The 72,089-nt window shown below is 43.3% G+C and overlaps 1 protein-coding gene across 1 annotated transcript; it reads left to right on the top strand.

Annotated features, from left to right (window-relative positions):
* The first annotated feature begins 21,563 nt into the window (after window positions 1–21,563).
* Window positions 21,564–52,173, top strand: FEM1C (fem-1 homolog C). The gene is made up of 3 exons (XM_088477697.1): window positions 21,564–21,763; window positions 23,033–23,731; window positions 48,781–52,173. The coding sequence occupies exons 2-3, from the start codon at window positions 23,059–23,061 to the stop codon at window positions 50,088–50,090; spliced, it is 1,983 nt and encodes a 660-aa protein (XP_088333823.1). The 5' UTR covers window positions 21,564–21,763; window positions 23,033–23,058; the 3' UTR covers window positions 50,091–52,173.
* The last annotated feature ends 19,916 nt before the right edge of the window (window positions 52,174–72,089 follow it).

Here is a 72,089-nt window from a genome sequence, read left to right as displayed (position 1 = left end):
TTAACTGTTTGGAACATTCTTAAAAAAAAAGAATGCACTGGAGAGCTCAGCAACACCAAAAGACCTTGAAGACCACGGAAAACAACTGTGGTGGATGACAGAAGAATTATTTCCCTGGTGAAGAAAAACCCCTTCACAACAGTTGGCCAAATCAAGAACACTCTCCAGGAGGTAGGTGTATATGTGTTAAAGTCAACAATCAAGAGAAGACTTCACAAGAGTGAATATAGACGGTTCACCACAATATGTAAACCATTGGTGAGCCTCAAAAACAGGAAGACCAGATTAGAGTTAGCCAAACAACATCTAAAAAAGCCATTACAGTTCTGGAACAACATCCTATGGACAGATGAGACAAAGATCAACTTGTACTAGAGTGATGTGAAGAGAAGAGTATGGAGAAGGAAAGGAACTGCTCATGATCCAAAACATACCACCTCATCAGTGAAGCATGGTGGTGGTAGTGTCATGGCGTGGGCATGTATGACTGCCAATGGAACTGGTTCCCTTGTATTTATTGATGATGTGACTGCTGACAAAAGCAGCAGAATGAATTCTGAAGTGTTTCGGGCAATATTACATGCTCATATTCAGTCAAATGCTTCAGAACTCATTGGACGGCGCTTCACAGTGCAGATGGACAATGACCCAAAGCATACTGCAAAAGCAACCAAAGAGTTTTTTAAGGCTAAAAAGTGGAATGTTATGCAATGGCCAAGTCAATCCCCTGGCCTGAATCCGATTGAGCATGCATTTCACTTGATGAAGACAAAACTGAAGGGAAAATGCCCCAAGAACAAGCAGGAACTGAAGACATTTGCAGTAGAGGCCTGGCAGAGCATCACCAGGGATGAAACCCAGCGTCTGGTGATGTCTATGCGTTCCAGACTTCAGGCTGTAATTGCCTGCAAAGGATTTGCAACAAAGTATTAAAAAGTGAAAGTTAGATTTAGGATTGTTTAGTTTGTCCCATTACTTTTGGCCCCTTAAAAAGTGGGAGGCACATATAGAAACCGTTGTAATTCCTACACCGTTCACCTGATTTGGATGTAATTACCCTCAAATTAAGTCTGAAAGTTTGCAGTTAAAGCACATCTTGTTTGTTTCATTTCAAAGCCATTGTGGTGGTGAATAGAGACCAAAATATGAAAATTCTGTCATTGTCCCAATATTTATGCACCTGACTGTATATGCTGTACTCTAGTCATTTCTGTACTGTTCTATAGGCATGCATGTACTGTTATAGTCATATCCTCAGTCATGTATGTAGTGTTCTATAGTCATGAATGTACTCTCCTATACTCATGCATGTACTGTCCTGTAGTCATGTTAGTACTTTTCTATAGTCATGTATATGCTGTCCTAGAGTCATATGTGCTGTTTCATAGTCATGTCCTATATAGTCATGTATATGCTGTCCTATAGTCATATGTGCTGTTTCATAGTCATGTCCTATATAGTCATGTATGTGCTGTCCTATAGTCATATATGTGTTGTCTCATACTCAAGTCCTATAGTCATTATTTTTTTATTACCAGTTATATAGCGCACACATATTCTGCAGCGCTTTACAGAGAATATTTGGCCATTCACATCAGTCCCTGCCCCAGTGGAGCTTACAATCTATATTCCCTACCACATGCTCACACACATAAGCACTAAGGTTAATTTTGTAGGGAGCCAATTAACCTACCAGTATTCAGAAATGTACGCAATGCCTATATTTTTGCAGTTGAGCGATTATTTGTAAACTGGGCATGCATCAAGTTACATTATGTCGTCACTTGCAGCAACTTTGTACTCAAAGTGTTATTGACAGTCAGGGAACATTTGTGTGAGGTAACGGAAGTGGCAGTAGAGAACACAGACGTGACGTGACCATTTTTGGAGAGTGTCACAGCTTGTGTCTGCGATCCTGTACACAGTGAAAATGTCTCCGACGTCTCAGTTCCCGCGGCCATTCTGAGTACCTATATGGTTATTCAAAACTGCAATGATGGAATGATCTGCGACCAATGCTGCGTCTTTGTACGCAGATGCTTGGATTTGCAAAGCCGCATATGGGTGTCGCTATAATAATCCCAGCGGCTGAGACATTTGCATATTTTCGCACAGCAGCTGTGTACACAGACGCAGCGGCTTTAATGTACATCTCTAAATCAGGCCCTACATTCACAGTTGCAGGGCCATCTCTTCCATTGGGTCCGAAGCTTGTAGAGGCCTGCCAACCCGCCCCCCTACAGCTGCGGCCAGTTGTTAAATTTGTGATATTTTTATAAGCCAGCTGCCGGTGCACTGTATTCCGATCTACCCTGGCGCCACCCCCCCGGGGACGAGTACTCATCTGAGTCCCAGTTTCACTTCATCCGCTAGCTTCAGACCAGTCAGACAGAGTCTCTCATTTTTTTCCCGAATGGGTGGGTAGGGGCCCCAGTGCATTGGTTTGCCTGGGGCCCACACTGCTCTTAAGACAACCCTGTACACTTGTTTGACTTACAATCTGTATTACCCAGTCCCTTCATTGTCTTTCACCATTGTTAATATATGTGAATTAGCAAAGATTAAAAAATATATGTGTTACACCAGAATTAGTCACAACTGGAGTAGTTGTTGGAGATCCCTGCCTCTCTGTGGTGGTGAGAAGCTGTTGACACAAAGCAGAAGAGGACAACATTAAGAGAAAAAAATATGGTATTATGGTGCTAATGCCTTCAGATTCACGTCACCCGAGTCTATTCCACCACACCAGGGTTGTTACATTTGTATTATGAAAAGTAATTGGACTAAAATCCATAAATTTAAATAAAGCAAAGGGGAACTACCTGCAGATTACTTAAAATCAGACATATGAATAGCAGTCAAGTATCCAGTTTGCTGATGTCATGGTTCTCTAAGGATAGTTGGATTCTGTTTTATTAACTAGGATTGCCTCTGCCAGGAACAGAGGACCAGAGTGTAACGCACCCATGGTTTTTACCAGAACACTTGCAAGGAGGTTTGGATTTTCATGTGATCAGAATGCAGATCACAGCCTCTGCTAAGGCTCCTAGTGTAATAGACTGTAGTAACACAAAGAATAGTCATGCTAGTCGGAAGTGGTGCAAGGTACTGTAGCAGGAGGGACGTTCAGGAGAATAGTCAAGGGAAGCCATTGGTTAAAACAGGAGCAGGGAAAATAAAGGAATGCTGGAGCTCAGGTTGATCTGGCAGAGTGAGGTTTATAAAGGCTGGGCCATTTGAATTTGGCACCAGATATGATGTGTGCAGTCACATGATCACATGGCTGAAGAGTGCTATATGCTTGCCCCTATACTATGGAGTGGTCACCCACAGCTATGCGAGCGGCCAGGAGGCCGCACCAAAAAGGAGGAGGGACGGTCCTGATTCAGAGCGAGCACTCTGTCAGAGCATCCGGCTCTGAATCAGGGCCTAGATCTGCTACCTGGCAAAATGCCTCCTCGTGGAAGTCTTCCCTCTCTCACTTTCAGATCCCCAGGCTGTCGCAGATTACATCAAAGAGAATTTGAAACACGGGTTTATAGAAGAATCCAAATCACCCACAGGAGTTGGCCTTTTCTTTGTGAAAAAGAAGGATGGAGATCCAAGACCGTGTATTGATTATCAGGGCCTGAATGCCATCACCATCAAGGACTGGTACTCACTACCCCTGATCTCTTTGACCGCATAAAAGGGGCAAAAAGTTTTTTAAAGTTGGATCTTCACGGATCTTACAATCTAATCAGGATCCGGGCAAAGGATTAGTGGAAGACTGCCTTCAATACCCATGATGGGCATTATGAATATTTGGTCATGCCTTTTGGATTATGTAACGCTCCAGCTGGTTATCCAAACGTACTGTATATGAATAACATCTTCAGAGACCAGTTATACAAGTACGTGTTGGTATATCTAGATGATATTCTGATATTTTCTGAAGATATAGTAAGCCATCGCCAGCATGTAATTGAAGTAGTATCTCAACTCCGGCTAACCAGCTTTTTTGCAAATTAGAGAAATGTTCCTTCAAGCAAAAGGAACTGGCATTCCTGGGATACATCATTTTGGGTTCTAGCATCAAGATCGACCTGAAGAAGCTTTCTGCTATTGTCAATTCCTCGTCTAGTGGGGTTGAAGGCGATACGTTTTCTGGGCTTTTGTAACTTTTACCAGCAGTTCATCAGGAACTATTCGTCTGTTGCAGCTCCCATCACCGCTCTCACGAAAAAGGGTCAGAATACCAGGGTATGGCCTTCAGAGGCAGAAGCATTCACTCGCTTAAAGCAGTGTTTTATCTCAGCACCCATTCTAGGCCAGCCTAATTGTGACCAGCCTTTCTTTTTGGAAGTAGATGCCTCTACAGTTGGGGTGTTTGCGTTGCTCTTGCAAAAAGACAAAGACGGAAAGTGGTTGTGGCATCTTATCTCGAAAATTTTCAGGACCAGAGAAGAACTATGCCATCGGATATAAGGAACAGTTGGCCATCAAACTGGCTCTGCAAGAATGGCGTTACCTGCTTTAAGGGGCAAAATTCTCTGTGACGGTTTATACTGAACACAAAAATCTAATGTATCTCAAGACAGCTCATTGCTTGAATTACCGTCAATCCAGGTGATAACTATTTTTTGATTACTCAACTTGGTGATCACCTACCGTCTGGGTAGTAAAAACACCAAAGCTGAAGCCGTGTCCCAGGCATTCTGTTCCACCAAGTATGAAGTTCGGAAAGATTGACCTATTCTGAATCCTAACTGTTTTATACCGGTGACCAACAAAGTCAAAATTCCTCCAGGGAAGACACTTGTAGCACCTGAACTCCGTGCAAAGTTACTTCAATGGACACCTGGTTCACGCTTCACTGATCATGCGGGAGTGGAGGAAACCCTGGAGTTAATCATTGGTGGTCTACTGTCCATCAAGATTCAAGGATTTCGTGGCAGCCTGTACCATTTGTGCTCAACACAAAGTCCCATCCCACCCACCCTCAGGATGTCTATATCCATCATCAGTGCCTGATCATCCTTGGTCCCATATCTTTATGCACTTTGTCATGGATTTACCATTCTGCCAAAGCTTCAATACCATCTGGGTCGTGGTGGACACATTTTCCATTTAGTCCTGTTAAAAAGTCTACCCTCCACCATGAAATTGGCTGAAGTATTCATAAGGGAAATCTTCAGGCTGCATGGGTTCCCCAAGGATATCGTCTCGGACCACAGGGTACAGTTTACATCTAAATTCTGGAAGTCATTATGTAAATGCTTTGAAGTTAACCTGAGTTTCTCATCAGCCTATCACCCCAAAGCAATGGTCAGATGGAGCCAGTAAACCAGGATTTGGAGAAGTTTATCCGGTTATATGTTTCAGATAATCAGGATGATTGGGTATCCTTGTTGCCAGGGGCAGAATTTTCCCATCAATAATCTGTTTCATCAGGTCAGTCTCCTTTCTTCTTCCAGTACGGTCTGTGGGCCTGATTCAGAGCCGGACGCTATTTGCGCTCGCTCGTTCAGAAAAAGGGGCCGGATATTTAAATAGAGCGCTCGCTCTTTGCGGTCTGTTGACGCCTATATGTCTGAGCGAGCGACTGAAATATGCGCTCGCTATTTTGTAAAGACGCCCCCTGGCCGTTCGCATCATACGTCATCTCCGCTATTTATTAGATTAATCGAGTACATTGAAAAGCGTCTGAACTGCTTGCAGTGCTTGTGGTTGGATTTTCCTACCGCAATTATGCGAACAGTTCAGGCTAAGAGACAACCAAGTGACGTGGCCGATGACGCTGCTTTGTTAAATATACACACCCTTAAAACGCCCGTTTTGACCGTTTGGCACGCCTGCGTTCGGATCTCCACTCCCAGTTTTCAAGCACCTTCCCCTGTTACCACCCACAAACGCCTCATCCTGTCACTCAAATTAGCAGGCACTCGCTATTTTGCGAACACACGATTTCCGCACTGACTGGTTGGCGCATGCGCATTACGACCCATACGCATGCGCAGATGTGTGAACATCGCTCGGAGCGAATGAGCGGCTGCTTACGAGCGGCTCTGAATCAGGCCCTGTATCCTGTATTGCTAAAGTTACCAGCTATTCGGTCGGTTTCACTTCCAGATGTCCGGGGTACAATTAATCGTTTCCTCGTTGTCAACTAAACATCTGCGATTAAAGGTGCCCACAATGAAAATTGCTCCAAGGTTCATTGGACTTTTTCAGATTCTCCAAGTGATCAACCCGGTGGTATACCATTTGAGACTGCCTGGCATGCTTAAAATACCATATGTTTTCATAGCTCTCTCCTGAAATTGCTGGTTCTTAATCGGTTTTCGACACCTTGCGAACCTCCTTTGGCTATTCTGGTGGACCATCAGGAGGAGTATGAGGTGAAACACATTCTGGACTCCAGAATCTCTCGAGGTATAGTCCAATTTTTGGTGGACTGGAAAGGATATGGTCCTGAAGAACGCTGTTGGGTCAAGGGTTCGGATATTCACGCACCTCAACTACTTTGGAAATTTCACCAGAAGTTCCCTGGCAAGCCATTTGTGGGGTGTTCGGTTCCCACCCCTAAAGGAGGGGGTAATGTCACAGCATGCCAGACACCAGCACACACTTACCGGGTCCAGCAGCGCTGGCTGGTCAGCAGCAGGGCAGTGGGCGGTTCCCAGCGCTCACCGCGCTGTCATCCAGCTTCCGCCCCCGGCATCCAGCACCAGAGTACAGGCGGCCAAACACACCATCAGGTGACGTCACAGAAGGCACCAAATTCAAGCCATGTCTATTTAAGGAAGTCCCTGGGAGCACTCCTGTGCCAGAGTATAGGCTTCCAAATCTTACTCCAGCGTTCCTGTTCGAGATTCTACTGCTTGTTCCTGACCTTCAGTTTTTTGGTTACCTGTCTGCTCCCTGGTACTGCGCTTGATATTCTGGTTTGATCCGTGACCTGCATACGTCTGCTCCGTGGAACTATCTTTTCTATTTGGTTTTGACCCGTCTTGTCTACTACGCTGTACATCTTCATTGTACTCTACTCCTGTTCCGTGACCGCCAGCACCTGTATCAGGGAACCTAGGACCTCATTCAGAGTCGGTCGTTGCGGCCAACGACCACAAATTCCGATCATACGGCAGGTCGATCGTAAACAAAGTGACGCCCATTCGTTAGCACTGCACCTCCTCTAGCTACCGACTGATCTGATCGAACAAAACAATCGTAGTCAGGCGCTGTCAGTCGTTATATGCTAATTATGTTCTGATGTTTGCGGCCGTATGTGTTGTTTTGATGGTCACATGTCATGTTTTCATGGACTATCGATCAGCTTGTTATGAGCTTGTTGTCAATTATGTAATTAAGAGTGTTTAACTCTTGCTGTTCTTGAAAACGAGTTTTTTATCATGTGTCAATAAACTTTATTGTTAATTTCGTGGGTGTTTTCTCCGTTCTCTTTTTTTTAACACAATTTAAAAAACAAAGTAAGACTTATTATCTGTGAATGTACTGTTGATAAGTGTGTTATCTTTAAAAATACATGTGCATTTTGCGTTAGGATCATTTGCACTCTTATGTTTGCAATTGCACACTGCGTGTTGTAGCCAATCAAATGTGACCTTATTTTTTGGTCTACATGATTAAAGGATTGGCCAATAGTGGGTTTTTTTGGAAACTGTGTAAATATTTTAGCCAATCATCTTTTTTTTACCCCATGTATATTTCATGTTTTCTGAAAAATCGGCCATTGCCATCATGAGAGCCGCGGCCTTTACCAGAAGAGAACTGCTGGTCCTGGTAAATATCCTGGACAGGTGGATTACGTCCGCAGAGCCGCCCATTTCAAACCGCATCAAGCGGGCGGCCTATACGGAGGTGAGGCGAATGCTGCGAACATTGGGATACAAGCGCAATATTGCACAGTTAGAGAGGCGCTGGTACAATCTGCGCCGCCGGTCGCCTGCACTTCTGATGAATTTGCGGGCGCAAATACGCAGACGTAAGTATGCGTTTGTTTAAAAGTAATAATTAGTGGACTGTTAAAAATGTATGTTCCTTTGCCAATTATTTTAGTCAATGTTATAAAACCCTCCTGTATGTTGTCCCTATTGTCCTGAATGTGTAAAGTGTACTTGTATTGTGTAGCCGAAATTCAAAACTAATCCTTTTTTTTTTTTTTATGTTTACATTTTAGAAGCACAGCGGAGACAGAGAAGGGCACGCAGAATGCGAAGAAATGCACGTGCCAACCTGCAGCCCTCACCTTCACCATCTCCTCAACCCAGCCATACCTCCCCACCACCATACTCCCCCAGTAACCCTCCCTCCCTCTTCCAATCCTCCCCGAGTATTCCTCCCTCCCCTGCCCACTCATCCCAAATATCCCCTTCCTTGGATCTTTCCTGCTCCATTTCCCCTTCCACCATTCCCCCAACTCCTGAGTATTCCCCTTCTCCGGAAGCATCTCCGGCGACATCTGTGGTTGTGCAGTAATGCTGTTTTTCACAATTGCGACCTTAGGTTTTGTGCCTGGGCCTTTTTTTTATTGTGGGCAACACAAATATAGGTTTTTTGGCCTTTAAAAAATGTTTTGTATGTTTAGGAAATAATGATTACATTAGGATTAGTATTTTACAATGTAAAAAAACATGTCACACAACTTGGCAAGGTGCTAGGAACCAGACTACCCTTGTTGATGATATGTACCCTGTGTTTAAAATGTACTAAGATGTAACTTCATTAGGAAAAGTGATGTTTGCCATAGCAAACAAACACATTGTATTTTAGGATTATCAAGAACATTCTAGAAGTGAATACATGCATTGTTTTTTAAGGATATGGCCATCATGACTTAAGAATACACCTCCCATTATTTTTTACATCATCATAGTGGTTTTTGGCTTATGCCACATAGTTAGGGTTTCCAATTATTTTTACAACATAAAAGTATAAACCTATTAATAATGTTGTGTGGCTGATACTTTCAAACACACCGTAACATCATTGTGTTTAAACACTTTTTGGTACATTGAATAATGTGTAATGTTCAAATGCTTTTAATTTTAATGAAGTATTTAATCCAAAAAATTTTTTTTTTTGTCCACAGATCTAACCCACATCCTGAGGGAAATAAGGGAGGAGCTAAGAGACACCAGTGGCTATTTAATGCAGGCCTACTGCTGCCTCCAAAGAATTGTGGGTCGTTTGGAGGATTTATAGTTTTTTTGTTTTCCTATTTTTACATTTTTCTGAATTAAAAAAAAAAACAATAAAGTTTTTGTGGTTCAAACATTTGTCCTCTTTTTTGCCACACATTAAAGGGTGTACTTCTGCATTTTAAAAACTTTGTGAACAAAGGTTGGTGCCTTTCCATAGTGTAAGAACTACAAAAATCTATTAGTAAACCTTAAGAACATTTGCAGTAATGTTGTATATTTTTTTAAAGGGGTTGGCATACATTATCCACCTCAAAATGGCTTTAATTTTAAAATAAAATAAAAAAACATTTGTATTTATTTTAAAATATGTATTAAATAACAAACATGTTGCCAACAGGCTTTTACTCGTAAAAAGAATTTCATAACAGATTCACACATAACAAATGTCCTCAGGGTTTGGCCAAAGAAAACATCTGGCTTAGTTAGACATAAACAACTATAGTAAAAACAAAACAGATTTTTGAATGGAAAACATACAAATTAATAACACAAAAGGCAAATTAACTAAACATGTTGGGGTATATCCGTGCTAAATGGGTTAGTTGTCCAAACTATACAGGGTATTGCCAATGGGTTCCATTATTTTTGCAGGTTTTGGAAAGTGTTGTAATTTGGTTGGTAGGAAAAGAAAACAAAATAAAAAGGTACACATTAAAATACATTTGCAATAAGTGTTTTGCGAAAAAAAACAAGTAAATATTCCTACCTAAAAAAACGGGAAACAACATAATCGCGTCTGGCCCCCCCGACAGCATCACAACACCTTCCTCCGGGGGGCCATCCTCTGGCAAGGCCTCCTCTGGCTGCATGGGTACTCGACTCCTTATTGCAATGTTGTGTAAAATCCCACACAGGACCACAATGCGAGAAACCATATCCGGCGAGTACATGAGTGCACCACCAGAGTGATGGAGACACCGGAACCGGGCTTTTAAAAGGCCGATACAGCGCTCCGCCACCTGCCTGGTGGCAGTAAACGCGGCATTATAGTGAGTTTGGGGAACTGGTGTGGGAGTCAAATAAGGAGTCAGCAGCCAGGGCGTGCAAGGATATCCACTGTCACCTGATGGAAATGGGACACCAAAAGATACATACATTTACCATGAAAACATGTTTACACTATTACTATAGATACATACTGGATTTTTACTTACCAAGAATCCATGCGTCACCAGCTTGCAGTGTGCTTAATCTTGGCCAAATCCCTGAATGCTGGATCACGTACGCATCATGGCTGCAGCCTGGGAATTTGGCATTCAGGGAGAGGATCTGGAGGGAGACATCACATAGCACCATTACATTTAGGGAATGGAAATGTTTCGGTTCCTATAGATTTGTTCCCTGCATGCAGGGGGCTGAAGTGCTATGTGAGTGCCATCCACTACCCCTATGATGTATGAAAAGCCTGCAATTTCAAAAAACTTCTGCTTTACCACATCAAGGGCTTCCGTAACCAAAGGCATACTAATAAAATGTGCTAGATGATTGAAAAATGCATCTAGCACACGCCTCAGGATCCGTGAAAATGAGGGCTGGGAGAGGCCACCCACCAGCCCCACAATGGTTTGGAAGGACCCTGAGGCGCAGAAATGTAACACCGCCAACAACTGTGTAAGTGGTGAGATTGCTGTTGGAATGTGAATCTGACTTTCTGGATCATTCTTTATTATTGAAAGAGTGTCTAGGATAATATTTGGAGGCAGGCGATAAGTGGTTACAACCACATCATCAGGCATTCCAAAAAGGGTGACAAGTGTTCTATATATCTTGGCCCTTGCACGCCTCCTATGCCTACGCCCAGGAGGAGACTGAGGAAGGTTGGTGGGGGGCAACTTGGCCACTATTAGCTGTCCAACATCGCTCTGTAAAGTTAAATTTATATTTAAAATTTGTTCTACAGTGTTTTTTGATTATTTGTTCAAAAATACTTAGCTTTATAATAATGGTGCATATTCTTACAGGGTTGGGCAGTGCCATCTTTGGAAATCCCTACATGTGTATTTGTTTTACTTTTTTTTTTTTATGTAAGACAAAAATTTTTGAACATTTTTTAGTCCAAACCAATATTACTACTATTATTGTTAAAACAAAGCTTAACTTTTAAATTGGGCAATATGAATTGTTGTTAAATGTACGAATTTACATTTACCAAATAGAAAAAAAAACATTATTAAAAGCAAAAAATATGCAATAAAAAAATATAAAAACATAATTGTAGGTTGGAATAAATAGACACTTACCTGATTCAAGTACAAAATGGACTGTTAAACACCTTTAAGAAATTTAAAAATACAAAAAAAAAATGAGTAACAAAAAATTTAATTTTTTTAGGATTGTAGAACAAAAAAAAAAAATGCAGTAGGCTGGCACACTTACTTGAGTCTTCTAATAAGGTTGTTTTTTTAAGGCTACAAAAGCCCGGCCACCCAAACAGAACAAATAACCGTCCCAAACACAACAAGTAACGGGGTTTTGTAACTGTCTGCACCAAACAAATTTGAAAAACAAAAAACACCACCAAAAAAAACACTAAAAAAATACACCCACCAAAAATAAAGGAACACAAAAAACACCCACCAAAAATAAAGGAAATCAAAAAACACCCACCAAAGATAAAGGAACACAAAAAACACCCACCAAAAGTAAAGGAACTCCAAAAACACCCACCAACAATAAAGGAACACAAAAAAACCCACCAAAAATAAAGGAACACAAAAAACACCCACAGCCAAAATTGAAAAAAAAAAAAAAACAACAACACACAAACAACTCACACATGCAACACTCCAAAAACACACACAAGCAACACTCAAACAACTCACACAAGCACCTCTCAAACAACTCACACAAGCAACACTTAAACAACTCACACAAGCACCTCTCAAACAACTCACACAAGCACCTCTCAAACAACTCACACAAGCAACACTTAAACAACTCACACAAGCACCTCTCAAACAACTCACACAAGCAACACTTAAACAACTCACACAAGCACCTCTCAAACAACTCACACAAGCACCTCTCAAACAACTCACACAAGCAACACTTAAACAACTCACACAAGCACCTCTCAAACAACTCACACAAGCACCTCTCAAACAACTCACACAAGCAACACTTAAACAACTCACACAAGCACCTCTCAAACAACTCACACAAGCAACACTTAAACAACTCACACAAGCACCTCTCAAACAACTCACACAAGCAACACTTAAACAACTCACACAAGCACCTCTCAAACAACTCACACAAGCACCTCTCAAACAACTCACACAAGCAACACTTAAACAACTCACACAAGCACCTCTCAAACAACTCACACAAGCAACACTTAAACAACTCACACAAGCACCTCTCAAACAACTCACACAAGCAACACTTAAACAACTCACACAAGCACCTCTCAAACAACTCACACAAGCAACACTTAAACAACTCACACAAGCACCTCTCAAACAACTCACACAAGCAACACTTAAACAACTCACACAAGCACCTCTCAAACAACTCACACAAGCACCTCTCAAACAACTCACACAAGCACCTCTCAAACAACTCACACAAGCAACACTTAAACAACTCACACAAGCACCTCTCAAACAACTCCAAACAATGTAACCACTAGCAATCCCTTCCTGCACCACAAATCACTCCAACTACAACCAAGTAAGGGAACATTTGTCTTTGCCTTAAATAAAGAAATAAAACCCCAATTATTGAATCATGCAGGAAAGGTGTGCATATGTAGTTAGGGAAATAAGGATGCACGGGTAACCAATCCAGGGATGCGCTCACATCTAGCACAACCCACGCAGTAATTACGGAATGCAGGAAAGGTGTGCATTTGTAGTTAGGGAAATAAGGATGCACGGGTAACCAATCCAGGGATGCGCTCACATCTATAAAAAAGTCTGCACAAGCAGTATTCTTCATGCTCTCTCACAGGTTAGCAGAATGTCAAGCGAGGAGCATGGTGAGCAGAGGCCAACTGAGCCAGGTAACTGCGAATCACATTTTTTCGACAACACAAGAACTGTTCATATTTCCCTTAAAAAATGTTTATAATTTTATCTAATTTAAACAATGTTGTAGGTGCTGGGAATCAAAGTCCACCAGTAGAGGAAGAGGAGGCGGGCCCAAGCAGGCCAAGAAACCCTCCGTTTTCACGGATCGAGCATGAGACATTGGTGACCATGACAATGGAGAATCTTGATAATGCCCCAAGAAATACGGGGGCTGGAGCCTAAGACAGGATTTGGGAGGAGATATCCAGGGCTGTTAATTCTGTGGGGACAACCTACAGAACCCTGAAAGTCGTTAAAAAACGGTAAGAAAATTATATTGTGAGTGTACTGAAGTCCAAAGCTTGATCTTATTTAAATAAACTAACCCTTAAAATTTCCAAAATCACATTGACAGCTGTACAGATTTCAAGTACCAACTGAAGAGGAAGCTACGGAGTAGGGTGGACCATGCTGCGGGGACAGGTGGTGGTCCCATCCCTGAGGAGCTGGCCTTGACAAGGTTGGAGACGTTGGCTCAGGGATGTGTGACGGAAGAGGAGATAGTCGGCGTGTCCACTATGGACACTGACATGGCCGACTTCAACGCTTCACATGTGCAAGAAGGTAATTTTTTTTTGGTAGCCAAAAAGTATAAAGCTCAAGCGACTATGCGATTTTTTTTTAAGTAAAACAAATAAAAAATTTTTTTTTTGTATTCCAGACTCAGAGGAGGTAGTGCCTGCTCCTGAGGTCAGGTCTGGGTCCAGCAGATGGAGACTCTGCAGGGGAGGATCCAAGTACTCCATCTGGGGAACCTGTGGAGTCTACTTCAGGGCAACCATCAGACCGAGCAGTGCCTCTCCTCACCAGGTTGGTCCCCCAAACTCAGGAGAACACGTGTTCTTCTGAGGATGGAGACCGCTCTGGTGAGGGTGGCCCTGGAGACCATTGCTGGGGCCCTAGATCATTTGGCCAATACCCAGGAGCAGGCCAACCCACCTGCCATGATGGAGCGAGACTCCCTTCCTCCCAGGACCACCACCTCTGGCAGCCCAACAGCCACCCCCGCAAGTATGGAGAGCCCTATGCCTAGGCCAGAGGAAATCCCATCTACCTCTGGGCCAATACCCAGGAGCAGGCCAACCCACCTGCCATGATGGAGCGAGACTCCCTTCCTCCCAGGACCACCACCTCTGGCAGCCCAACAGCCACCCCCGCAAGTATGGAGAGCCCTATGCCTAGGCCAGAGGAAATCCCATCTACCTCTGGCCAGGCCAGTCGGCGTGTTACACGCCAGTCGGCTGTCCGTAGCTTACCTCTTCCTCCGAGCCGGCCCAAACGACGAAAATAGCCCTGGATATCTCCTCCACCTGTTGTCCAGTCCCCATATTTCTTGTCACCAATGTCTCAAGCTTTTTTTTTTTTTTATTATTTTAATTATATGCAAATGTTGCCGCAACAATTATTATTTAAATTGTGCTCAAAGGCAAATTTCAAAAAAAGAAAAATTTTTTATACCAAAAATGTCTATCTTTAACTATATCAATGTATACAAGGTTTAAAAAGTGTGGTATGTGAAAAGGCTGCTATGCAAAACACAATGCTAGATGTTTTAAAAACTGTTTTACAAAAAAAAGGTTTAAAAAGCACAAATAAACATTTGTGTTACGAATTCCCTAATGCACACGCAAGTGAAATGAGTTACAAGGTATTTAGCAGTGTTAATAGTTACAATGCAGCAATCTTAGCTGCTTGGTTTGTGTGGTTCCAAATAGAAACATCGTAGGTAACATCAGATTAACGATTGTACTGTTGTGGCTTACGGACGCTTCTTGCCTACCTTAGCCTGGACGATCATCCTGTTCGTAGAGTGACGTTTTCGTGCATCCGTAATTCTTGGTCGTACGAAGCAGGTAATTTATGCACTCCCCTAAAACGCCTGGAAACGCTGAAGAACGCCTCCGTTTGCAGACCACTACCCCCGTATACTCCCATAAACGGTCTTTCCTGTCAATCAACTTTAGCAATCCACTTCCGTGTCAGAAGCCCTACGACTGACAGTATTTTTGATCGGTAGAGCTCGTACGCACATGCGCACTGCTAGCCGTGCGCAGGCGCAGAAAGAAAAACATTGTATGCGTACGACCGTGCGGCCGCAACGACCGACTCTGAATGAGGTCCCTAGACTGAGGGCCACGATCTGTGTGTCGGACGCAGCCAAGTCCAACCCTCTTTGCGGGGGACCCTGGTGAATACCGCCGGCATGTTAGACTCCGTGCCTCAATACTAGGTCTCGTCACTCCCGAAATATGGGTAGCGTCCCTTCTCTGTCCGTGAGTTGTGACAAGTGGGATGTTGGCTGAGCAGCGCAAGATGCAACAGCAAGGGAGCCCCGTTGGGAAAGCTGAGAAACTGGTAAGAACATGCAGCGAAAGGATAAAAGGTTGAGGGCTGGTGAAACAGATTATTGTGAATGAACTCAGGGCCTGATTCAGAGACGGACACTAATGCGATCATACCTGCCATTTCGTACGGAACGCAGCTGCGAAAATATACTAACAGTTGCAAAGGTCACTCGAACATAGGGACGTCCACTGCTGCCTTCTCATCTGCGTACAATGTCGGTTACCTGCATAAATATCGGTAACATCGATGCACATCGAGCAGCCATGCAGCCTTTGCGGAAGGTCTAACCAGCTGCAAACACTGCAGCTCTCTTGCACGATGAGAGCTGTCATGCTGCAAATGCAATTGCTAATTTATGCACGCCCATGACGCTGGCATCCCGACATGGTTAGGATACCGACACCTGTTGTTAGGTATTCTAATGCTACCACTCCCTCCCCGCACCTTAAACCTAACCCCCCCCACAGCCCAAACTTAGCTCCCCCAGTGCCAAACCCTCCCCCTAGTGCCGAAATCCCAACCACTAGCCATCCCCTTAACCTCATTACTTACAGCTGGGATGCCAGCACCGGGATTCTGACTGGTGCAAGGATTCCGGCGCTGGCATCCCACACACTGGGATTTAAACTTCATCCCTTTAATCATAGTCGCCGGGAATCCCGTTGATGCATGCAGTTCGCAGGCTATTACATTTACCCCAAACTCTATGAAAATCTTGTATTTAGTGGAAATTCAAAGTACTTCACTGGTTAGCACTGAATTCCCAATTTACACAGAGAATGGTAAATAAACTGTGTAATCTCTCTCCTTTTTATTGTTCGTTGGTAGGTTGCAGTTTTTCATACTATGAATTATAATTTTCTCCAGTTGAGTAAAGAGAAACCCCATCACTGTCATTTGAAAACACTATTAATTTGAAATTTCTCTTATTTTTGAATGTTATACAACTCTGTGTGGTGCAATCAGGTTCAATCCCATGTTCATAACTGATTAACGAAGGAGAAGGGTGTCCCAGCTTAATACTGGACACACATTCTCGTTCATGAGAGCTTGCTACTAGCAACATTCATAACGGATGTTACCACCTGTACATTCTGGGCTTGATGTAAGCAAAAGGGCCTTATTGGGGGTTGGACGTAAACAGACTCTCAAAATAAATATAAATAAAAAGTTGCACCTCTGCAACCTATTCAGATTCAGTTTAAGGGCCGGATTCAATTAGCAATTTCGCCGGCGAAGTCGGACGATTTTCGCCAAAAAACAGCTGAAAATGGGAGGTGCAAAAAAAACCAGATGAAAATAGGTGAAAAAGTCAGGAAAATGCGTCTGTACCTCAAAAAATGGCTGACATACATCGGAAATTAATTTAGAAGTGTATTATTGGCCGTAATAAAAATATTTATGGCATTTAAATTGCATCGGTTGGTGGTAATCTGCTTATATGAAAAAATAAAAAAAGAATTATAGAAAGCTATTTTTTTTCCAGGAAATTACTGTTCTACGTAAATTGGGGGTACGTTAAAATGTGTGCAAATATATTATAAAACTTAAAAAAAACGCCTGCTGCAGCTACGTGCAATGTTTAACACACTTGAAGCATCCATTCAGCCCCCCGAAAAACCAGACCCAATACATTAAACCAATTTTCATCATTTGTTTTTCACCCAAATTACGCAAAACTTTTGTGGTAGTTTATCAATAGGGGGTGTGTCCAAAGGGTTCTGAAAGAAATCCCCACATTTTTAGGCAAAAGAAGGGATTTTGCATTTTTTTTCAGCTGGTCTTAGAAGGTGAAAAAATTTCACCTGTGTTAGTCACGTATTGTGCCGCTCCACTGTGGGGAAGCACGTCAGGTGATCGTAGCGGCTTTGGCAATCACTTGACTTGCTTCCTTGTGGTTCCACCCACTGCATCGATGCCACAGGGGAGAATGCATCAGAGGTCACTTCCATCTAGTGGGCTCCAAGCTGATACTGCAGCTAGGCAAGATACCCTCCTAGTTCACACGGCAGTACTGCAGCTAGGCGAGCTATCCGTAGCTCGCGAGCAACGGGTTGGAGACCACAGCTTTAGAATCTATGTGCAGTCTTCCCCATGCCCAATAGAGTCTATAGGATTATTTGTGTAAAACGAGTGTATATTGCATTGTAATATCAATTTTAACCATTTGCCTGGCGTGCTCGCATCATATGCAACCAAGCCAAGCTTGACTTTCCCTAACATGGTCGTATCTGACGTGACCATGTCAGAGATGCATGCCGGGGTCTGCTGGAAGGTAATCTAATTTTCACCTCCAGGGGCGGCTAGCGATCTGGGTTCCTAATCATAAAGTTAGCTACACAATATACAATTAATGGGCTCATTTGCTAACAATCGGGTGATTGTCCTCACTTATTGTATAGTGTGTATGAACGACCTTTTCAGCGTTTCATCGGTAACACTGTTAGAAAACATCCACAAACGCATAGCGTGTACCTAGCTTTACAGCTTGTAAAAATTTTTTCTAAATATATCATCAAAATTGTCATTTTTTTAAATAATCAATGTAGTAAATAACAGTTGTTTAAACCTGATTCAGTATAATTTTATTAACAAATCTGCATTCTTATTAATAAAATTATACTGAATCTGGTTTAAATAGCTGTTATTTACATTATTGGATAATAAAACTAAACAACAATTTTGGGGATATTTTACAAGTTTTGCATAAATGAGTGTTTTCATGGCTTGGACCAATTACACCACTGTCAATTTTGCACTTACACCAGGTACAGAGCTGCTGCAAGAACATGCCCTTATTGTACTTTTGTTGCAACTGCACACTCACTGCAGTTGCATTCATGCCCACAACCCACCCATTCCAGCCTGTCTCAGCCTAGTAGCTGCAACAAATCTCGTTAAGATTTGAGACAGAAAAAAGACATGGATTGCAGAAAGACGTGCATGCACAAAGGAACAATGGCCCTCATTCAGAGCCGTACGCTCTGAGCAGAGCGCACGCTCTGAATGAGGGCCGGGCTCCATTTTCATGGAGCGTCCTCCTGGACACTCGTATAGCTGTGGGTCACCACCCACAGGCTATACGAGCGTGCATTGTGATGGTCGCGATGGTCGAGACCATCGCGACCATCGAATTTGCGAGCCGGAGCCTGCGGTTGAGGTTTTCAACCGCAAGCTCCGGAGTGATTTTGGCTCTATCAGAGCCAAAATCACTCCCACTGACATCACTAGTGATGTCAGTGGGCCGGCTTCTGACGGGAGGCGTTCCCTTAGGAACGCCCCCGTCAGGGAGGCACGCCCCCGGCACGCCCACCAAAGGGGGCGTGCTGTCAATCAACATTGACAGCACGCCCCCTTTGATCGGACACAACGAGCGAAGGACTTTCCTTCGCTCGTCGCGTCTGGCGCATGCGCACGACGGAGCTCCCTCCGTCGTGCGCATGCTCAGTCCATAACATCGACCCACTTGCGAGCGGACAGCCGCTCGCGAGTGGGTCTGAATCAGGCCCAATGTCTGCGGCCGCACATTATGTGGTAATGAAAATCTATGGGATTTTGCTGCTGGACCTCTGCTATCAATGGTAAAACTATTTCCCATTTGGAGGAATCCATCGATGGTTATTAACCATCGATGGCCATCCCTACTTCTACCCCTCTCTAATGCTGGGTACACAATGACAGATATTTTGGCCGATCAATTGATCGGCCAATATATCTGCTGCCTGTCAGCCAGTGTGTACCAATGATATGTCTGTGAACTACGTCATTTACAGAAATATCACTTCGACTGTATATCTGTTCATTGGGCAGTGTGTACAGGCGGTTTACCGACCGCCCGTACACATGCAGCAGAGGCCGCGGGGAGGGGACCGGGATACGCCTCTCGGCCAGCAGAACCCGCGGACAGAAGCAGATGATAGTCGTTCAGTGTGTATGAACGACCATCATCTGCAGATCACTCGATCTACAGATATATCTGTGCAGTGAAACAAGTTGCAACTGTAAGATGTGCCCTAACCTGTATATAAATAGGGGCGTTCACTTGCTTTGCTATGCATGCACATTAAAACTTCACACACACACGCTGGGTACCCAATCATTTCAATAAAAAATCATTCTTTTAAAAGTGTTGCATTTTCCTGATGGCATAAATAGCTCATGACACATAATTAAAAATCTAGATTACACAAATATCTCTTGTAGCTCAACACGAACAAGACTTTGATATAGACGTTGTGTGTGGGTGTCTCAGTTCTTGCACATTGGGATGCACAGATGTGCATGTAGTAAAATCTGCATAAAGTCGCAGATGTGCGACCGGCAAATGACACAGATATGGAACACCGCTGCATTCGACTCAGAAACAGGCACATATTGTGCACATACCCTTTTCAGACATACGACCTGGGAAATTTCCTGCTCAGACCTGGGATTTTCTCCTGTGCAAAATCCAGGGTATATAGTCGAGATCCCTCTTTCACACTACAGCTTCTACCCGGGAAATTCCCGGGTAGACCCCTTTCAGACATAAGCCGGGTTTTTCTGTTTTTAAAGATTTTTACACAGCACCTGCCTCTCCTCTGCCCTCTGCCACTCCTCGCCTGTCCCCTCTCCTCACCTATTCCACCTTATATTGCAGGTATGTCCGGCGTCTCTGCTTTCCCCTCTCCAGCTGCCGCTGATGTCATCATCATGCAGCCGGCCAATCAATATAGAGCCATTGTTACCTGTTTGCCCTGGTGGTCCAGCCACCCGCTGTGTCCGAGACCCGCCGGTGGTCTCCAGCGCCGAGGAGTGTTGGAGCGGCAGCACTGAGCTTCCTATAGGACGCTCTGCACTGCCCACTCATTGTAAAAGCTGCTTGGTGCAGCCAGGGGCGTAGAGAGCACCGCCGCGCCCCAGCAAAGGGGGCATGGCCTAATCACGGGAGGCGTGGCCATGCCCCCTTGGAAAAAACCCCCAAACCATACTTTTGCAGCGCTGCTGCATGCTGGGGAGGGGGCGCTGTGAGCCCCTCAGCCAGGCGCAAAGCCAGAGGGGGGCGTGATCATTGTGATCGCTCCCCCCCTCAGGCATAGGAGATTGCTGTGGCTGCTGCTTAGCAGCCGCGAGCAGTCTCACACTGGGCTGCTGCAGAGGGAGGGGGGGGCGGCTCCGGACCCCCGCCAGGACCCTCTTGAAGCCCGGGCCCAGGTAAATTGTACCCGCTACCCCCCCCCCTCTCGGTGCCCCTGGGTGCAGCCCGGGAGTAAAATCCAGAGTAGAACCATTCAGACATGACCCGGGTAGTCTTCCCAGGACTTCAGTTCCAGGACTTTCCCTGGTCAATTGCACGTTCCCAGCTAGGTACCTTTCATACATACGCGAGATCCCGGGAATTTGGCCAAGGCAGGCCAAAATTTCGTGAATCTCAGTATGTCTGCAAGGGGTATAAGTAAATCTTGTTTTAGCAATTGATGCATATTTATGAACGATTGCTAGAATACAGTTAGCAATAAGGCAACCTGAGATTATCCGGGCATAAAACGCAAACAGGGCATGTTGGGTTAGTTCTGCAAAAGCTGGGCTGATTTTGCACACGTGTCATGTACTCCTACACAGTTACACTAATGCTTATAGTATGTCCACTGTACACATAGCCAAACTATGTGTATACGACTAGATGTAGCCATTATCTGCGATAGTAGTTAATACTCCATTAATAGAACATTCTCAAAGAGTAACGCACTCACCCGGACCGTAATATCCTACCACTATTGTTATACATTCTCTCTCTCTCTCTCTCGCTCAGCGTGACGTCACTCCCCTCCCCCCATACCCCATTGTCCTCTCCCTTTGCCCAACCACTCGGCGCTGCTGCTGCTGCTGCTGCTGTTGTGTCAACCAAACTTTACACGGCAGAGCGTCACGATGCGCTGGCACGAGCACGCATGTGTCACCCACGCTCCCCGCCTCTCAGCTCTCATTGGTCGCGGCTCGTCCTACTGGAGTCTAACGGCAGCTAGCAAGTTAGATACGCTTCCTATCAGACGGAGGACAGCCCCGCCTGCACCGTCACACCGGCAGCAGCGCTGCGGAGGCTTTCACACGGCAGCCACCGTCCCGGGGGGAGACCTGGGGCCAGGAGCAGCAACCATGGCCGTGGTAATCACCTCCTGTCCCAGCTGCTGCGTTATCTATCTATATTATTAGGGTGGATTTAATGATTTATAGTCGTGTCCTCCTATACAGCTAGTGATCCCATTATACCCTGACACATATAGATCATCTGACCTAAGCTGATACTGGCTAAATCGTACTTAAAACTACACCTTCATGATCTTTCTGTTGGATACGGTGTATAAGCAATCAGGGCTTCCTGTACATGTAGCATTATTATGTGTGTGTCCAGGATACTATTCAGTGTCTTTCATTTCGTTGGTTCCTGTTGGTATCTGTTGTGTGTAATTATTTTCTGTGGCTAAACAGGGTAACCTTTTGACTTCTCATCTTACATTATTAAAGTTTTCTTGAAATTCTATTTACATATATTTATGTAATACTATTAATCGTGCCTGACCATAGTAGCAAAACATATCCATAAGCAATCATTGACCACTTTGGCTGATAAAGGGGCTTATTCTGATTATAATATTGTTCCCCTAAAAGTATCTATCGTTCATGTTTTGGGAAGGTACTGTAAATACCTTTTTAAATGTGTGGCTTTGTGGTGTATAACATACAGAATATGAATTATATTGTCTAATCTGTTAAAAAAATATACATTTTATTATATTTGGGATATATACTCTTGGGATACTTGTGCATGACTTAAATAACTTTATATTCTTAATCTTGCAACTTTTCATTGTTTTGATACTGGTACATTATTGGTTATATTGGTATAGTTTCCTCATTAAAATATGACATGTAATCTGATAACATTTTATGAAAATAACACTATTGCTGTTTGTCCTATTAGACATGCATACCAAGCCAAATACAGTGACAGTTGTATATGTAGTCTTAAATCTTTTATAGTGTAATCTATAACAAATGAGGGTTTTAATCACAGATTGATTGGAAAACAGGAACTGGGTCCATAACTACTTAACATCTGGCCAATGATTAGTCAGTTATTGTTTTGTCTATTGTGAATACATCCTTATGCAGTATTTTTTATATATGGTAAATTATTTATAGGAAAGCCTACAACTGGCCACATCTATTGGAGTGTGCAATATTATAACTTTTTACTTTTGGAATTTGCTTGACTCTCAGCACAGTCATGACTGTTCTTTATCGTTGTATGAAACCGTCGGGATCTGCTGTTAAATAACACAAACCTTTTTACATTATTAGTTGAGATGCTGAAATCTGAGATAATGGTGTTCAGTTAAACATTCTAATTCTTTTTCTCCTCTCTCTGTTTAGCTTTATGAATCTGTGAGCCCTTATTTATGCTTCTCCTGAGAAAACGGACAGGATCTCACATAATTCTCTCTTGTGCCTTTCCTGGATCTTTCTTTCTGTCGTTGAAACAGATTTGCTCTCGAACACCCACAAGCTTGTCACACAGTAGAACAGCCATGGATCTGAAGACGGCAGTGTTCAATGCTGCTCGTGATGGCAAGCTGCGCCTTCTTTCCAAATTGCTGGAAAACAAGGCCAAAGACGAAGTTGTTTTCCTTATGTCGGAGAAAACCAATGGGGCAACACCACTTTTAATGGCCGCCCGATACGGCCACCTAGACATGGTGGATTACCTGTTAGATCAGTGCAGTGCCTCTGTGGAAATTGGTGGATCTGTGAATTTTGATGGTGAGACCATAGAGGGTGCACCACCACTCTGGGCTGCATCTGCTGCTGGTCACCTTAAAGTGGTCCAGTCGTTACTGGATCACGGAGCTTCCGTGAACAACACAACCCTCACCAACTCCACTCCTTTGCGCGCAGCCTGCTTTGATGGGCACCTGGAGATTGTGAAGTATCTAGTAGAGCACAAAGCTGACTTGGAAGTTGCCAACCGTCATGGGCACACTTGTCTGATGATCTCCTGCTATAAAGGTCACAAAGAGATAGCCCAATTCCTGCTTGAGAAAGGAGCCGATGTTAATAGGAAAAGTGTGAAAGGTAAATGTTTAAATTCAGCTCAGTGTCTGATGTATTTCTACTGGAGCGCTGTAGGAAAATCCTATTTTATGTTCAGTTTTAAAACTCAACATGTGATGCTATTTTAGAATGACATACAGATGTTCTCTTACATCCTTGCCGATCGCGCTACAAACGTGCGCATGCATCGCACCATGCGATTACCCACAGCAGCGTATGCTATGGCATGCACTGCGATCATACCATGCATTCCTATGGAGTCGCGGGTGTGAACGCAATGTGTACACAGCAAAGATGTAGCAGGACACATCTGTAGCCACTATTTTTATGTGACTAGTAAATGGTTCTACCCAGATCTGTATAAACTAGTGTTACATTAACATGAACGACATTAGAAATTTGGATAAACAGTAGTCCAGGACAATCATCTGCTTTATATTTTTGGTAATCTCAAGTGTCTTGTTCCCCATGTATGCAAATAATATCCAGCATAACCTTTTTGCATTTATGGTCTGAGATCTTCTATTGGTATGCAGTGTTGGTAAGGTTTACAGTTTGAGTGACGTTTGCAGTAATAATATATGCTGCACTTCTAGACATGTTGTTAAAAATACTATGTATGGAGCAGCTGAGTATAGGTGTTGGTTTCAAGTTTTACCTGATCAGTAGCAGGAACTTGGTAATCTAGACCTTGCCTTGGACCTGATGCCTCATCTAGCAGTTAGCTACAGGAGCCAGTCAGCAGCTTGAAGAATTTATAGGGAAAGCATCAGTGCAAGTTGTTATAATAGTTTGCGCTTTATATGTATGTAAATACATATATTATGTCTGTGTGTATTTTGCCTTTTGTGTTTTGAGCCACATTGAAACCCTCAGTTCTACATGTAACACATTCCTTAGTGTATTATGTTGTAGGCATAATCTGCCATTGTTTAGCTTCTTAATTACTGGACTGGTTGGGATGATGGAAGTGAAACTGCTCAGTTGAGACTGACATTTTAAAGTATAAGGTTTATTTTATATTGTGCATTCAAAGGCATGATTTCATCTTGAAGGACATCATTTTGGAAGTTTTGTGGCATATTATAACTTGCAGGTACTAATGTATGGCATTTCCCATTCAACCCCCAATAAGTCCTATCAGTGCTCCTCAGCCTTCACCACACACCATCATACCAACCCACATACCCCTTCAAGCGCCTTTTCGGCACCCCACATGCTCCTTTAGCGCCCCTTCAGACTGAGCTGCTTTACAAACTTGTGTAGGAGGGGAGGGACTCCAGCAGAGACACATGTCGTCATCCGAGATGGACATATGGTAGCAGCAGAGTGATCAGTGGGCAGTTATGACAACAGCGGGGTCATGCACAGGCCCAATGGCTAATGCAGACAGAGAACTACATGCTTCAGCCTCTGACTGTAGATCTGGCTGAGGTTTAGCGTGAATCCGGGCTGCAGGGAACACCTCTGAGGCAGCTGCAGGGAGGAAAAGTCGAAAACTAAAGGTGAAAAGCAGCGCTAAAGCTTAAACTCATTTATTGGATAATACCACAAACACATGAAAACATAAAAGATGAAATTACTTTAGGTGTCAATCAATCTATGAACAATACTTGCAAATATGAAAAAAATGAAATATAAAATAAGAAATAAAAAATGGTAAAAATTGAAAAAAAGGCACTCATACATTAAAAAATCGACATGCATGTCAAAAAGTCGTAATAACTGGATAACCTCTTAAATACCCATTTCAGGCACTACACAATATGACGCACCATGGAATAAACAAGAAAATTGTTCTGTTGGTGGAACCCGAAGAATCAATCAGCCAAGGATGGAAATTCAATAGGGGACTGAGCACATATAGTCCTCACCGCTGGGACCCTCCTATATGGACAAATATTACCTCTGTGAGTCTCTTAGGAGTGGTCCAGTGTGCAGTGGCGGTGGTTTGGAAAGAGGTGCTCAAAGTCGCAAATCAATATCCACAGAATCCTGGTGCTGAGCTAGTAGTCATAAGGGCTGCCAATGAAGAGAAATCCACATATGTTGAACTTCCAAATAAAGTGCAGGGATAAGTAGGTGCAGGTGCTGGTAGTGCCTGAATCCTGGTAATATACCAACGCGTTTCACTGCTCCTCTGGCAGCTTTTTCAAGGCACCTTGAAAGACTGGCACCAGCCATTAGCACAGCTATTACAGCAGATAACTAAAACCGTGCCACCCCTAGGGAGCATACTTGCCTACTTTTTTCTCCTCTTCCTGGGATTAGCCCAAGTATGAGGGGTGGCAACGGGGGGGGGCTGACTATTTGCGTCATTAAGCTCCGTCCTCTCATGGTAAATTGCCGCAATTTGGCTACAATTTATATAGAGGTTGGGGCAAAATGACTCGATTCATGAAGAATCACGTAATTAAGCCCCGGCCCCTACACGGTAACCTGCGATCGCCGCGGAAATTCTCCCCATTCTGCCCACTTCACTAGGAAGTGGGCAGAATTGCGGGAGAAATGTCTACCCTTCCGAGGGGTGCGGCGGGTTACCCGAAATATCGTGAAACTCCCGCAAGTTCCGGGAGGGTAGGCATGTATGCTAGGGAGTCTAATAGCAGACCAAAGGTCCACAGAAACCAAGTTTTTAAGTAAAAAAAGGACCCAATGTAACATGGCTACCAAATAATGTTCAGAGAAAAGGGGTCAAGACCCAGGGATAAAAGTAACGGAGCGTGTTTCCAAAAGTTTTAGGCAGGTGTGGGAAAAAATGCTTCAAAGTAAGAATGCTTTCAAAAATAGAAGTGTTAATAGTTTTTTTTTTTTTTTAATCATTTAACAAAATGCAAAGTGAATGAACAGAAGAGACAGATTACATATGTACCAGTTTCATCATATACAGTACTTTTGCTTAATAAAGACAACAAGCACGAACTGTTATAACTATATGTTATGTATTAGTGTTCATTCTAGCACACTGCATCTGTCACAACCAGTGCAGTTCCTCTTACTTGCCTTTGGTGTCATTCTCTCCTCTGGTGCTTTTAGAGCAGGGATGGGGAAGCTCCTGCCTGGGGACCTTATAAGGCCCCCAGAATCATTTGGTCTGGCCCTCTGAGCTTTTTTTCTGATAGTCTCACCTGGCTAGCAGGGTGCTTAGAATGGCACCCTGCAGCCAGAATCTATGCAGCAGTGCTGCCTGGAGCGTCCTTGGGATGCTTCAGATAGTCACACTGCTATCCTTACAGCTCCCTGGAGCATCCTCAGGATGCTCCGGGCATTGCTGTAATCACCGGTGATTGTGGCCCTGCCCCGTGTGATGTCAAGTGGAGGGGGTGTGGCCTGCATCGGGCCCGCAAATAATGTTTTATATATATAATCAGAATGGCCCTTGGCAGAAAAAAGGTTCCCCACCCCTGTTCTAGAGCAACAAACTGCTGAAATATAGACCAGAGCGTGCTAGAAGCAAAATCATACATTCGCTTGAATTCCCCCAAGTAAGTGCTAAAGAGCGCAGATATCTGAATCTCGTCCAACAAGCAGTCCATGCACGGTTTGTAAGATTGCGGTATGTTGTAGGGATCTGCAGCTATACAGAGCCAGGATTATTGTGGCAGGATGGGAAGTTGGGCCTATTTTATAAATGGCAGTTGATAACAAGAACTAAGAAATAAATACACTAGTTGTGTGAATAGTTCAATTATAAATTGACACCACCACTCCTTTTGCTCGCACTACTTCTGAAGCCCCGACGCCCTTTGATTTATATGGGTTCCTGGTTCTGTATGGTCAAGGCAGTGCAAGAATAGATCTGCAATACTGTATCATTTAAGTATTGCTCACTTTACATTTCTTCAACTGGCAAAGCAACGCCAGTAGTAAAACATGTGAACAGTTTTACTGCAATCCAATGTCCTTTTCTGAACCACCTTGATCCTCTGGCACTATTAAATTTAATTTTAATTTCACTTTGTGTTCCAAACTTGTATAGTGAAATATGCAGGTATATCATTATTTGCAGTACTATAGCTGGCTGTGTGTTCTTGTTACCAGTAGGAAAAAAAGTGGAGTTCGGGAACCAACCAGTGAATTCTAGTAGCCAGCTGGATATTTCTGGTAGCCAGGAAAGATGTGCTTCCTGTGACATGAGGGGATTAATTCCGTGCGAGGGATGTGCTGGCAATGTGACGGCATTTGAACACTGGCAACGGTATCCTGTTGCCACTACATCATGCGTCTTTACCTTGCAGCCTTATAGGGATGTGCAGGAAAATGCACCGTGTAAGCCTACCATATGTATGGGACTTCTGCACACTGCACATTGCCCATACATCGCACAGGAAAGTGCCACCATCTTACATAGGGATGATTCAGTTGTTTTTTTCGCGCCCAATCTCCCATCTAAAGTGATGGGAGTTCAGGGTGTGATATTCAACTGTTTAGGGCACCCATGCCTTTTTGTGGGTGCCCTGGTTAGGACACCCAAACCCCAGACTTTTTGCACATTTCTGCTCGCCAGTTCAGGAGGCTGCGAACAGAAATGTCAGCGCTGACGTCTCTCGCGTCCGAACAGAGCAACAATACCTGCATCTTGGTTACCTTGTCCAGCCCTGATCTAGAGGGAATATGCATCAGACAGCACTTAATGGAACATTTCAGAAGTTACTCGCAGGTCACTGCCAAATTTCTGTTACAGACTGTCCAACGGCCAACTCTGATATCCACTGAGTTGGATCAAAAATAAACTGACCTGTCAGCAGTAATATGTGCGTACTACAGGATCGTTTTTTACCTCCTTTAAAAATTATTATTATTTTTTTTTTTTTTTTTATGCATAGAATCTTGGGACATAAATTTTAAAATGATCATTTGTTTTGTGGGTTCGGAGCTGCTCTCTGAGAGAAGTGAATAATGCATTTTCATCTGGAGGCAGAATAGTAGTGTAAACAAATGCACTTGTCTAACAATAAACCTTTTTTGATCAAGATATATTTATTTGTGTATACATATTTATAAGTCCTGGTGGAATTCAGCAATTTTGTTTTCTTAATTGATGTGAAATCTGTTTGATTTAAAGTACTTCTAGCATATATTTTAGCCTGGTGTATTTGAGCATCCTCTATATAAAAGCATATGCACATTTTCTGGTTCCTGCAATGTATTAATTATGAAGGGACACCTGTCATAATGGAAAATATTCTCTTGGTTTTAGTGTAGGATTTTTTTAGGGCAGGGTGCTGATAACCGAAGAGGGCACATTTTAATTTTGAAGGGCAAATTTTGTTGCGACGTTTCGCATTGCTACACAATGCGCAGCACACACAGGGCCTGATTCAGAGCCGGACGCTCTGAATGCCTCTGAATCAGGGCGTTTTTTTTTTTTGTTTGTTTTTTTTTTGGTTCGTCCTCCTGGACGCTCACATAGCTGTGGGTTACCACCCACAGCTTATGCGAGCGCCATGATGGTCGCGATGGTCAAGACCATCGCGACCATCGGGCTTGCGACGAGACCCTGCGGTAAGGTCTCAGTGACCGCAAGCCCTGGAATGATTTTGGCTCTTTCAGAGCCAAAATCACTCCCACTGACATCAGTGGGACCGGCCCCAGACGGTAGGCGTTCCCATGGGAACGTCTCCGTCTGGCAGCCAAGCCCCGCAGCGCCCACCAAAGGGTGCATGCTGTCACTCACCATCGACAGCACGCCCCCTTTGGTGCGAGACCCAAGCCAAGCTGTCGCTATCCGAGTCTCGCGCATGCGCACGACGGAGCTCCCTCCGTCATGCGCACTAGGGCACCATCAACCCGCTTGCGAGCGCTCAGCGCTCGCGAGCGGGTCTGAATCAGGCCCACAGTCTCCCAATGTAGTTGCTATACATATACACGGTCTAGTCACATTATTATGACCACCAGCTAATAGCCAGAGTAACCGCCATGTGCAGCACGGACAGCAGCTAGACGGGCTGGGAGTGACTCAATAATCTGCTGGTAGGTTGGCACAGGTATCTGTGGCCATGGTGACTGCAGTGCATCCCACAGCTGCTGGAGGATGCGTGGTGAAGTATACATAGAGCAAACACAACAATCGAGGTGGTCCCACAGATTCTCAATACGGTTCAAGTCTGGGGGATTAGGGGGCCAGGGAAGTACTTGGAAGTCTTTGTCGTGCTCGTCCAACCACTGTCGGACATTTCTAGCCGTGTGACATGTCGCATTATATTGCTGGAAGATCCCATCCGCCTCAGGGAAGACAATCAGCATGTATGGGTGTACGTGCTCTGCAAGGATGGAGTCATAACCAAATCGGTTCAGGGTGCCTTCCACATGGATGAGTGGGCCCAGAGAATGCCATGAAAACATTCCCCAGATCATAACACTGCCACCATCAGCTTGTGTTCTTCCAGCAATGGTTGCAGGGTGTTTGTTCTCTGATGTTTCTCTCCTGACACGCCAACGTCCATCCGTTCGATAAAGCAGAAAATGTGACGGCAACCCTTTGCTAATCAGCAGAGATCCAATTCCACTACAAGCGTGAAAATATAAGCTTTTTCCACCGATGCACCTTCATGAGCATAGGTGCAGTGAATGCCGCCATTTGTCTAGTCACGATTCACCTTCACGACGGCAGGACACGCGAACCGTTCACAAACTGCGCTGCTTCAGAAATACTGCCACCCTTGGTCCGAAAGCCAATAATCATCCCTGTTTGTAACTCTGATAAATTGCCCCTTTTATCCATGACCAACGGGTGATATATATGCAGACGGCCTATAGCACACCTTATATAACCAACAAGCCAGCGCATGACGTATTCAATGGGCTATGCGCTGCCAACGTCAAATGTAGGAGGTGGTCATAATAATGTAACTCGATTGTGTATGTGCCCCTGGTGTATTGTATTATATAATACCACATACCTATGGGACATCCATATAACACCCGAGATCTGTACATAAAGAAATATTAGTGTTAACTCTAGCTCCGGCGGCAGGGCGCCGGAGCTAGAGAGGGGAACCTTATGCGCGCACGCCCAAAAAGGGGGCGTGGTCATGAAAATGGGGCGTGTCTATAAGACGCGTCCCCTTTTCGTCATACTTGGGGGCGTGCCCGACGCTTACGTACATGCCGGGCAGCCCCCAAGCGCTGCAGAAAGGGAGAATAGATGCCAGGCGCATGCGCCCGGCGACTATTCTCCGGCGGTGACCGGGACGTCACTGCGACACCGTATGTTTTCCACCCTCGGGACACTGCGTCCCGCGGGTGAGAACGGCACCCGCAGGCTGTGAGGGCAGGTCGCTTTTTGTCCTCCTCCTGGAGGGCAGGGTGCTTTTTGCCCTCCAGAAGGAGGGCAGGGCGCCACGCCCCGCTAAAACAGCCTAGCGGGAACGTTATATATGACAAGTCTGGTTGAAAGAGATACTGTAGCATAATAGAGCATACCCACGGTCAGATGAACGATTGAACGATTTTTGACTGCATTAAAATGAATGGAAATCGTCCAAGTCTGGCTGCAAACACATCGGATGTCAGATGATATCTGACCATCGCGAACGCGCATCGTTCAAATCGTTCATCTGTCAGATATGTCAGATTTTCCTTCAGATATGAACGACTGAACGATTTTTAAATAGTTATCGTTCAGATCTGAAGGAAAAATCTGACCGTGTGTATGCACCATTATAATAATAAGAAGAATAAATTCCAACAAAAATATTTTTATAGTCCAGCATTTGGTATAACGAGATCTGTTAAACATAGATATAAAATATTTTATATGTTGATAAAGGAGTATATGCTGCCTGAGGAAAAGACAATTGTTACTGACCATGTCAAAGGTCTGAAGTTCCATTGGATTGCTGGTCAAAAGTAACCAATAGTTTGCACTGTTATTTAAGTCGCTGAACTCCCAGAGTTATGTGGGTCATACGCTGATCGACGGTCATTGATGATCGCTAAATCAGGGAAATGCAACATGTTGGATTTCCCTTTTGCCCCAACCCTGGAGTCAGGGGATCGGGTCGGGGAATTGTAGCAATCAGGCAGTCATAGAGGGGTATTCAATATGGGAGCGAAATAGCCTATTCTGAAATACACCTGCCGCATATTTGCAGAATAGCCCTGAACCTATCTCCCTATTTTTAAACACTTTTTTTTTTTTTTTTCCCCATTTTTTTGTTTTTTTCACCCCAATTTTTTTAACATTTTTTTGGGGTGTCCCTATTTTTTTTTTTTTTAAAAAAAACTTTTTTTGACAGTTATTTTTAAAATGTCATTCCCAGCTATTTTTTTTTTTTTTTTTAAGCCTGCACCCCTAAACCCCAATTCTGCACTTTTTCGCCACCTATTCAGTGGTGAAAAGTTTTCCCCGTTTTTTTTTAAAGACTTTTCAAACCTGCGAAAAGTCTTTGAAATTGAATACGGTGTAAAACCAAAACTTCAGAAAATGACGTCATTGGTGCGAAAACTTCGCAAAAACAACGTTTTCGCTCCATATTGAATACCCCTAATAGTTGTATAAGCTTTTAATGTGACTGCATTACTGGAATGTGGGGATGGGCTTTTTTTTTTTTTTGTCTTCTAGCACACTTTATTTTTTTATTGACCATATAGTTATATATCAATGTTTCAATATTAGGGTAATGTTTACTAATAACATTTCCTAAAATGGCACATTCCAGCCTGTCCAATTACAGGCAATGTGCCTCTGCTGTGTAGATATCAGCCAGTTACTGTATCTTCGATGTAAATGGACGCGATCTGCCGCTCAGGAATGGCACATTGTATACAGCGCCTGTAATTGGACTCGCCGCCATTCTGAACAAGTCTTTTATAATAAACTAATCTTGGGTAGGATTTTCTACCTCCCATCTTTATGACCTGAGCACTGATACATGGATGCACCGTGCTGAAATCAGATTTTCAATAAAAAAAAAAAAAGATCATAATAATAAATTCCCATTGTGCTTTGTGTGTCAGACTCCTCTGGGGACAGAAGTCTACTACTATGTACACAGTATCTTCTAGGCTCAGAAGGATATGAAGCATAAATGAAATGCACATTCTTTTACTTCCTTATGTTCAGTACTCTGTTGACCAGCCCTGTTTCTAACCTCTTTTAAAAGACTGGAGATATTTCAAATCTGCATGATCAAACCGGTTTCCCTGGTTCTGCAATGCAACAGTTACACCAGCAATGCATTCTACTTGAGACTACTATTTTCAAAGGGACAGATAGGTCAGTGTTTATGTAGCATGTTAAAATTACCTTTATTTGGGGGGGGGGGATCTTAAAGAAGATAAAGTAGTATATATACATTTTTCTTTTTTGTGCCGATTCCAGATGACCTGTTTCAGTCTCTGTATTATATGCATTAGTCACGTAGTGAAGGCAGAGGGAATGCATGTGTGAACTTGTCTTTTATATCTTATTCACACAAGCAAACTGACTCCTGCGGCAGCAGTCATGGAATATAGCTTTGATGTCACAAGTATTTTGCATTGTGCAAGACTGTTGCTCCCCTATTCAATGTAACTAAATTCACATTTCTTTTGACTGAGCATGGGATTATAAAAATGCATATAATAGACCCACTAAGCCTGTAGTCCAAAGTACTGATGGCTTTCACATTACTTTATACAGTCATTTAATTTTTATTTTTTCCTTATTCAGTCCTGGCTTTAGTCTTTTAAGCTTGATTTACCCGTCACTTTCAGAGAGAATGACTGGGTTTGCTTCGCTAACCAACAACAGATACAATTCTGTGGATCAAAATTCTGCTACTATGAGCTGTCGGGAATGCAGGATTTTATTAATTTATAATTCTTAGTGTATTTACTTGAGAATTTCTATATATTTTTAATGACGTTTTTTTTAATTTAATTTTTATAAGATCATGCATGCAAAAATACAGAAGAATTCTAAAGATTATAAGGGAAAGGCACAATGCACATGCAAAACATAACCGTTGGAACAATGAACCAAATAATATAAAGTCATGGAATACCAAACATGGAAAAAACATAATGGTACTTAAAGGTTTATGTGGAGTCCTAACTTATAAAATATATCTGGAGGGAGCTGCATCTGTTCACCCCCATTTCTGTTGAAGTACATACTTGTATGGTAAAGAGGCTGGATAACTGTTGAAGGGAGTCCAGCAAGGATCAGCTCTTTGTTTTGGAATCATGTTACCTAACAAGCATGTCTCCCCTGCGTGGTAGCGCCAGCCTTTCTGGAGAGGCAGCCATGCAATCCTGATGATTATTTCTGTGGCATAAGGAGATGGCTTCATCTCAAGTTTATATATCACGGTCTACTCTAATACGCACCTCCCTACTACTTTTAAGGACTATTTAATGCACTCCTTTAAGTAACATTTTAAAGACTTTAGTGTATATAAGAATAAACCGCTTAAAGTTTTAATAAAATCTGCCTTGCATTTGCATGGGTGGTTCTTGTGCTGCTTCCTAGACGCAACAGGTAGCCACTACTTACTCCACGCAGGGGCCATTTAGGGTAGTGAGTTGAATATAGGTGCATTGAGGGTTTGCATTTTTTCAAAAAGACTAAATAAAGCTGGTATCACGCATGAGTTTAGAACTTGCAAGCCAGAGAAGTGGAGAGGCACGTCTACTATCTGAGTGCATGTCATACAGCTGCAATTAATTAGTACAGTACCCTATGTTGTTGCAGTCTGAGGAAGGGAATATGTAGTCATGTTCGAAATATCAACATTGTGAAAGTCAATACATACAGTTAGAGTTAGGCTGTAATTGGGGTTAGATTTAGACTAATATCAGACATTCTGAACATGTCACCATATTATCCCACACTCGATGACCACAGTGTATACACTCCAGACTGAACAATACAGTATCACAAAGTGTGATGTTGCCAGAGCTGTGAGGCATTTCAGTCAAGCAGAAATTATATATGCTCAATAAGCTACTATAAGCGTTTACATCTGAAAAGTACTCAAAACCCATTTGTGCAAAATTGGGCCAGTTTTTATTAATTTCTCCTTCATCCACTAGGGGACACTGGAGGCTTTATGACAGTGGGGTATAGACGTATGCTAAGTGGGAGCTGGCACTTTAAATGTTAAAAATATGACTAGCTCCTCCCCCTCTATACCCCCCTCCAAGCCCAGTCTTAGTTTGTACCCGAAGGGAGCTGGTAGTGTTACATTAAGGGTTATGTTTTTAGTTTCATAGTAGCGCTGAAGAAATGCATGAAAGAGGACAGGCAGCGGCTGCCACTGCCTGTCTGCATCGGTTGAACTGCTGGGGGCAACTAGTCGCAGTTCGCCTAGGGTCCCAGATTACAGAGACCACTGTCTCTACAAAGGAGGTTCTGCATGCCGCTGCGTGCAGCGCGCATTGAGGCCATCCACTAGTCAAACCGCCACTGGCAGCAGAGGCAGTTACGGGAGTATAACCTGACTCCCCGACTAGCGGGGTAGCCAGGTTCATTGGCGGTGTTTTATAGCAACAGGCTGCTCTGAGTAGCAGGGCAGCCAAGTGCTATAATTCTCTATGTGAGATTTCCTTCACACAGCGCGCTTCACAGTTCAGGTTAAGCGCCATAGCGTGGGGGCGGAACCTAGCTCCAGAGTCCTGCTCCTTCCTTCCAGCGGCCTCAGCACTTCTCTGAAGCGTGCTGGCGGCCATTACAAGGAGGACACTGACTGCTGCAATAACAAAAAAGCTGCTGCATGAGACTGATAGCCTGACCTAAACCTGTAAGTGAACAGTGGGGTTTAGGCTTGTCAGGAGAGGCATTTGTGGCAGAAAGTAACTACTTTCACTACAGTGGTTGCTTGTTATTAATGCCTGGCGTTTTTTAGCACCGCTAGGAGCGCTATTAGGGCAAGTGTGATACTCCTTATTTAAGCCCTTCTCTCCTTCCTCTAAGCCTATCTCAGTCTCTACCTGTCTACACTTTACTGTTTGTGTGGAGTCTGTATGTACCATGGCTGGAAGGGGCGCTAAGGCATCTCAGAAGTCATTTACCTGCACAAAGTGTGCTGAGAAGTTTACACAGGGGCAGTCATCTAACTCCCTTATGTGTGACAATTGTGATCCTGAACAAGGAGCTTTACGGATGTCAGATCTGCCGTCTTGGTTGATGCAGTTTGCAACTGTTATGTCGCATCTCTCTACTGAGCTGGAGGCTTCTCGAAAGGAGAGAGAAGCTTCCAGGTCAGCTACTCTAGAGGAATCGGCATGGGCAGCTAAATCACTGGAAGGGATCACAAAAGCCATGACTCCTTCCCATGCAACAGCAACGGGACCCTCTCCACAGGTCCTAAAAAAAAAAAAGAGACTGTTGCCCTCAGTCCTCCAGTCGGACGACTCAGAGGAGGAGGATATGCCAGTTCTAGAAGAGGGTGAATATGCTCCAGATTCGCCTGAAGAGCTCCAAGAGGAGCCTGAGCCCGTGTCTGAAGGGATAAAGGCGTTACTTTCTGCAATCTGCCAGGTATTGCAGATAAAAGAAGGAAGACAAGGGTCCTGCACTGCAGTCTTTTTAAAGAAACAAAGATAAACTACGTCTTTTTCAATTTCACAAGAACTAGATTCTCTTCTGATTTTCAGTTTGGAAACATCCGGATAAAAAATTTCAGATGTCCCGGCGGTTATTATCCATTTATCCTTTTCCTGCAGATAGCAGAAAATCTTGTGAGACTCTTCCTACAGTAGACCCTTCTGTCTCGCGTCTGCGTAAGGTGCCTATCCACTACACGATTGAGATGAGCGATTGAACGGTAACGATCGTTCAATCGTTTGCAAAAATGTCTAAAACGACCAGCGATGTGCATGCTCGCTGGTCGTTTAGACATCTATCATCGTGCAAACATGCTGGACAACCTGACGATAACGTCAGGTTGAGCTTGTTTGCAGATGCTTGATGAGCCTACACTGAACGACTGCTCGTTCAGTGCAGACTCATCACAGACTGACAAATGACTGCACAATTACAATGTCGTAATCGTGCAGTCGTTTTTATGTCTGCTAGTGAATGGGCACTGTCGAAGCTGGATTATTGGCTGAGACAAGATCAGTTTAAAATTGAATCGCAGCGACACCATCTTGCGACTGGCCGCAAGACACCATTTTGCGAATGGCCGTCTAAGCGCCATCTTAGATAAACTCACACTTTAGTACATATGGCGATATTACTATTAGCATCATGCGATTGCATCTGTGACCATCGCCATAAATTACGGCGATTCACCAAAAGCCCATTTCATGACTTTACGTAGTTTGGGTGCTCTGGATAAAGTGTATATTATTAATTCCCCTAAAGGATATATTTTGGATTGCATTAGCTAAACAGAGCAAATGGCCACGTGACAACTAAGCTTGTGTAGTCAAGCTTCCTGTACAATCGTCCGCTCTCACTCCAGATGGCCCTGCTCAAATACAGCAAGAGAGTCGTTTGTAGCACCTTACATTAGCAGGCTTCCTGCAATAAAATACCTTCAAAGCCAAGAGTGTTATCTGAGGTTTGGGTCTTGTAGCTGTGCTAATTTGCATTTACACAAGAACCTGGGAGAACAAAGGATTGTACTTTTGAGCCTGGGAATGGTTGGGGCTGCTGAGAGAGGGGGGCATGTGGAACTATAAGGCTCAGCATTCAACACTGCTAGGTGTTCATTTAGTGTAAGTGAGATTTAAGTGCACCATTTCTCATACACACATTAATACGCACAATTGCGCTGGTAACTAATCACATATTAGCGAATGCATAAGATCCTGTATGAAAACGCTGTTTATTAGCTTCATGCGCATGCATCTGCCCCAAGTTAACTAGCGTCTTTACATCACACCCCGCATACTTACACATTACGTACTAAAAGGTTTAATAAGCTTTAAGGTATAAGATTCAAGTATGCACATTTACTATAATTGCTATGAAATAAAGGTTATTTCGTAACTAAGGTTTTATATGTGATAAGTAAGCCATGTTTGGTATTGTACTGATGCGTACTCTCTCAACAGTATTCCGGTACCATCGGTGTGGAGATCGCATCATGCATTCTCAACTTATGCACCGCAGAGACTTCAAGCAACAAAATGTACATAATATGAACAACTGTTAGGATGATTGCATGAGCCAGGAAATCAGAGACCCCCAGTTGTTAGAGGCTGGGTTGTGTCTATTTGAATCAACCTGTTAAATGCCTTGTAACATATGCCCTCTCCATTGGGACCAATGGTATTAGCAGCAAACTTCTCTATTGTGTTTATTTCTGGGGGGTATAAATATGTGCTCTGACCCTGGGTTCCTAGTCTTTTGTGCTGAATGCTGATTGAAGAGGGGTTTCTTGCTGATGCCTAACATCTGGATCAGAGAGCGCTGCGTATGTATATTTGTACTTGGGTCTGTATAATCTCTTTGCGCTAAGATTATATGAGGATCATAGCGTGTAACTGCTGTACTGCTGTCATGAAGCCTCCAGTGTCCCCTAGTGGATGAAGGAGAAAACAGAATTTTGGTACTTACCGATTAATGCCTTTGTCTGATTCCATAGGGGACACTGGACGCCCACCCTGCACTGTAACTTCCTGCCATGGTTGTATCATTATCTCTTAGAACTATTTTTTAAGGTTTTACGGTTATTCCAATCTTTCTACACTTCCGTGTTGTGGTGATTATGTGTACTTGTTTCACCTCCTCCTCTTCAGTTTTTATTTTTGTTCTTCCAGCTCACCTCAGGCGCAGTTTCCTAAGACTGAGCTTGGAGGGGGAGGATCTAGTCACACTTTTAAAACTTAAAGTTCCAGCTCCCACTTAGCACATGTATATACGCCACTGTCATGAAGCCTCCAGTGTCCCCTATGGAGTCGGAGAAAGGGATTTATCGGTAAGGACCAAAATCCTGTTTTTAGCCTAGTTTCACAAACCATAGAAAGACACCATAGGTGTGCAGTCATCACACCATAGCCACACACTTTGTCTGCAAATCTGTTGCCGTCACCGCAACCCTCTTCCCATGGCTGTTTTTGTCATTAAAAATTATCTGCAGGAACATTTAACAAAAGGCTTATTCTAATTAAGGAAGCATCTAACACTTTAACTGCAGTTTCCCAACATGTTTGTTTAAAATGGATTCCCAGAACTGCTGGTATGACTAACACATATGGCACACCTCACACCCATAGAAACTATTGAGTCACTAAAAATCCCGTACGTTGAGAATTGCCCTTCAATCCCATTGATATATTCTTCAGGGCCTATTCATTTCAGTCAGTTTTGGTACTCTCATGCAAACGCATCATAAGAGACATTTAGGACATGTTAATTGAATTGTAACGAGTCTTTAGTTTGTGCATTAAAACTATTTTTTAATCTATGGTTTTGGACTACGGTTAATTAACAGCTGACGGAAGCATTTGGCAGTTAGATGCCCATTTCCTAGAATTTATTGCAAATGGCATGGGTTAAAGACACTGAAAAATACTTGGAAAACTTTTATGTAAACAGTGTACAGTACACGAGGTTGTGGCTTAGGTACAGGTTCATTCCTAAACAGGGTGTGTCTGCATATTGAGAACACTGAAAGCTTGTACAGTCTGTAAACTGTGTTCTTGGCAACAACACAGACTGGTCAAAGACTAAGAGTTATGTAACTTGTGTAGACATCACAGCACATGATCATTCTTTCCTATCAGATGCAGGAAAATAATTGCTATAAACAAAAAATACTTTCCAAAAGGTGAAGAGTTTTATTGGGGGGGGGGGGGGGGGGGGAGTCTTTTCTACGTTTTATCCGTTGCTGTGACAGAGCAGAAAATCTTCAAGCAGACATATCCCTGTCAGCCTTGTTCGGTCTCATCAGTGCAAGGCAGATTTCTTTTGCCGTGTATGAAGAGCTATAGAAACAAGCTTCACTGGAACAGTGACTAAAGCTGCATACAAACGTAACGATTTTGTTAGTGAACGATTTTCGTTCAGTTTTTCCTTTGAAAAAAGTGAACGATTTTTTGTACGATTTTTTTTCATCGATGAACGAAAAATGTTCCTTCCCTTAATGAAAATCGTTATGTTGGTCAGAATGGACGATACACTACAAACGGGAACATGCATGAACGATTATCGTTCATTGTTAAAACTCAGAAGTTGAACGATAACGACGTCGTTATAGTTAAATCATTCAAAGAATCGTAACGTGTGTACGCACCTTTAGTCAGGCAGAATTTCAAGCTACACTCCCTTGGGAGCTATTGCTGTAAAGAAATATTAAGCTAGTTCACATAGCCATGTGATTGACTAATTTGCTGCATCCCTACTTTACCTGAATATTTATTTATCTACTATATAAAAGCGAAAATTTGTCCTTCTGTCTTTCTATACAAAGCCACAGTTTACAAGCCAAGATCGTGAAATTTTACATACGAGCGTATTAAAACACGGCCGAGGCAACTTAAAAAATTTTAAATCGAAGTTAATTACTGTTAATTTTGAATTCATTATATTTTTGCTGTATGCTCATTGTGGGGCCTTGGACTCAGTACTGCTGTCTGCTGCCTCTAGAGAGAAGTGCGCTGACCCCCGTGTTTTGGTTTTGGATCTGGATTGGTTTTGCCAAAACCTCACCTCCGTGTTTTGTTTTCGTGTTTTTGGATTTGGATTTTTTCTTAAAAAAATCATAAAAACAGCTAAAATCACATAAAATGGGCCTGTTTTTGTTCCTACAGTATAATTAACCTCAATAACATTTATTTCCATTATTTTCCAATCAATTTTGACCACCTCACAATATTATTTGCTTCATCTAGTTAAGGCAAAAATGTTGCATCTAGCGAGCTGGCTGACTAAGCTAAGTGACACAGTGGGCGGCACTAACATGTGGCAGTTCAGCTTCTAATTTCCAGCATGGATACAGTGTGTTATACAGTGTGGGTTGGATACACCAATAGTGCACTTACTGTGACAGCAGTGTCGGCAGAGCGGGGTTGCTGACGGTGTCCTCAGTACATGGAATGGCAGTGCTGCGGTACTGGCAGTGTCCTCAGTGAAGGGTACCAGTGATGTCGGCAGTGTGGGGGTGCCAGTGGTGTCTTTAGTGCAGGTTTGTTGGCTGTGTCGGCAGTGCGGTGGTGCAGCGGTGCGTCAGTGCAGGTTTGCTAGCTGTGTCGGCAGTGTGGGGGTGCCAGCGGTGTCTTTAGTGCAGGTTTGCTGGCTGTCGGCAGTGCAGGGATGTCTTAGTGCAGGTTTGCTGGCTGTTTCGGCAGTGTGGGGGTGCCAGCGGTGTGTCTTAGTGCAGGTTTGCTGACTGTGTCGGCAGTGCGGGGGTTGCTAGCAGTGTCCTCAGTACATGGAATGGCAGTGCTAGCAGTGTTCTCAGTGAAGGGTACCGGCGGTGTCGGCAGAGCGGGGGTGCCAGCCGTATCCTCATTGCAGGTTTGCTGACTGTGTCGGTGGTGTAGGGGTGTTCTCTATGCAAGGTGCCGGCGGTGTCCTCCGTGCAGGTTTGCTGACTGTGTCGGCAGTTCAGGGGTGCTGGTGGTGTCCTCACTGTGGGAGTGTCGGCAGTGTCTGGGTCGCTGATGGTGTCCTCAGTACGTTGGGCAGCAGTGCAGGAGTGTCAGCAGCGGTGGTGTCGGTAGTTGGGGATGCTGCCAGTGGGCATGCCGGCGGTGTCAGACGGCGGGGAATGGCGGACGCCATCTTTTTTTCTTCCTTTGTAGTGTTTTCAATGGGCTTAACGTTGATTGGCTGAGAGCCGTGATAGACGGCTCTCTCAGCCAATCAGCGTTAAGCCCACTGAAAACAAAACCTCGCGACTCGACAGAGGGGTCGCGAGGTTTTGCCTCCGGTCAGGATACCCGAAATTCGGGTGGGTACGGTTCTCAGGGAACCGGTCCCGCTCATCTCTATTTTTATACTATTTCTGTCCTTCTCTCCTTCTGTCTTTCTATACAAATCCACAGTTTACAAGCCAAGATCGTGAAATTTTACATATGAGCGTATTAAAACACTGCCGAGGCAAATAAAAAAAATGTAAATTAATTACTGTTCATTTTTAATTAAAAAACACAATTTTTGCTGTACGCTCATTATGGGGCCTCACAGCATATGGGTAGGGCCTCGGAGCAAACGTTTGGTGTTGTCATGTTTTGTCATGATCTTAATGTTTATTATCGAAGAGAGCTTTAGCAGGCTTTCTCAGCATTCTCAGCTGTCTAACTATACCAAATTACGCAACAACATTGACTTCTTTCTTCGAACTGTGTCAAAATGATGACTTTGCAAGGACCCTGCTGTACTGTGAGCTGGCAAAATATTACACATGGAATGCTTCTAGAAAAGTTTGTATGCGCAGAAAACTGGGAGTCGCTGTAGATGGTCATCCTGGTATCAGAGCAACAGAAGCTCTTGGCCGTGTTTACACTGTACATCCGACAAATTTTGAATGCTTCTATCTCCGAAGTTTGCTTTACACCAGGGGTCTTCAAACTTGGCCCTCCAGCTGCTGTGGAACTACACATCCCAGCATGCACTGCCACCTTTTTGATATAACTGCATGCTAAAACTATGTGCAGTGCATGCTGGGATGTGTAGTTCCACAGCATCTGGAGGGCCAAGTTTGAAGACCCCTGCTTTACACCATTACAGATCCTACTTCCTTTGAAGACCTTAGGAATGTTGATGGGGAAGTTTGTCACACTTTTCGTGATGCCTGCCTAAGGAGAGGTTTATTGGAGTACGAGGTGTAAACAAACATTCTTAAAATCCCGGGCAACGCCGGGTACTCCAGCTAGTTTCTTATAAAATGAATCTTTAATTTGCAGTAGTAGCTTGGAGGACCCATTTGCTGCTGTTGGGATATTGCAGCAGTACTGAATCAAACCTCTCTGAGACCTGTCTGAGAGTAGTTTAAATAGATCATGGACACTCAATATGAGCTGCACCTATGGCGTGTACTTTGTCTACATAGAGACTGATTCCTATTTCAAGTCCAGGTTGTATAGCATTATGGTGTAGCATTACGGTGAGCGCAAATCGGATTATATTTTTGTTTAATTTTTTTTTTTTTTTTAGAGGCATAATCAATGAAAACAGTAATATATTTCCATATATCATCTTATGGTCAATTTTAAACCTGCACGCTCCATCCTGGAGTGCTTGGAACTGCTCTGTAAAGGGGACTTTCCCTAGCTCCCTTGTTTGTTTCTCCACTTATTTTTTGTGGCGCTATGAAGGGGATGTGGGTGGGCTGGGAAACATGTAAAAGCCTCAAATGCTGACATTGCAGCTTTTGATTGGTCCTCTTGCTCACATGCCCCTTTTGCAGCGATTTTAAAGTAGTGAAGATAAATTTTCACTAGGGTATTAGGCTGTAGTATAGCTTTAAGTGATTGGAACAGCGACATATGGATTGTTTATGAGTATATGTTACAGCTCTGGCAACACAGTCATGGTTCATGCTGGTTTTCCTTGAAATAAGCCAGTACTTAAATTTCCGCATCTTATTACCTCTGATCAGTTAATTAGGATTCTCCTACTTAGATGTGCTTTCTCTATTTATAGCAACATAGTGTGAAAGATGAGACTGGACGGTAAGGAAGAATAAAGTCTTGGAACTTTAAAATGTAGTTCTCCTTCTCTAACAATTGTGCATTTTTTTTATTCCAAAACCTGTATTGACCCTTTATAGTTGCACCACTTAAGCTGAGTTATATTGCTACTTTTTTTTTTTTCAAGATGACCCATCGAGAAATAGGAATAGCGGCATAGTTTTAATGTGGCACAAACCGTAAATAGAAAAAAAAACAGCCTAGTTTCTGAAGGTATAGTTGATCAGTCACTCAATTTTATTTAGAAAGGATATGCTCGGTTCTGCATGACCTCCCTCGTTCAGTATGAGTCTCACACATGCTTCGGTTGTGTAAAGTCAGCACATCAGTCATTGTGATGCAGGGTTGGAAGGACTGCATATTGGCTCATTTCTTTGAAGCCAAGTGGGTGCGGCCGGAGATGTTGATTTTTTTTTTTTTTTTTTTTATGTACTAGGGGCCTGATTCAGACCCACTCGCGAGCGGCTGTCCGCTCGCAAGCGGGTCGATGTTATGCACTGCGCTATGCGCACGACGGAGGGAGCTCCGTCGTGCGCATGCGCCAGACGCGACGAGCGAAGGAAAGTCCTTCGCTCGTTGTGTCCGATCAAAGGGGGCGTGCTGTCAATGTTGATTGACAGCACGCCCCCTTTGGTGGGCGTGCCGGGGGCGTGCCTCCCTGACGGGGGCGTTCCCACGGGAACGCCTCCCGTCAGAAGCCGGCCCACTGACATCACTAGTGATGTCAGTGGGAGTGATTTTGGCTCTGATAGAGCCAAAATCACTCCGGAGCTTGCGGTTGAAAACCTCAACCGCAGGCTCCGGCTCGCAATTTCGATGGTCGCGATGGTCTCGACCATCGCGGCCATCACAAAGCACGCTCGTATAGCCTGTGGGTGGTGACCCACAGCTATACGAGCGTCCAGGAGGACGCTCCATGAAAATGGAGCCCGGCCCTCATTCAGAGCGTGCGCTCTGCTCAGAGCGTACGGCTCTGAATGAGGGCCTAGATGTTTGTCTGTTTTTTATGAGAGTAGATGGTTGGATCAATGCAAGATGGGCTAGAGGGAATAGTGTCAGGGAGGCTAAAGCCGGGTACCCACTAGACTTTGTCGTCCGATCCGGCGGATCGGAGCGACATATCGGGCATATCTCCTAGTGTGTACCCGCTATGTCGCTGACATCGCATTGTCAGCGACATCCCCCTTAGGCCCTGCATGCAAATCAGATGAGCGATATCCTTAGTGGGGGGCCTTGCTGCCGAATGCAGCATAGCCCCCGCAATGCCGGCACCGTCGCCAGGTCCCGCTGCTGACTAGGTCGGGCACACTACCGGCTTTAACCCTTTATCACATTCACCAATAAATATGCCAAAAAAGTAGGATGCTAAGTGCTGAACTGTCTGCGGTCTCCTGACCTGTATGTGTGGGGCGGACTTAACTCTTAAGGTGCGTACACACGCAACAATTTTTTTGAATGATTTAACGACGTAATCGTTCAAAAAATCGTTCAATGTAAAACGAACGATTGTCATTCATGCGCGTTCATATTTGTAGATTGTAGTTTTGTGGTTCAGTCAGACTGGCCAACTGAACGATTTTCAATAGAAGTTGCAACATTTTTCCTTCAACACACAGAAAATCGTTTATTATGTAAAGTAAAACCAACTACTTTGTAAAAACTGAACGAAAATCGTTAATTATTTACATCGTTGTGTGTGTACGCACCTTAAGATGGACAGTCCTCTGGTTCATTTAACTGGGCTGTAAACTTAAAGCAAGGACCTCCGAGTAAGTATTTCCATAACTTGCCTGCGACACATTATTCCAAATAGCAGCAGGAGCTTCAGAAGGTAAATAAGATGCTTGGATGCTGGTGAAGGTTTGGAGATGTGTAAAATTTAAAGTGGAAGCAGAAAGATCATCTTTCATGATAAACAGTAACAACCTTTTGATGAAAATTGAGTTTAGCTTTATTGATTTTGTCTTGAATTCATTGGGGGAGATGTATGAAGCCCAGAAGTGGTATCAGCGCACGTTATGTGCGCTGATACCGTTTCTACCTGATGTATGATCGGGGGTCTAGGCGGTAAATGACAGGGGCGCTATGCGCCCCTGTCATTATCGGCGTTGCTATCTACAAGATAGCAGCACCGAGCGGCAGGGCCATGTACGAACAGTCATACTGCATGACCGTTCGGCCTGGCGCTAGCCTATCCCCACAACAAGGACAGCGCTGTCCCAGCTGGGGCTGCTGCCGGCTCCAAGCTGCACGCGAGGATCTCGCGATACTTGCGAGACTCCGCGCATGCTCAGTGGAGCCGGCTGGTACAGAGACACAGGGCATCAGCACTAGGCTGATGCGCTGTGGTCTTGAGCGGGTAGCGCCGGAGGGGGGAGTTAACGCTCCCCCTCTCCGGCCGATGAGATGTTCTTACATCTCATCGGTAGTGCTTTCTGCTTCGCCTCGGTAAAGAGTGTATGATATGGATAGCCCAACATGGTATACCATTTTGAAAACTAGACAACTTTTACAACATCAAATAAGTATGCCAATAGTTTTTGGACCCAGGATGGGAGGCATCTTGTCATTTATAACCTCCCAATGGGGAGACACAAAGTTTGACAGTGGTGATTCCCCTTATCAAATACGCGTTCCCCTGCATCTCTGAGAGCAAAAATAAAAGGGAGATTAGGCCTTTTTTGCGGCCCGTCCTCCCCATCTCCTGACGTATCAGGATTTATGTTATGTAGGGATGAGCACTGGTGAACTCGGTGATGACATTGTGCTCTGGCATGATATGAGCTCATCATTGCCCGGCAGTAACTACTGGAGACTAGTGGGACTCATCCTTATCACTATTGATATACAGTCCCACTCAAGAAGTTAAGTTTGGTGGCTAATGAGAATTTGGATTTCAAAACCTTTCAATGAAATGCTGTTACAAGTAGAATAATATGTCAAGAACATTTCTAGGTTTCAAAAGCAACAAGTGGGGCTAAATAAATGTGTTGGAGGAGATGAAAATACAGACTGTCAATGTTCTCCCCAAGATTTTATGGGTGTTCAACCCTGCTGTGTCTCAGCGTGCTTTGCTGGACACAATTATATCTGTGGCTGCCATCAAGTGGACAATATCTGCAAGAGTCTTTAAAAATGATATCCCGTCTCCATCCAGATTAAAACTGCCCCCACCTGGCTGCTTCTTCATGCCATCCGACTGGCAAAAGTTTATTTCGAGAACACCGTGTACTGATTAGCAAATATGGAAGCTGAAAACAGATTGCTAATAACGATAGGTCCTGCCCTAAAATGACTGGGCCAATGTTATGCCACAAGATTGTCAGAAAGGACATGTGGTATCAATTCATTAAAACCTAAATAAAAAGTAACAATCTGAATATGGAATTCCGACTGGTCAGCTGTGGCTACCTTTTTTATTGGGGCACATTTTAAGAAAATGAATATGGGGTTAGATTATTTTTAAGACTTTTTTTTTTTTTTTTCCTTGTGTTTTATATGCTTTTCCTTATTATTCAGTTTATAGTAGTAATAGCACACATTTTAGTGTCTGAGAAGAAAAGTGTGCTATGTTCTAAATTGCTGAACACAGAGTTACTATTGTAGAGAGCACTGGTGGGAATAGCACCATTTTAATTTTATTTGTCCTATTTTACTGAGCTTTTCATTACCGTGAAAAGGCAAATGCGCAGATAGAACGAGCTATGAAGCATACAATTTAATAACCCTATCAGCATTATTTCACAACATGCCTAAAATATATTCATTGTGAGAAGGTGTTTGTACTGCGATTTTGCAAAAACATTCTACATAAGTCTGGTACATAAAGTGAAAGTACTAGGACCATAAATAATTTGATTTGGTTCTGGACCACCAACCTGAGGCACCCCTGCAAGTGTCCCAAGGCACCCCAGGGTGCTACGGCGTACAGTTTGGGAACCACTGGGATAAACTATATATTTCTGGTGAAATTTAAAATTTGCAATATGTAATGTATAGCAAATTGTTTTAGAAAGTGTATGTATATGTGTGTGTATATATGTGTGTGTGTGTGTGTGTATATGTATATATGTGTGTATATATATATATATATATATATATAATTTTACATTGCTACTAACGATACTGGATCAGAACCTCTATACACACCTTCCTATACCTTCTAATATCCTACCTATACCTTCTAAGGATGACGCTAATTTGCGTACGCAGTCATACTGTAAATAAAGACTTAAGCGTGGAATCTGTGGTTCCAAATCGCAAGTGTTATTCAGGTAAAAGTTCAGACAGTTACACGCAATTGATCTAGACACAATTTAGGTGCAATAGGAAATTATACAGACCCTAGTACAGTATACATACGCAGCGCTTCTGGACCCGGAGATAGGCATCAGCAAGAGACCCTTAGTCATACAGCATTCAGCACGAAGACTAAGAACCAGCGTTCGAGCACACATATTTATACCCCCCCCCCCAGAATAAACAGGACAATAGGGAAGTTTGTTGCTGATGTCATTGGTTCCCAGGGGAGAAGCATCTGTTACAGCACATTTAACAGGCTGGTTCAAATAGACTCTCCCTGCCTCTAACAGCTGGGGATCTTTCTCTTCACGCCCCTGCAACATCCTAACAGTTGTTCATGAAATACACATTTTGTTGCTTGTAGGCTCTGCGATCCATAACTTGAGTTTGCATGATGCGATCTCCCCACCGATAACACCGGAATACTGTAAAAAGAATACGCATCAGTACAACTCCAAACACGACTTGTTTAGCATGTATAATACCTTAGTTATCAAATACCTTTATTTCTCAGCATTTAAACTAACTGAACCAACTTAAATCATACACTTTAAAGCTTATTGAACCTTATGTGTGAATATTTAATGTGTTGGGTATTCAAGGTTTGATATAAGGACGCTAGTTAACTTGGGGCAGATGCGTGCGCATAAAGCTAATAAAACAGCGGTTTCATACAAAGTCCTATGCATTCGCTAGTATGTGACTAGTTAACAGCGCAATTGTGCGTATTAATGTGTGTATGAGAAATGGTGAAAAATGCAATCGCATGGTGCTAATAGTATCATCGCCACATGTACTAACATGTGAGTTTATCTAAAATGGCGCTTAGGCGGCCATTCGCAAAATGGCGTCTTGCAATCTAATTTCCAAGATGCCGTCTTGTGGCCAGTCGCAAGATGGCGTCGCCGTGATTAAATTTTAAACTGAACTTGTCTCAGCCAATTATTCAGCTTCGACACTACCATTTTCGATATGCAGCAAAAAGCAGTTAGCCGCCATGGTGTGAACATCTGTGGGGATGTATCTTAGAGAATATGCATTTAGGACTGGGTAGCAGTTAGTACTGAACAAGCACATTTTCATCTATCGCTTGTGCCTCCTTTTTAATTTTTTTCTTTGTACCTGTCATTGTTTTTTTGCATGTGCGAATGTTGTGATTTGCGGTGGTGTAACACAGGTACGTCTTTTCATTGCAGGAAATACAGCCTTACATGACTGTGCTGAATCAGGGAGTTTGGAAATCATGAAAATGCTTCTGAAATATGGAGCACGGATGGAGAAGGACGGCTATGGTATGACACCACTTCTCTCTGCCAGTGTGACCGGCCACACCAATATTGTGGATTTCCTGACTCAGCATCCCCAGACCAGCAAAACAGATCGCATCAATGCATTAGAACTCCTCGGAGCTACCTTTGTGGACAAAAAGCGGGACCTTCTTGGTGCCTTAAAGTATTGGAAGAGAGCTATGGATATGAGATACAGTGATAGAACTAATATTATCAACAAGCCTGTGCCTCAGGCATTAATTATGGCTTATGATTATGCCAAGGAGGTAAACACTGCAGAAGAGTTGGACAACCTAATTGCTGACCCTGATGAGATGAGAATGCAAGCGCTTTTAATTAGAGAACGGATCTTGGGTCCTTCGCACCCAGATACATCCTATTACATCAGGTACCGAGGTGCAGTCTATGCAGACTCTGGGAACTTTAAACGATGCATCAATTTGTGGAAGTATGCATTGGACATGCAGCAGAACAACTTGGACCCCCTAAGCCCAATGACGGCCAGTAGCTTGTTGTCTTTTGCCGAGCTTTTTTCCTTCATGCTTCAGGATCGGGCTAAAGGTTTGCTTGGTACTACAGTTACATTTGATGATCTTATGGGTGTACTTTGTAAAAGCGTATTGGAAATAGACCGAGCGGTCAAACAAGCGTTATTGCCTCCTGACCAAATCCAGTTAAACAAGGCCCTCTCTATTATTTTGCACTTGATCTGTTTGCTGGAGAAGGTTCCCTGCAGTGCAGACCAAGAGCACTTAAAAAAACAGAATATCTATAGGTTCCTTAAGCTGCATCCCAAAGGAAAAAACAACTTTAGTCCTCTGCACCTGGCTGTAGACAAAAACACCACATGTGTTGGCCGCTACCCTGTTTGCAAATTCCCCTCTCTTCAGGTGACCGCTATCTTGTTGGAATGTGGCGCTGATGTCAATGTTCGAGACTCTGATCAGAACAGCCCGCTACACATTGCTGCGCTCAACAACCACCCGGATATCATGAATCTGCTCATAAAATCCGGGGCACATTTTGACTCTACGAATTCGCACAACCAAACTGCCTGTGATTTGCTGGATGAGAAGGAAATGGCCAAGAACTTGATCCAGCCAATTAATCACACCACACTGCAGTGTCTTGCTGCACGTATAATTATCAAACACAATCTACAGTACAGAAAGGAAATCCCTGAAAAGCTGGAAAGCTTTGTGTTGCTTCATAGATGATGTTTTGCTGGGACCTCTAGTACAACCGAAGGATGTGCGCTTTGACTGTTGGTTTCTTATTAAAGCACTGTTGATAGGAGACGTCAATTATGCTTCAACTGGTAATGTAATGATCTAATCGTCTCCGACATCGGCTCATTCAACATTGAAAGAATTGGTTACCCATATTTAAATATAAAACTGCTATATGAAATTTGGTTTTGTATGTCATCATAAATTGTAATTTCTGGACCCAGACTTGTAAAATCTGCCAAATTCTGTTTCCATTTGGTTTTGTTTTCTGCCTGTTGGTGTTGGGAGAGTGGCAAATTTTATTTTCTTTCTTATGCCTTTTCTGGTGATTTCCTGCTATTGCCAATTTTGTGGCTTTTTTCTGATCAGTATACAGTAATTTCCACTCTTGTAATCTCCAGACCTTTCACTCTCAATGTGTGGATGGGTATCAATTTCTATGGACCATTTGCTAAGTTCTAAAAGCTTTATGAACATGTTAATGTTTGCAATTACCATAAGTGCTTTATCTCCTCTATGCACTGGCTTAGACATGACTGTTGTGTGTTAGCATACATCTATGCAGCATTTTGCGAGCCCGATTAAAACACAAATCTTTGTTTAAACTGAGTTTCTATTCTGCACAAAGCAGCATGGCTATTTTGTAGGGGGTTTGCTGGATTCTGCAGGCAAAACAACATTATCGTTTAATAGTACCTTCCCTTAACCTTATATTACACAAGCTATCTTATGGATTTGGAGTATTCTGGCTCTTCAATTCCCTTGAATTAAATTGAACCCTTTAAAATAACGACACGCTTGTGCAGAATGCCTCTTATTCCTTAATTGTGTTTACATAGTACCATAAGTTAAAGGGACACTATCCGAAAAAGTGTGCTCTTTGCTTTTAAATCTAGGAGTGTCCATAACTCCATGTTACTGAAATTAAACCACTTTATGGGTTATTTGTGTTTTTTTTTATTTTTTTTATTTGCAGTTATCTCCATAGTACCACAGTGTTTCCTGAAGTACACTGCACAGCACACATTCCCACCTGATGTCACATCTGCATTAACATAACAGGTGGCACTGATTTCAAGGTAGAGCCAAACAGCATTGTTAATGATGAGAAATCAATGCGTGTGAGACAGGGAGGAAAATTACAACTTAAGTATACTTTGATTTATACTACTATCTGACAATATAATAACTATACCTTCACTGAAATTATGTAGAATAGAATATACACAGTTTTGGTGATAATGTCCCTTTAAACTAAATCTGCAACAAATTCAGAAACTGGTGCACTTATGGCATGCTGCATCATTGGCATTTAGTGTGGCAAGAGTAGGAAGTTGGTTTGTGGTCTCCATATTGCGTCAATGTATCTTCTGTCTTCAGTGATCGATTCAGGTTACCTGCATGGCTTGGGATGCCTTTTCTTTTTTTTTTTTTTTATCCGCAACAAGCCTTTTATGAGAAGCAGAAACTTTCATCCTGCGCCCCTGTATTCAGATATTTTCATTCTAAATATTCCCATCCTGCTTTTTTTTTTTTTATTCCCCTTTGCAGGAAAGTCTGTCTTTATGTGGCCGTAAAGAGAGTAGAGTGCATGACTAATATTCAGGTGATTAAGTTTAACTCCGCACTTTATTGTTCCAGAATAAAATTTATATTGGCCATGCAAATGTCTTACAATAAAAAGGAAAAAAAAAAAAATATATATATATATTTTGTTTGACTTAGATGGATTTCTGTGGAATTCACAAAGAAGAATTATTTGAAAAAAAATATAGACCTCTCACGTTTAATCTGTTTAAAATTGAATAGAAAAGAGAATATTTGAACAATTTGTCCAAAAATTTATATTTGATATAGGGTTTTCTATGTAATTAGTATAAATTGTGGCACCTAATCTACCACTTGTGATTGTAGGACAAATATAGGTTCCCAACACCTTTTTGTTATTTATTCACATTAATTATATTAAGATGCTTGTATAAAGATATTTTTCCCATATACTTAGTTTTATTTTTAAAATAACTACTGCATTACAAAGCTCTCTGTTAATAATCATGTTATTTTCTTCCCCCTTACTATTAGCGACATATTAACAAATTATCTGTTGTAAATTTAATGCTATTAAGAAAAAGTTCATTCTTTACTTTCGTTTTTAATAACTGAACTAATATTCCCTTGAAGTCCTCTTTAAAATGACATTTTTTTTTTATCTTAAAAATTATTTTAAAATGTAAAATATCTAAATTTAATTAGTTACCACTTTTGTAATTAAATATACTACTATAAACTTGTTCATATTTTGGATTTTACTCTGGGCAAAAAGGGAACATTTAAGAAAATTGAGGTACAAGTAACTGCGGAAGAAAAGTGTTGTAACATAGCAACCAATCAAAATGTTCGCTCACAATTTCTAAAATGCATTATAACATCTTATAGTGTTTGTTCATAGCACTTTTATTTCATTTTCTACTTCAGGGTCCATAGGGTATCCACAGGATACCTTGGGGTATAGGCGATGGCGGCAGACATCCAGGCACCACAGAGTTAAATTTTCAGCCTCCCAGGATGCACTGGGGTCCCTCTCCTATACCCCGCCCCCGAGCCTCAGGCCACTCAGTTTTCGTAGGTGCCTGGCTGGACCAGTCGCACCGTACAGAGGGTGGTCTTTTTAAGGCCCCTGAATATTTCTTCGCAGCTGTGGCTGCACAACTAGAGTGCACAACTAGAGTGCTCCAGCATAGGACAGTCAGTATTGACGTCCATGCTGTCACTCCTACACCCCACCGGTACCAGAACGCCGGTACCGATCCGGGGATGCTGGTAGGTAGCTGGGGTCACAGCTAGCGGTGATCCCCGGCTACCTGGACTGTGGCCGGATGCACGGGGAGCAAGGTAAGCGGCGGGGTCCCGCGGTGGGCACCCGCCGGTAACACAGTCCTGTTTGGTCCCCAGGCAGGGGGCTCCCTGGGGACCGGCTGCGCGTGGGGCCAGGTACTGATCCTGCGCCTTCCACTAGACCACCAGGGACAGCGGGCCGCAGCATGTGCGGTACAGCGCGGCGTCCCAGGGGTTAATAGCACGCCAGGGGAGAACGCCTTCCCTGTCTCACAGCCGGCGTCTCCCCCGCTGCACAGTGCCATTCCACAGCGGTCTGAGCGGGCTGTGTCAGCGCTCCTCCCCCGGGCCCTGCCTTCTCTCTGCTCCTCGGTGGCCATTTTCTCACTACATGTGCTGGGGATGGCAAACGCTGCTGGAAGCTGATACAGATGCCATTGCGGTCCGGGTCCCCCGCATACCTCTCCTTCAATTAAGGTCAGTGTATGCAGCACTGTTTCCTACCAGGCTGTGGTCTGTGTAGTTGATCGCAGTGCTTGTAATGCAGGATGTTATCTGTGCATTGTATGTGACTTAAATGCTAGCGCTGTTTGCCTGTACTTTCATTTCTGACTGTCAGCCTTTTCCTATCCCTGTTACAGCCCTTGCGGTGCGGTGTCGCAGGGTGTTTATTACCTCACAGTAAACGTGGTTTTTCTGTGTGGGAGGTCACATACGCTCCGTTCACACTCCTCATGTCGGAAAGTGAACGAGGATATCCTCTTCCAGCTATAATGTACTGATTTCATGTGCAGTTAGCGGAGGGATATGTAGACGCTGAGGGTTTATGGAGGGCATGTTGTATTATATATCACGCCCCATTTCTGTCACTGTGCCTGCACAAAAAAAGGGGACCGCCCTCGGCTGGCTAAGATGCTTACAGCCTTTGTGGGCAACGCCCCCTGCGTTTCCCCATAGGGGTTATCGCAGCCTGTGGTGGTCTCATCACATGCAGGGGTCCCTGGACAGTTGATGGTACCCCAGTGTATCCTGCTTTTCGCCCCCCCAGGTCTCGCAGGAGCCTGTGTGGGTGAATTTATTGTCCAAATGGTATAGCACCTGATGGACGTTTTACAGGGGGAGTCACCATTTCGGCCTTCTAAACGGCCTTTCGGGTCTCAGACGGGTAAGGACATGATGTCTGATGACGGTGACATTATTGACTTTTTCAGACACGAGCCCCTTAGTGCAAAGGAGGCGTAGTCTGGGTCTAAAGTCTATATACCTGTCCTTCTACGGGCAGTCCGTGCGGCTTTGGTTATTACATATCCCCCGTGGCTAAATCCAAATATGCCTTCTTTAAGGATAAGGGTGTTGCCACTGTAATTCCTCTATCTGGTCAGGTGGATCATTTAGAGGAGGCGTGGAAATTCCGGGTAAGCGGTTCGAGCCTCAAAAACGGTTGACCTTTTGCATACCCTTTTTGCGGATAATTACATTTCCGAATGGGAGTTACCTTTACGGGTAGATTCTCATTTTACACGCCTAGTGAGGAGTGCTACGTTGCCCATGCCCTCCAGGTCCTCTTTGAAAGAGGTTCCAGATTGCAAGGTGCAAATATATCTAAAATCCAATATTCCCTTGCTGGAGGGGCTTCCAGGCCGGCTATGGCCGTGTGCTGGGGGGCCAGAGCCATGGAACACTGAGTAGGTAACTGGATCTCTGCACACTGACTCTCCAGCAGAGCAGGTGGATAGTGGCAAATTCTCAGAGACTTTGCCACGTTCATAATGAGACGATCTTACATATAGCCTACTCCTTTCCAGAATCTCCTCGGCAGCAGTAGCGGCTTGCCGCTCCCTGTGGTTGCGCTCTTGGAAAGCGGACGCAGATTCCATTTGGAATGCTTTGCCTTTTACGGGACAAGTCCTGTTTGGCCCTCGTCTGGACGCAATTGTGGTCCTGCAGGCAGCAGCTACGTCTGCGTGTCTGCCATCGGCTACAGTCCCATCAGGGTCTGGGACTTTGTCTTTTCGGCCCTGTGAGGCCAGGGTAAGTCTAAAATACAGCTTTCCAAGACAGTCAGTAGCCAGGAAATCTGCTCAGCCATAAGAACAGGCTTAGAGTACAAGACGTCCTACTCCCAAGTTGGACTATAAGCCTCACGGGACGGGCCTCCTCTCGGGAGCCCCCAGAGTTGGAGGCCGGCTTCTCCAGTTCGCCCAGTGCTGGTGTCTGACCACCACGGACACTGGGGTAAGAGAAGTATTTTCTTGAAGGTATGTCCTCTCTTCCCGGTAAAAGCCTCCCAGACGGTTTTTCGTTACAGGTCTTCTGTCAATTCAGGACAAGGCCCTGTAATTTTTGAGGGTGTTACACTCTATGCTCCAGGCAGGAGTTATAGTACCTATTCCGTTGCCCCAAAGGGGAACGAGGTATTACTCCATCCTCTTTCTGGTACAGACACCCAATGGGGCTTACCAGGACATTCTCAACCTCGAATCCTTCAATAAATTCTTTTCAGGAGAGGGAGAGGGACCCTGCATTCCATCATTCAATGGAGCCTGGGAATTTTGTGGTGTCGTTGGATATATTCAGGGTGACTACCTGAATATCCCTCTTATCTTAGCACACCAGTGTTTTCCTCAGGTTTGCAGTGGTCGATAAGCGTTTCCAGTTTCTGGCATTGCCCCTTGGTCTGGCCTCCGCGCCTCACGGTTTACCAGGGTCATGGTAGTTATGGCAACCCACCTGCGGATGCAGGGGGTCCGCTTGTTACCCTATCCGAGTGACCTCCTGTTGTTACCACGGTCTCCAGAGATACTTCAGTGCCATATGCAACGGACAATATCTGTGTTGCTACTTTAGGGCTGACTGATGAACTGGAAATGGTCCTCTCTGATTCTTCACAGAGGATGCTCCATATCCCAACATCTGAGGATCTTTGTGATTGAGGAAAAGATCTCTGCAGGCAACTGCGTACCTTTGCCTGTAATGCAGAGTCGCCGAGTGTCTATTCACTTGGCAATGTGGTTCCTGGGTTCCAGGATGTCGCTGTTCGACATGGTGGAGTACCCAGCTTCACTCTAAAGAACTTGATCCTCTCCGGATGGGATGGGTTGCCCCGTAGGATAAAGTCAATAGGCTTTCCCCGGAGGTTTGTCTCTCTCTGGCCTGGTGGCTGCAGAAAGCTCACCTAAACAAGGGGCACCCCCTTTGGGATTGCGGACAGGGTCCTTCTGACGACGGACGCCAGTATCCGTGGCTGGGAAGCAGTGACGGGTCCACACTTGTTCCAGGGCAGGTGGACACCAGTAGTTTTTGCGCTTCCCATAAACATCTGAGAACTCTGAGCAGTGTTCAAGGTTCTCCAGCATGCAGGACAGGTCCTCCACGGAAATACCGTGCAGGTACAGTCTGACAACGCCATCATGATGGCTTATGTAAGCCACCTAGGAGGTTCCCGAAGTCAGGCGACACTAACAGTGGTGTCCCGAATTCTGGCTTGGGTGGAAGGCTATATCCCTGCCGTCATCGGCAGTGTTCATTCAGGAATCCTCAGATGGAAAGCAGGCTTTCTCAGCCGTCAAGACGTGCATTCAGGGAAATGTCCTCTTTATCAGGAGGTGTTCAATCTTCTGGTGAACAAGTGGAGCCTTTCAGAGATGAAACTCTTCTGATAGACGTAGGTAGGTCCAGTGGACCTTCGAAGTTGTGTACCTCGTCCCTCCGTTATCCCTTCTTCCTCCAGTAATAGCAAGAAGGAGGCACGCTCCTGCTGATAGCTCCAGCGTAGGCCAGATGGCACTATTACTCAGATCTTCGGAGCCTTTCAGTTAACACTCCAAAGCTGTTGCCTCTACGCCCGCACCTGTTGTCTCAGGATCCTGGCTGATACCCAGACCTGGGTTGTCTGTCCTTGACGGTGTGGCGGTGGAGACTGCCCTCTTAAGGTCTAGGAGTTTTTCCAGCTCTATAGTTAACAGGGGCTCTGTCCATGCTAAGAGCTCGGAAGTTTTTATCTGCAAGAATTTACCATTAGGTATGGTATACTTTCTTTCAGGTGTCGCCCTAGAGGCTAGGCTCCTCGGGTATTCCGGATATCCACAGGTTGGCTTTCCTACAGGTGGGCTTAGATAACTGTCTTCGCCTTGCTTACCTGAAGGTGCAGGTTTCTGCCCTATTAGTATGGTTTCAGTGTAGGATTGCTACTCTTCCTGATGTCCGCACCTTTGTGCAGGGTGTACGTTATATTCAGCATCCCTTTGTTCCACCTGTGGCTCCTTGGGATTTGGCTGTGGTCCTTAGGGCTCTCTGAGGACCGCCATTTGATCCACTGGGCTCAGTGGATTTCAAATGGCTTACGGCTAGGACTGTATTCCTTCTGGCTCTTAATTTGGCATGTAGGATCTCAGAATGGGAGGCTCTGTCAAGTAGACCTCCCTTTTTCTCATCTTTCCTATGAACAGGGCAGTGCGTGCCTTTACTTCCCCAGTCCTGTCTGCTGGTGAGGCCTATTTGGCTGTGGTACGGGTGCTAAGAATTTAAGTTGACCGTACCAGTACATTTAGGAAATCAGTCTCTCGGTTTTGTCCTTTCTGATTTCCATAAAAAGGGTTGGCCTGCCACTACGCTAACTTTGGCAGGATGGATTCACAGGTCTTCCTGTTCCATCCTCTATTAAAGCTCTTCCACTAGGTCTGTGGGTCCTTCGTGGGCAGCTCGACGTGGCGCCTCAGCGGTGATTGGCAGCCACGTGCTCATCTGTCCATATTTTTGTAAGGTATTATGCTTTTGATACCTTCGCCTCTCAGGATGCTTCCTTTCGGCGGCGGATTCTCCTTACAGCACAGGAGCGTCCCCACCCTTAAAGGATACTGCTTTGGGACATCCCCAAGGTATCCTGTGGATACCCTATGGACCCTGAAGTAGAAAATATGAGATATGGTAAGAACTTACCCTTGTTATCTCTATTTCTACGAAGTCCATAGGGTTCCACAGGACTCCCGCCCTGTCGCACCTGTACTGCAGATGGGCTTTGATCTGGTCACCGGTTTCTCCGTCTCCTTCTGGTGAGAATGTGATTCTTGTGTGTTCCAGACTGTCTTCTCTCTCTTTTTTGCTCCTGCTCCGGCCTATGGCTTGTTACGAAACTGAGTGGCCTGAGGCTCGGGGGCGGGGTATAGGAGAGGGACCCCAGTGCATCCTGGGAGGCTGAAAATTTAACTCTGTGGTGCCTGGATGTCTGCCGCCATCGCCTATACCCCAAGGTATCCTGTGGAACCCTATGGACTTCGTACAAATAGAGATAACAAGGGTAAGTTCTTACCATATCTCATATTTTTTTTTTTTTTAGTTGTCTGCACCCTATTTGTCCTACTGGCTGTTTAAAGCCATCTTTAGCTGATACTAAAAGTGTTTTATGATTTTCTGACAGCTCATCCAATTGCTTACTGTTTAATGTATATATGATATTACAGCAAAATTTCCATCACCTCCAGCTTTCAAACCCCTCCCAATTCTTTCATTCCATGGTGTTGCTCACATCTCCTATGCTACACTGCTGTAGAACTGACCAGGCAGAGGTTTGACAGACTGCCCATCCAGAAGATGATGTGCAGGTAAGCTTACCTAGCCTATTATGAACAATGAACAAAATATTGTGGCTGCGATCCAATGATTACAAGGAACAATTTTATTACCTTTTTATATTTTCAATGACCTGATTTCAAACATTTTCTGGTTGCTTAAACTAGCATTAAATTGTAGAGCTAACAAATAAGGTAAAATCTGCTTTAATCATTCTAAAGCTAGGTATGTCTTAACACTGCTCTTCACTTTCTTAAGCTGTTAAAACATAGGCTGACAATAGCAGAGTAAGGAGTACTAGTCACATGCTATACGGAGATATATATATATATTGGTCCCTCCCCATGTGTCATAATAAATGTTAACAATAATATAAATAAATTTTATATATATATAAAATTTATTTATATTATTGTTAACATTTATTATGACACATGGGGAGGGACCAAACTGGGGGACCCACTGTCCCTGGCGGTGAGGCTCTGCCATGTGGACCTATTGGGGGGGGTGTAGGTTGATATTGCTGGGAATCTTTTGCCACTGGGGGGTGCTATTTTTAATTTGTTAAATGGCAACTTAAAAAAGAAAAAAGAAGACACAACGTTCAATTTCTATTGGTTAAGTTAATATAAATATAGTTAAACTGATGCCAGTAACTTCCAGTTCCAAGTAAGTGAAAAGAAAACTATCTGATCTCACATTCAGGAGTCTCCAAGTGGAAGCAGAATGAACAATTTTTACAGCCTACACACCTTGAACGGAATGGCCTTTTCAAGATAAATACAACATTCAAATGACTAGTGCTGCAACTTAATAATAAACCTGAGGTTGTATGCACTTCAATCCATTAGCACCAGTTACTTGGATAGACTGTTGCTTAGATACAAGCATACAAGCTGTTTTGACTATAATAGATATGCAAGCAGTATAAACTGTTATATAAATTATTTGATTTTTCTTTTTAACGCCCTAAGTAGTTAAATATATATTTTTTCACACAAAGGGACATAGAAATGCATTGTTTTAGACATGCAGTACAATTATGTACATATATGTTAGAGTGGATCATTCTAAACAAATTGAGTAAGGCAGATAACACTTGAATAGTTCATCTTTGATCTGAAATATATGTACACGCTCATAATAAAGAACAGAGAGCATTATATGGAAAAATGGAGTTGTCACTCTTAAGAAGTGAGAAGGCAGACCTGTAAATCATTACTACTTTATCCCTGAGGCTGATTATGTAAAAGGAATTGTAAAAATGTACTTTATTTGCTGTGGAGTTCTTGTAGGAGAAAATTGGCCGCTGTATAAGGGGCTGCGCTCTGTTATCTCCCAGGCTCATGTAAGCAAACTGTCTGTCTTGCCCTGAAACTGCTCACATAGATCTCCTAGTTGTATATCTGCTTTCAGTATGGTTGTTTGTCTGAGTAGATGGCCTTGGGGGCAACTAAGCAGTCACTTGCATGTCTCTACCCATATTTCACATGTTCAAGGGCATCAACCACTTCAGGTTATCTGTAGAATTTCATATGATGATGTTATGTGTATAAAAGTGATAACTAGTTCCAGTTAATTGACTTTGTGAACAATGTGAGTCTGCATAGGCTGTAGTTGTTATGTCATATGTTTGGGAGTCTACCCTAAGGATATGAATGCACTATTCAACATCAGCTTCTTGCCACGAGGACAGTTCACAGCTTTGGCAAGTTACAGCACTGGATTTAGATATAAGACCATGTGGAAGAACAGGCTCTTACACTGATGTGTTAGCATTTAATTAAATGTGAGACCCAATATATTTGCGAAGTGGGATTAAATTGGGGGATTACAACTTTATAAATAACATGTGTTTCGATTTCTTCTTAAATATCCTTAATGGGGCTGCACAGATATATAAAATATATATATATAATTTTTTTTTTATACACCCTGCTTGTTCCTAGCCACCTGATGCCCACAGCAAGGGCGAATTAACAGTCTAGCCCACTCCAATAGAGATGAGCAGAATGCTCTTATCCATCTTTGTAGAACTGGATTGGATTGTTCCCCTTACTGTGAGATATTGGGGCTGAGCACACATGGCACAAAGGAAATCAGTATCCTGTTCAATTTTAAGTTTAGCTCTAAACTGACCTGAATTTACATTGTAACTATCACTAGACCAGTGGTTCCCAAACTGGGTGACATGGCACCCTGGGGTGGGTCAGGGTACTTGTAGGGGTGCCACGGGTTGGTGGCTCAGTACCAAATAAGATTATTTTTTAGTCAGTGTGATAGGCAAAACCAGTGCTAATTACTTTCAATCAAAAAAAATGTGGACAATAAGAAGCGCAGCCCTGTCAGCCACCACATAACGGAATCTAATTGTGACAGGTAAGCACAATTTACAATATTTAATTTCTCAATATGAAACTTTTGGCTCAGGGGTGAGGTGGAAAAAATTTAATACTCTACTACTTGGTAATAGGTTTATTTGTAACAGTCAGTTTTTGTTTTCTCACGCTAGTATTTTGTCTCTTACAACTAAACCCTGAAAACATGTTCCTCAGTATAGCAGTTAAGTGAAGAAATTGGATAACCCAATACCTCATTCCCCAACGATGAATGTACCATAAGCACGTCTCAGTAGGGGCTGGTATCCGTAGTAGGTAAGTGGGAATGTGTATCTCTGCCACCCAAGACAAGTGGTCCATAAGAACCTTTATCATCCATTCTAGTAGGGTTAAAATAAAAGTATTTTTTTTTTAAATTGAAGGTTTATTCGAATTAAGAAAAATCTTAATTAAAAAGAGGTTTTTAAATACACACTTCTTTCTCGGTACTGTTTCTAAGTCCAAGCTCTGACTGATGCCCTTATCTTTAGTCTTCACCTTTTTGTTTTCTATGTAATTTGGGAATTTAAAATTATTAAATAAAAAAAATCTCAAACGAAGATTCAAATCCAGAGTCTCCGGTCAACTTCTCCTTTTTATCAGAAGTGACAGTCTGCTTCTTAGGGAATAGTTTAAATATGTTGACATCATTTCACATTTATCTTTCCACTAATCATATTAATGGTAAGATGAGTAGTACTCCACCCCATCAGGGGGTGATTCTCAGCTTACATCACACCTGTGGAACACTAGTGAGTAGGGCAGGCCTGGCCAACCTGTGGCTCGCCAGCTGTTGTGAAACTACAAATCCCAGCATGCCCTGCCACAGTTTTAACATGTCCTAATAGCAAAACCGTGGCTGGGCATGCTGGGACTTGTAGTTTCACAACAGCTGGAGAGCCTCAGGTTGGCCAGGCCTGGAGTAGGGGGTGAAGTAAATGTTTGCACACCCGACTCCCTGCTCAAGACTTTGCCTGACGGCAGGTGACCGATCGTGCCACAATTCATTCTGCTGCAAAATTTAATTCAACCAATTGTCTTCAGAAGAATTCTAGTGGAGCTGTATGTGCATTGTGTTTCTGTGGGGGGCACTCTAGAGTGCTGCAGAGAAAATGACCAGCTGCCATAAGCTTATGGTGGATGGATGCACGTAACATGTGAAGGGGGTTTGGTCAAAATAAAGAGGCCTGTAAATGATATATTGTGTGTTTTCAAACATTTCAAATGCAGGTTATATATATATATATATATATATATATATATATATATATATATATATATATATATATATATATATATATATATATATATATACATATATACACGCACACGCTGCAGTGGAAATGTGCATTGTATCTGGCTTTATATACATGAATTCCTAATACTCCAGAGAGGCAGCAACATTGTCTGCACTTTTGTTCTAACTGTGAAGGTTGTTGCTAAGAAACTGGTTGGAGTGTGAGATAGAGAATTGCTCACAAAGTTTTTACGGCACACACTAAAGATAAATGAGCGCAGACAAAGCCATCTGTAAGTTATGGTGAAATACATTTTGGATGCAATACTGAAGACTACTACAGGTATATTTACTAAGGTGTGGGTTTTTAGTAGTGGAGATGTTGCCCATAGCAACCAATCAGATTCTAGCTATTATCTTCTAGAACAGTGATTCCCAACCTCTGTCCTCAAGGCACACTAACAGTCCTGGTTTTAGTGATATTCATACTTGAACACAGGTCTTTAAATAAAAATAACTAAGGTACTAATTAAGCCACCTGTGCTTAAGTGTGGCTATCCTTAAAACTTGGACTGTTAGTGTGCCTTGAGGACCGTGGTTGGGAACCCCTGTTCTAGAAGGTGCTAGCTAAATGGTTAGTAGCATCTGATTGGTTGTTATGGGCAACCTCTGCACTTCTAAAAACCCACACTACAGTAAATCTACCCCCTGGAGAGGGTAAAAGTTTTCTAATTCTGCCCTTTCTATTTTTTTGCATAGGCAAAAGGTGAAGGGAATTACTCCTCAAACCTTAATTATATTATCGTACTTGCCCCAGCCTCTATCTACAGCAGTTATTTTTAGTTACACCATGAATCCCTTTATGTAAGAAATAGAAGGGGCACCCCTCCAGCACTAAGGTCAGCTCTATACTGAGGCAAAGAAAGCCCCTCTCTACATTGGGTAGCTGATATTTGCATTGTATGCACAGAAATCCTATATTAGCCAGCATGCAGAATTGTATGCATCTCTGCAGACAGACCAGCCCTACCTGTGTTAGTATAGCCATTATCATCAGTGCGCACTTGCACAAGCCTTATTCCTGGTGCAGAAGATCTGTCTGAAAACAGGTGGATTTACATATGTACATCTGCGTTACCCACACTTCCATTAACATGCTCTTTCTAAAATTATCCTCATAACGGCCCAGATACGTCTACTCAGTCGCAAGTGAAGATGAGAGGAAGATGCGTATGATTCTGCATTGCCCGTAGTTATGTACATTTGGTGCCAGAACATGCGCAGTGACAACACGGCAAGATACACGCCAGAAATGGACTTGCGTTCAATTCTGCATCGGCCGTACAAACAGCAATGATAAAATCATATGTAACAAGCATTAATGTAGAAATTTGGGCACAGGTACATTTTACCAATATCATGGGACCAATATTAATAAACATCATTTATTGTAAATTGCAGCTGTACATACACATACATATCCGCATTATAAGTAACGCATTTGGGCCTGATTTAAGAGATGGATGCTAGTGCGGTTTTGCTGTGAACTCAGCTGTTAAAATATGCTAATGCATGCCAAAGCACAGCCGGCATAAAGACGCCCACTGCTGCCTTCTCATATGCGTATGACGTTTCTTACCTGCGTAAATATCAATAATATTGGCGCAGATCGAGTGGCCATCTTGCCCTTGCGGAAGGTCTGAGCAGCTGCAGACTCTGCCGCTCTCCTGACACGTAGAGGGCTCTTGTGCTGCGTAGGGACCGCAAAGGATAATTAATGCACGCCCAGGTCACTGCATACAAACGGTCAGACACACCTGCAGTTTATCTACCACCCCAAAACTGACTACCTGTCACTCACTTTGAGAGTGACTCCTTTGAGCACCTGTAATCGCAATGCGAAAGCTGCGTGCGCGCAGTATGGCTTATACGCATGCACACTGGCAAACAATTGCTCGATCTGCGTAAATATCGGTATTGTGTAATTCTCTGAATCAGGCCCTTTGTACATACAGCAGGAATGTGAGCCCTGTGCTGGAAAAAGAACACACAGACCGATGACCAGCTACAATTAAGGCATATACTGTACAGAAAATAAAGGAGAAGGAATAATAAGTGGCATCAAAGGAGGTCAGTGGTTGGTGCCATAATATGGATTACAACAGTAGTCAAATAGTGGTGTCCACTGTGTACTAACCCTACCTCTGCACAACACAACTGATGGTCCCAAACACATTAAGAGGCAAAGGGGGCTACTTTGAGGAATCTAAAATATAAAACATATTATGATTTATTTAATGGTGCGTACACACTGGGTGATTAAAGTGGACGACTGAACGATATCGTTATTGTTCAGTTGTCCACTTTATCGTCCATTTTTAACACCAAAACGATGAATGATAATGACTATGCGCGTTCCCGCGGGTCGTTCGTCATTATTGTTCATCGGGTAAACATGCAGGCCAACCTGACGATATTGTCAGGTTGCTACATGTTGGGGAATGGGGGAGAGATCCCGGTGCTGAACGATATCGTTAATGATATCGTTCAGCGGGTGTGCTCAATGTCATGAACGACATTGAGCACACCCTGCCGGGGACACACTAGACGATATCGCTCAGGGAGCGTATCGTCTAGTCTGTACGCTCCTTTAACAATTTTTTGTTTACAACATATTTCCATATGTGTTCTTTCATAGTTTTGCGATGTCTTCAGTATTAATCTACTATGTTGAAAATAATTAAATAAACAAAAATCATTGAATGAGAAGGTGTCCAAACTTTTGACTGGTTGTGTGTGTGTGTGTGTGTGTGTGTGTGTGTGTGTATGTGTATGTATGTATGTATATATAGGTCTCTCTATATATCTCTCTATATATCTAACTCTCGCTGCATAGTAAAAAAAAAAAATATTTTTATGTAAACTTATTTTAAGGGTTTTTATTTTTCTACTTTTCAGTGGTAAGTCTGTACAGAATACCAATTTGTAATACTGCCAACACCCGTTACAGCTACATATGATTCTACAATTGTTTTTTTCTGCTTGCTGAGCTCCTCATTCTCCCCGCGTTAGAATAAAATGCATGGTCAGAAGTCACAAGCTCTTCCTAGACCAGTGGCTCTCATGTCCATTCCTCAAGTCCCCCGAACAAGTCATATTATCAGGGTTTCTATCTGTGGAAACAAGTGGAATAATTACTGACCAGACAAAATACATTACTCATCTGTGCATGATTAAATAAATCCAGAAATCATGACCTGTTGGCAGGTACTTGACGATTGGAGTTGAGAACTACTGTCCTATACCACTCTACAGCACACACTGATCACTGACAGCTCTCCCTTCATTATATAGAGATTGACCCATTTTTCGTTGTCAGCTCTCCCCATCATCAATCAATAAAACCTCTGCCTTTGTTCACTGCTAATGTTGTTAACTCTTCATTGTGACATTGCCGCCAAGCTCAAAATGCGCTGTTCCTAATTGTCCAACCTAAGGTTGTATTGCAGTTACCTGTACTGAACCTGGTATTAATAATAGCAGCATTTTGTAAATTGAATTATGCACTAACAAACACCTGTAGGGAAATGTCCGCTCTCATCAACTTTATACCTTGTAACCTTGTCCCCGATTAACACAAGGAAAGGGAAACCATTCGCTGACATGAGGAGCTATGTATGCTAAAATCGCATCTACACAGAGATGAGGCTACAAAGTGCAACACCTGCTGTGGTTGGATTGAATCATAAATTCTGTATAAACACTACAGCATTAAAATGCCAGAGTGCGGGTCTATCAAGTGGCATGTCCTAATGTACAGAGACTAGAGAAAATTCTATTGGTTTATGGAGGATTAACTTCATATTCTTGATGGCAATCTGTGCTCTAATGACAGAAAACTAGCTTTACTTAAGCACCTGAGAAGTGTTTTCTAGTAACTCATGATAATGTAATGTTGGAACACTTTTCAAAAGATTATTACATAGTTTGACTACAGCAGATTCCATTGTAAAGACCGTTGCAAGTAAGCAAACAACTGTTCCTGTGCACAGCCAGGATATAAAAGTATATGAATGAAATTTATACCATGAGGCGACAGGAGAACCCTCTTCCAAACAGCACAAGCCTAGGGGCAGCAGGTTCTCCCCTCTCCTCCTGGCCCACGGCTTTCCTCTCCACACCTCCGTTTGCCAGCTGCTCTGTGTTAATTGATTTCTGGAAGAATTGTTCATTCCTACAGTACAGTCGCTGTAGCCCATTAACCAACAATGTGAGAGAGGAGCAGGGATGGTAAAGGAAGAGGAAGTGTTCTCCCGTTCCTATTCAGCTCAATTCATCAGTCAATGTCCTCACAGAGATGCATATGCAGTACACCGGACAACAAACCTATACCTTGCTGGGTCCTGAGGACTGGTAGAAATATATTACCAGCTCTAGCTAGTCACTAGCAAACTCATCTGTGAACCTGATAAGTGCTTTCTTCATTGTTCGTAAATAATATATTTTGTGGACAAATTTTAAAATGTGTTTTCCATCTTTATGAAGAAGGCTTTTTATTTAAATAAAACTAAATAGTGTATCTGTGTTTTACTTTCAAAACAAATGTTAAGAAACTTATCTTGTGCTTATGATCAGGTTTTGTGTACCTGGGTGTATTTTTGTCCAATGTAAATCTGGCACCATTTATACACCCCATGTTATTTATATAGCACACATAGGCCCTGATTCAGAGCCGGACGCTCTGACCAGAGCGCTCGCTCTGAATCAGGGCCCACCTCCATAATTATGGAGCGTCCTCCTGGACGCTCGTATAGCTGTGGGTCACCACCCACAGCATATGCGAGCGTGCAGGATGATGGTCGCGATGGTCTTGACCATCGCCACTGCGAGCCGAAGCCTGCGGTTGAGTTTCTCAACCGCAAGGCCCGGAGTGATTTTGGCTCTATCGGAGCCAAAATCACTCCCACTGACATCACTAGTGATGTCAGTGGGGCCGGCTTCTGATGGTAGGCGTACCCTTGGGAACGCCCCCGTCTGGGAGGCACGCCCCCGGCACGCCCACCAAAGGGGGCGTGCTGTCAATCAACATCGACAGCACGCCCCCTTTGATCAGACACAACGAGCGAAGGAAAGTCCTTCGCTCGTCGCGTCTCGCGCATGCGCACGACGGAGCTCCCTCCGTCGTGCGCATGCGCAGTGCAGGCCATCGACCCACTTGCGAGCGGACAGCCGCTCGCGAGTGGGTCTGAATCAGGCCCATATTCCGCAGTGCTTTTCAGAGAATATTTGTCCATTCACATCAGTCCCTGCCCCAGTGGAGCTTACACGCTATATTCCCTACCACATGCTCACACACATACACAATAGGGTTAATTTTTGTTTGGAGCCAATTAACTTAGGAGGAAACCCACACAAGCACAGGGAGAATATACAAACTCCACAGTTAGAGCCGTAGTGGGAATCGCACCCACAACCTCAGTGCTATGAGGCAGTAATGCTAACCATTACACCATTTGTGCTGCCTAAATAAACATCCTATTTTAAATAAGTTTTTTAGAGGTTAATGCAGGTTTTTCAAATCTGGTCTTCAAGGCCCCCCAACAGTTCAGGTTTTACAGAAATCCATGGTTGAGCACAGGTGGTTAAATCAAATTGACTGAGGTACTCATTTAGTCATCTGTGGTTAAGCATGGATATCCCTAAACCCTGGACTCTTAAGCTGACCACACACTAGACCAACTTTCATCCAACCAGTCAACTAGTTGATTGGTTGGAATGAAAATCTGGTAATGTATGGGAGTAAATGATGATCAGCAATTTGCTCCTAAATAACAGAAAACAGATGAAAATGGACGTCAGACAAGTTTTGTTAAATGTTTGATCACAACAATTTGTTCAAACAACAGCTTTTAGTCCATTTTCCGGCACTTGGGAGCAAATTACTGATTGTCACTTGCTTTCATCCCTTACCAGGTTTTCATTCCAACCAATCAACTAGTTGAATGGTTGGATGTAAGTTGGTCTAGTGTGTGGCCAGCTTTAGGGTGCCTTGAGAACCGAGTTTGGGAACCTGTGGCTTAATATTTGGGTGCGTATTTGGCCAAATCTGCATTAGCCCTTATGTTGCCAATGAATACATTGATGTGCTCAAGTACTTTACACATACCGGCTTGTCTTCTTGGAAATCCAACTTTGTCAAGTGAGTCTTTTCCTGTTCCCTACAATATAACCTAAAAGGGAGCTGCCAGATCCCTGTGATACTTACTAATAACTTTTTATCCATTAAATATCCTAACTATCCCAAATAATAATGTAAGCAAACAGACTTGCTCACTGTGCTTTGCATACATTTACATGTTGCCTGCAATGTTTACAAGCATTAAGGCACTAGGGGGAGGGTTAGGTTTAGACACTAGGAAGGAGGTTGGGAGTTTAGGTTTAGGCATTGGGGAGCGAGGGTTAGGGGTAGGAGAAGGATTAGGATACCTACCGACAGGTGTCTGTAGCCTAGCCCTGTCGGGATGTTGGTGTTGGTATTGTGACCACTAGGGTCCCGAGCTCTGGCATCCAGTGCCCAACCTGGCTGTACATTGTTGCAGCATTTGCATAATGTCGCAGATGGGCAACCACCAAAGGACATGGACGCATCTCTGTCCACCTCTGAATCGGGGAGAAAGTATGCTATGTTGTGCCATGTTCCTGACTGGTGTGGTATGATATGTCAACAGTCGTCATTTCACCACTGTCTGCATGATATGTTAGAATATTGATATATTGTGGCTACCAGCAGTGACTTACCTGTTTCAGGTGCCTTCTGAGTCACAGTGGTCTTCTGGGTCAGATCTCTTATCCTCCAGCATTCGGATATGTATTTTTGTGCTATCCCTAACCCTCCCTTTCGTGCCTAACCCTCACTCCCCCCCCGCCAGGCCTCACACTAATCTCACCCCATAGCCTAGCCCTAATGTTGACAGTCTGACAATTTCGACATTGTGTGGACACGTTGCATGTCGTCATTGTGGTGTTCACATGATTGTCGACATTGCCATTATCGACCTATTGACTACATCCCATTTCTGCTGGTTATATGTGGTGGCTTTAGACACTGGGCAGAGAGCTGACATAATATTCGTAAAGCTACTGGAGTTGCTCTCTTATTTCTCTCTTCCCTGTATAGGCTTCTTTGTTGGTAGTGTCTTTGTGGCACTTGGCATTTTGCTATGATTTGCATCATATAGAAACCTATAGTATACATTTAGAAATACAGAATTACTGCAATTTAGGTATCAGTGTAAGTTTATCCACCTACACTTTTTTTTTAGGACATTAGAGGGAGATCACAGGTTGTTGATACAAAAAGTTTAAAAAAAAATAGCTTCGTCCATTTATAACAAACAAAAGATGTAACTAAAAGGAGGAACCATTATAAAATAATTGGTTCCATATGCACCCATCTGCCAAATAGCAAATAAGGTCTTAACACCCGCAATAGAAAAAAAAACAGGGGTCTCCGTTGTATATATTTGCAACATATGTGAGCCTTCTACCAAGTTGCCACTGTCAGATGGATTATCTGGACAAGCTCATCACAAGGCAACAGCAGATCTCCTTCCCCTGCATTTAAATTTGATATTGTGAATTAATGTACCCAGTAGTTATTATCCATTATATATAAAGCACCAACATATTACAAAACAATTAAAATCATGTCAAACTCAGATTATATGCAATAATGTATTAAAGGAGCATGTGCAGTATAAAGATACTTCCACCCTCCCCGAACCAGCCCCGAGACCATTGGCTGTTCTGGCAAATACCAGAAGTGCCAGATAGCCAATCCAGCCCCGCTGTGTAGCACAATTTGGGCAGACAATGCTGTGTAAAGTAGGTGGGTTTCAAAGTGTCATGTACTGTATGTGTATAATTCTAGGGCCACCAAAATCATGTTCATGTGAACATGTAATGACTCTGACCAAGAACATTGTAGGGGACACCAGACTGACTTAAATGACACTCATATGGAGGTGTATTGGGAATGGCCCAGCACCCTCACAATATCAATGTAATGATGATCCTGTGGATGATAACAAACCATTGATGAAAGGCATACAGTGCAACAAACTGGCAACCGTCAGTTACTTAAATGAAATGTAGATACCAAAAGATGAATAGTTTGTCACAACTCTAAAGTCCATAATAAATCCATTCTTACTGCTAAGTGTCATCAATGCTGATTGGTAATGATGGTGTAGTGTTATAGGGAGGTTTCATATCAAACATTGTGTTCCTTCATTAGTCATCTCCTGCACACATTGCGTATGTGTAACTAACTTTGAATTGGGCAGGGCTGGAACAAACTGTCCATGAGATCATCAGAATGTTCACAATGCTGCATAGACTATACTAGGTCCTAGACTCTAGGAGACAGGTTTGTTGATTGTATGAGAAGCAGTGTCCTGTGTAAATGAGAACAGGGCTTATTGTTATAGGAGCAATGTCATAATGTGGTCAGTGGAATGGATGCAAGCAGGAAGCCAGCCACACACTGAGAAGTAGTGGGAGGAGCAGGTTTCCAAAAGTGTAGTGATGTGAAGCATTGTCAAAAGGTAAATTTATACATCCAACTTACTAGCATGTTGGAAGACTATCTGTAACTGGATGGGCTTACTCTTTCACCTGTTGGTTATAGGGATCCCTGTAAGTAACACCTGTGACTAACTCATGCTGCAACCAGAACTATATAATTTAAATGATAGTTGTTTACATTTAAAATAGGCTAAAGGATTCTAGGTCAAATGGCAATTTAAAGTAGACTCAATTGTATCAAATCCAGATTATTATTGGTAAGAATAAAACTTCATCTTGCAGGAGAACAAGTACATTTATCTACTGATGTACCATATATTTCAGGCTAAGAAATCTACCATACAAATATATAATATATCAATAATGGTGCACATAATAGAAAGAAAATTGTCAGATCTGTAGCTCTCCTATAACTTGATACATGTATATATTAATGTAATCTGCACAGCAAATCAAATAGTAACACACACACATTACTTTATTATTCAATTATTCACTTGATGGGTTCTCTAAAAAAAAAAAAGTCATGTTAGACACAAGAAAGACATTTTTATTATTATTGCACTCTTTAAGTATAAGAACACATAAGAATAAACACAGTTTTCAGAGTAATAGAGTATAATAATAACGTAGTACAGTTTAACACTGGCCATACACTAGTGCGATTTGGTCCGATTGCCTGATTTGCGACGCGTCGTTCAATGAATTGTGTGAAAATCGTGTAGTTTTTAAGGTAGGATACGATCCAATGTGCGCTCCCGCAGCTCTTAAAATGTATCGCTTGATCAGATGTGCAGCCCATATTATCTATCGTGATCATATGCCGATCGTGCCGTGTATTTGCGCATGCGATGTATTGTGCGTCTGAACGGCGTCATTTGTTACAAAAAAAAAAAGACGTGCAGGGAGATCCGTGATGCATGCATCTGTCTTTAATAAAATAAACACAGATACAGGGATGGTTCAGTGAGAACCATCCGTGCATCTGTAAAATTTTTTAAAAACAAGTGCCCCAAAGAGCAACCGGCCCTGGTCTTTTAGTGACCCAGTGCTGGTTGTGCAACATATGGGGGACAAATGACGTAGGGTCCCCCGTATGTAAGCACAACCAGCACCGGGCTAGTCAGAACCAGCCCTGGTTGCCAAAATATGGGGGACAAACAACATAGGGGTCCCCCGTATTCTGCGCAAGCAGCACTGGGCTCTGATCCAGTCCTGGTTCTGGAAATACAGGGGGAAAAAATGCGTGGGGCCAGAACTAGCACTGGACTTTTTCTAGTGGGGGTCTGATGCCACAGCCAGGGGAGCCATTTCACCGGGACCCCCAGCCAAAGCATCAACTCTGCTCGCTAGTCAGTCCAGGCCAGGGATCCTTGGGGAGCT

Source organism: Taudactylus pleione, unplaced genomic scaffold (assembly GCF_031769625.1).
Source record: "Taudactylus pleione unplaced genomic scaffold, aTauple2 ptg000202l, whole genome shotgun sequence".
Taxonomy (NCBI): Eukaryota; Metazoa; Chordata; class Amphibia; order Anura; family Myobatrachidae; genus Taudactylus; species Taudactylus pleione.
Note: the sequence above shows the minus strand (reverse complement) of the source record. Positions and strands in the feature narration are given on the sequence as shown.

Excerpts from the sequence above, each read along its gene's own strand:
- FEM1C (XM_088477697.1), top strand. The coding sequence starts at position 23,059 with ATGCTTCTCCTGAGAAAACGGACAGGATCTCACATAATTCTCTCTTGT. Across the intron at positions 23,732-48,780 it reads TAATAGGAAAAGTGTGAAAG|GAAATACAGCCTTACATGAC; the intron begins GTAAATGTTTAA and ends TTTTCATTGCAG.